The sequence below is a fragment of the Pungitius pungitius genome, chromosome 9 (assembly GCF_949316345.1).
Source record: "Pungitius pungitius chromosome 9, fPunPun2.1, whole genome shotgun sequence".
Taxonomy (NCBI): domain Eukaryota; kingdom Metazoa; phylum Chordata; class Actinopteri; order Perciformes; family Gasterosteidae; genus Pungitius; species Pungitius pungitius.
In genome coordinates, this window is record NC_084908.1 from 21,719,565 (window position 1) to 21,790,305 (window position 70,741).

At 42.1% G+C, this 70,741-nt stretch overlaps 4 protein-coding genes across 6 annotated transcripts; all 4 read left to right on the top strand.

The window, feature by feature from the left end:
- The first annotated feature begins 8,015 nt into the window (after positions 1-8,015).
- Positions 8,016-17,016, top strand: soul4 (heme-binding protein soul4). Of its 2 annotated transcripts, none has more exons than XM_037471245.2 (6): positions 8,016-8,102; positions 9,314-9,504; positions 10,555-10,640; positions 12,541-12,682; positions 15,565-15,748; positions 15,987-17,016. In XM_037471245.2, exons 2-6 carry the CDS (start codon positions 9,345-9,347, stop codon positions 16,159-16,161), a joined length of 747 nt encoding a protein of 248 aa, XP_037327142.2. In that variant the 5' UTR covers positions 8,016-8,102; positions 9,314-9,344; the 3' UTR covers positions 16,162-17,016. The 2 variants fall into 2 exon arrangements, with proteins under 2 accessions (XP_037327142.2, XP_037327143.2); XM_037471246.2 differs by having other exon boundaries at positions 8,026-8,102; positions 9,303-9,504.
- A 752-nt stretch (positions 17,017-17,768) lies between these two features.
- On the top strand, positions 17,769-39,951 carry LOC119217531 (son of sevenless homolog 1-like). The gene is made up of 22 exons (XM_037471244.2): positions 17,769-18,332; positions 18,913-19,038; positions 19,244-19,375; positions 22,078-22,242; positions 22,492-22,701; positions 22,775-22,918; positions 23,168-23,278; positions 23,373-23,471; positions 24,803-24,930; positions 27,845-28,506; positions 29,796-29,877; positions 32,548-32,664; positions 33,300-33,403; positions 33,477-33,699; positions 34,088-34,207; positions 34,302-34,464; positions 35,487-35,604; positions 36,222-36,394; positions 36,483-36,599; positions 36,843-37,116; positions 38,802-38,923; positions 39,023-39,951. The coding sequence occupies exons 1-22, from the start codon at positions 18,246-18,248 to the stop codon at positions 39,494-39,496; spliced, it is 3,951 nt and encodes a 1,316-aa protein (XP_037327141.2). The 5' UTR covers positions 17,769-18,245; the 3' UTR covers positions 39,497-39,951.
- Positions 39,952-40,996: 1,045 nt separating this feature from the next.
- On the top strand, positions 40,997-46,365 carry LOC119218273 (reticulon-3-B-like). Its single transcript, XM_037472566.1, has 8 exons — positions 40,997-41,479; positions 42,789-42,939; positions 43,859-43,915; positions 44,821-44,959; positions 45,083-45,152; positions 45,232-45,278; positions 45,813-45,871; positions 46,231-46,365. The coding sequence occupies exons 1-8, from the start codon at positions 41,389-41,391 to the stop codon at positions 46,277-46,279; spliced, it is 663 nt and encodes a 220-aa protein (XP_037328463.1). The 5' UTR covers positions 40,997-41,388; the 3' UTR covers positions 46,280-46,365.
- Positions 46,366-46,938: 573 nt separating this feature from the next.
- On the top strand, positions 46,939-58,537 carry LOC119218213 (equilibrative nucleoside transporter 1-like). 2 transcript variants are annotated; one of them, XM_037472457.2, is made up of 13 exons: positions 46,939-47,221; positions 48,646-48,706; positions 49,279-49,360; positions 49,874-50,046; positions 51,406-51,545; positions 51,997-52,131; positions 52,278-52,375; positions 56,655-56,730; positions 56,875-56,951; positions 57,183-57,291; positions 57,637-57,722; positions 57,886-58,085; positions 58,345-58,537. In XM_037472457.2, the coding sequence occupies exons 2-13, from the start codon at positions 48,681-48,683 to the stop codon at positions 58,454-58,456; spliced, it is 1,314 nt and encodes a 437-aa protein (XP_037328354.1). In that variant the 5' UTR covers positions 46,939-47,221; positions 48,646-48,680; the 3' UTR covers positions 58,457-58,537. The 2 variants fall into 2 exon arrangements, with proteins under 2 accessions (XP_037328354.1, XP_037328356.1); XM_037472459.2 differs by lacking the exon at positions 58,345-58,537 and having other exon boundaries at positions 57,637-57,718; positions 57,886-58,044.
- The last annotated feature ends 12,204 nt before the right edge of the window (positions 58,538-70,741 follow it).

Below are 70,741 nucleotides of genomic sequence, written 5' to 3' on the forward strand. Positions count from 1 at the left end.
TATAATGCAATGGAGAATGCTTTGGATAAAAGCAGCAGCTAAATGACATGTAATGTAAAATAACACTGAACATCTTTGCTGCATATTTGGACCAAACCGTTTTGAATAAAGTGAAAAGGAGAAGCTATAATCAGTAAAGAGAATATAGATCACTCTTCACAGCGATAGTTCTTTAGTCCCAACAAGGACTGCAGAATCCCCCGCCCCCCCATGCCAGGTGCGACGTCATGTGGCCGCGGAGGTGAAATTGGTGTGTACAGCGAACGCCACATGGCTGTCTAACATTTTGATACAGGGTTAGTGTTCCGGCAATCTTAATTCCGTCCTCGTGGATCGATATTACCACTACTGTAACAGTCTGTGTTTTGGGCCGTGAGCTTGACGCGTAATGAAAGTAGGCAGCAACTCCGTTTTATAAAGATTTACTTACCCAGTGAGCACAAGACGTTATTTCAACGTTGAAATATGGTTGAAATCGGGTTGAAATGAGGTCTGAACGTCTAAGACCTCATTTCAACGTCTTTTCAACCGGCGAAAAAGTGCGAGAAACTTCAAAGTGCTAGAAAAGGGTAAATTTCTCGAGTATGTGTCATGTGGTAACGTAAGGTTGAAAGAGAGACGATAATATCATTACGATTATCATAATAATGAATGAACTGGTCGGCCAAATTTGGTCTACGCAAAGACGTGATTTCAACGCATTTAAGATTTTTCTTAAAACGTCATGAATATGGAAATACAGAGTGTGTGTCTGTTACGCCGCCACCCCGGCTCGGGAGAGGAGGCGTAACAATATGCTTTAAGGACAAAATAATGCGGGCCGTTTCAAACATTAGTTGTAAACACGTAACTCTGATCACATCTGTAACGCGCATGCGCAGGTTCTTAGACGCTTGCAGAGCTTCCATCGGGTGCAGCGCGAGGGGAAGTGTGTCCGGGAGCAGAGCGACGTGAACGGGCTGATACAACCACGGCTACCGGCCCCAATACTCTGTAAGTACGTGAGTGTTTGAATGAAGCACACCTGGAACTATAACCAGTTATTTTACTGCTGCCCACTCGATACGGGAAAGACTGTTGTTTTGGTAAGCTAGTTAGCGTTAGCGCTATCGTTTGCTAGTTAGCATGCTAGCTCGGAGCTTGCTAGCGTTCAACATGAACTGGACCAAAAGTAAACCTCATAGAGTATTTTTCGTGTGTTTGGTGTTGCTTATGCGTTAGGTTGTTGCTGTACCCATATCATATTATTGCCGTTCCCATTTCATGTAGAAAATACACGTTTTTAAAGCAACGCGGCCTGAACACAGATTGCAGGTGAATTCAACAAGTTGTGGCCTGTAAACAAGCTAGCCAACACATCGTAAGTTACTGCATGCTTAAAGCAACATTGTAAAGTATGGTACTGTATAATATACCTGGAAATGTTACTCCAGAAATGCCATAAATTGTTTATAATGTCATAAGTAAACAATCTATAAATAAGGGTTCTCAAACACCTCTTGCTGTTATCATTATTAAACTTTTTTTATTAGTGTCATTATAAACCCAAATTACACACGTTTCCCTAAAGTCTTTGTTCATCCCTCCTCACAGGTTCCTGTGGATGGAGGTTACATCTGATGGAGTTTGTCCCTGCAGTTGTCCTGCCTTACACCTGGTGTACTACTCTGAATATTTGAATAATTTCTGTTGCAGGAATTGAACGTACTGTACATCTTTAAGTTGTTCTTTCTGTACATATTTACTCCTCCACTGTTCACCCTTAAGTGTTGTCCAGTTGAAGGGAGTTTTATCTGTGCCGATGTGATGGTTTTGGGACAGGATGCTGCATGTTTAGACTGTAAAGCTCCCTCAGGTTTATTTTTCATTTTGGGTTGAACAAAATAAAATGAATTGAATTAACTTGTTGACTAGAGGCATCTGCAACTGAGGGGTGTTCTGCGCATTCTGAATCATTGAAGTGACGATGAGGGAGACGGAGCTGATTTCAGGTATACGATCCGGATTCAAGTGACTCAGAGCCAGATCTTGTTACAGAATCTGAAAATGAAGTGCCAATGATTCAGAAAAATGGTTTACAAACACAAAATTCTAAACTAACTGGTTCATGTTGTTGCTCCACTTATAATTTCATAGTTTATTTTCACAAAATATAATTTATTTTTGTATTCTGTTTTGTATAGGAAAAGTGTTGTTATATTGATATGAATAAATACAAATTAATCAAATTGTGTTGTCCTTGTTAAGGGCTGTTGACATGATTGACAACTGTCAACAGTTGATTGTGTGTAACTTGTACTTTTTCAGCGAGCAATTTTGCCGTTGAAAAGACGTTTAAAAGACGTCTATGGCCCGACGTTGAAAAGACGTTGAATATTGGTTTAAAAGTGAAAGTTGTTTCAACGTCTATTCGTAGACGTTGAAAAGACGTCTATGTTTAGACCCGTTTTCAACGTGATTTTTAATATCGGTGGTAAACGTACAAATGTGGACGTAATTTCTTTTTAGAACCTATAAAATAATGCTATAGCACAAAGTAGAGGACGACATTTTACCGTATTAAAAATGACGTTGATATGTGGTCTAAATATAGACGTCTTTTCAACGTCTACGAATAGACGTTGAAACAACTTTCACTTTTAAACCATTTTGCAACGTCTTTTCAACGTCGGGCATAGACGTCTATTCAACGTCTTTTCAACCAAAAAATGTTCACTGGGTACATACAATAATCATTCAGTGCTCGACTTGGCACAACGGTCAAAAAACTGTATAGCTCCACAGAATGATAAACCTCGACTGACGCTATGACGTCATCAGCTACGTAACTTAAGGGAGCCTTGACACATTTTTATAGAAACAACAAACACATCTTATTAAGGCAAATGTGGCTCTTACAGTTAGTATGTTGGCACCTTGAACAACAGTAGGAAATGTTAAACGCTAAACAACTGCTGTTATGCTGCCTACACATTTAAACAGGAACTCAAAGTTCTCAAGCTGCTCAGCAACGTATCGCCCAATCGAAGCCATGAGTGCTTCCATCCAGCTTTCGATCCAGGGATTGATTGCTTCCATCTTGCCTCTCGTCTTGACCAATCCTGCTCAGGAACGAGGTTCGGTCCGCCCTAGTGCATTAACATACGGACACAGAAACACAGACATAAATAATTGAAGAAATACTGAAATGTAGAAATATTCTTAAATATTCTTATATTATTATTATACTTAAGTCATTTTTTTCCTCCATATCAATTGCTTTTTTGGCCCATTCTTTTTTCATCTGTTGTGTATATATTCTGTGCCTTTGTCCCAAATCGGTTATCGACCAGTTTTGCAGTTCTGTTTCAGAATTAAGAGTTGGAAATTAATGATTTTTTTAATGCTGTTTTTTTATCCAATTAATCGACAAATCAAAAAAATAATTGGCCAATTGTTCGATTATGAAATTAAAGTTAGTTGTAGCCCTAGTTGCACGTCCATGTTTCTATAGGAGCCCAGAAAGGACAAAAAAAACCTTACTCTCAGGAGACCCCTTAATGGAGTTATGTTCCCTGGAGCCCAGCGCAGCAGGCTGGGCGGGCTGTTCACCGCTCACCTTACTTTACTAAACAGTAAAGTACTTTACTAAACAGTAAAGTACTTTACTAAACAGTAAAGTAAGTAAAATTCCTTGTATGTCTGACATGGCAATAAATGTTTCCTGATTCCTGATTCCTATTGATAGAATTACAGAAAAGGTTTTTTGTCATGCTATCTGATTCTTTCGAATGTTCAATAATTTTTTGGGGCCAATCAAACTCGTCAGTAATTCTTCCATAACTATATTAGTCCAAGGTCTCCTTACAACAGAATACATCGATTACTATATGTGACGTAGATTTATTGAAAAATGTTGCTGTCATTCCGGAAGGAATCTGAAAAATGTACTAACAGAGAGACAATCACAGGATTTCTGGTCTTTTTCCACATCCGTAAGTTGAACTAGTTCAGACTAACACTTTGAAGATCATTTCATCTTTGAAGAAAACAGTTTGTTAAATTTGTTTCCTTCACAGTTGAACTTCCTGCAGCTTTGTAAGGCACGCATCTCTGAACTGTACTCCGTAATGAGAGCATTCGATGTGAGGGTCCATCTTTTAAATCTTTAACACATCTGTCTGTTGCCAGGACAACACCCCCTGCGACCTTCATCTCCCGGATCATTAGGGCTATGGTTGGAGTCGGAGGTGTTGTCAGGGACCATTAATGAGGCCATCAGTGAAACATCATTAAAACTCAACCACGGCAACTGAGGTGACCAGAGCCGCCACCTACCAACACACTGACCGCCCACCCCCCGCTGGTCCAATACAAAGCTGGGCCTCCGCAGAGAGAGAGGATGAGACCAGACTCCCTGCAGACAAAGAAGTATTGATACTGACTGTGAACATGTCACACTTCAGTCAAAAGGAAGCCTAACACACACACATCGAGACCTCTGATTTTATGCAGGGCAGTAATTGGGACCCCTCTGGAGGACAGAACCATAGGGCGGGCCCCACTGGAGGACCAGGGAAGCCATCCAGCAGCTGATGCATTGGCAGTAGTTTGGACCATTGAGTAAAACATTGGAAATGTGGGAACTTATCAACATAAAACAAGGATTTTGTATAACCAGACCACCAACCACCACCTGAAACCCTCACATCGGCACAGGAAAAACTCCCCAAAAAATGAAAAAACGCTTCAATGTGGAAAAAAGGGAAAAAACCTTAGGGAGAACGTCAGAGGAGGGATCCTGCAGTTACTACCGCCCTTGGACTAGATCTGCTCTTTATCGTAACCTCTCCCACCTGCTCCACACATGTCCAGTCATCCTGGTTGCAGAGGATGAATGACCGTCCAGGAGAGAGTTACAGTAGTCAAGGCAGGAGATGACAAGAGCCTGAATCAGAACCTGCACTGCCTTCAGAGTGAGAAGGGGCCGTGTTCTTCTGATATTGTAGAGCGTGTATCTACAGATCGTATTGGTGCTCTAATGTTGGGAGTCAGGGAGAGTTGTGTGTCCAGTGTCACACCGAGGTTCCAGGCAGTCAAAGTGGGCGTTAACACAGAGTTGCCGAAGTTAACTGTCAGGTCCTGGATCAGAGTCTTTTCCTGGAAAGGGAAGTAGTTCAGTCTTGTCAGGGTTGATTTTCAGATGATGACAGCGGACATCCACTGAGAGATGTCAGTCAGACAGGCAGAGGATCGGTGTCTAAACCTTGTCCTCTTACTACTGGAGTCCCCTCTTCTCTCTCTACACCAACTCCCTTGGCTCTGTCTCTGTCGATTGGCCAGCCTTGAAGCCTGACCGGTGGGGGTCAAGAAGTCCTTATTGCTTTTAAGAGACGGTTGTCTGTGACTTTCTAAGTAAACAGCTGCCTTTCAGCACAACACAAGTTGTAGACACTAAACTTTGTGTATCGCATTTCAGCAGCCTACAGAAAGTTTCTATTCAACAGACAAACAACTGTGGAAACTTCACATTTGTTAGCCTTGCACCAGAAATTGGTTGATGATTAGCAAGGAGATTGACATTCATTTGTACATTCCAGGTCGCCACTGAGCTAAAAACCGAAATGACAACCAACGGTCGCTCAAAACTGTTATTTTGATCTGCAACAGAAACAGGTACATTAAGGCTCAATTCAGTACACCCCGTGACTCATTCTCAACCAATCAGAACGCTTGATTTCATCTACTCGTATTACAAAAGAATACACAATACGGGATATGAAACATAACCAGTAGTCCATGTGCAAGCAGCCGGTTGAATGGTGAATTTAAGCTACTTTGTTGAATTTGTGAATCTGACTTTGAAAGAGTCAGTGCCCCCCAGCCAGCAACCTCACCGCACGTCACTGTTGGACAGGCAGAGGTTACTAAGGTAAGAACTTGGTTAGGTGACAGGGGGGTGATAGAGGGAAACGAGGGCGTTAGAGGTGAAGTCTGTGGGACAGAAGTAGTGGGAGATGGGTTTGAGAAAGAAAGTCAGCAATTCTTTAGTCTCTGGAAGAAGGGTGGAGGGAGATTGAGGGGGGGGGGGGCAGGAAAAATGAACGACAAAACGTTCTAGCCAAAAGGAACTTACTTTCCACACGCCTACATTGTGGTCAATAATCGTTAGATTAGTCGACTAATCGAAGAAAAAAATTGTCAATAGATACGAAAATAAGCGTTAATAGCAGCCCTAATTGAAACGCAAGCAGGTCATTAAGTTGTTTCCGATGCTCACATAGTCGGCCCTCACAACACGCACCGATTCCGACAGACACGGAGCCTGAGGAGATTTGCCGGCCTGTTGTGTCGTAAGAGGACAGAGAGGAGGACAGTTGAGAGGAGAGTCTCTGCAGCAGCGTTCGGATGTAAGAGTGAGAAAGACTCTGTTGAGGGGAATTTGATAGAAGGTCCAGTTCTTCTAAGAAATGACCCAAAGAGCCTGGCGGATGGTAAAAACAATATTTGCCATGTACCATGTGAGTAAATGTCACAGCGTGGAATTGGAAAGACAGTGGGGTGGGAGATGAAAGAGGGTAAAGATCCATTTGGGTGAAATGAGTAAACTGTACCACCACCCCTGCCAGTGGGTCTGGCTGTGTGGCTGATCACACCTGTCCGGTGTGATCCAGGTCTCAGTGAGAGTGAGGAAGTGCCCAAATGCCTTCACACCTTGTGCTCGATGACGTCGAACCTTCATCTGTTCACTAACCAGTACTTTGGTTTGAGAGCTGCTGTGTTTCTCTCTTCCCCCTCTGTGTGTTTGAGTGTCAACCTCAGCTCCGTCTGAATAATTTATCACACCTCTCGGGGGGCGCTGATGAAAAATTAAAGACCCTGCATTCGAGCACTTTAGAATATTTGCTAACGGTGAAGAAAATACAACCCGGGATGTTTTTAAATGGACAACTGACATTTCAGCTGAAGGTCCTGAGCTCAGGTTACCGCCGTGTTTTCTTCTTCTGTAGAGTGAATGTGCTCCCCTTTGACCTCCAGCCTCCTCACTGAGGCTCCCACCATGGTTAACTCTCTGCCTTTCTTTCACCCACCAAATAAACTAAAGCTTTTTGATAACTTAACCTTTTGTTAGTTAAACTAGAGTAAAGAGTGAGGTCTGGTTAGACCACAGTAGTATGCTGGTAAACCTCAACATGTATAGGGGCTAATGTTGCACGGTGTACCGTGTACTTCCACCTAGCTTAGAAGATGAGTCAGACGCGAAGATGATTGACAGCCGGAATCAGAGTTAAAGAAGGAGGCTGTAGTAAAGCACTTCAAACCTTCAGACACCTTTTAGCTGCAGAGGATGGACTGACAGGCGGACCGCCGCCTATTCAATGTTAGAGGAAACAGCCTCCACTACCAACACAATATGTGTATCTGAAGCTCTGCAGCAGGAGGCTGGGATTTAAGTATAATTGAAACAAACTAAAGGCTTCTAATAAAACAAAAACCTTCATGTCACGTTTCTGGTTTTTCTCTTTTTCATTGTGTGTGAGTAAAATAAATATTTTTTTACTTTGATAATGGAATAAGTTTTATTTATATGGTCTGAAATTTTTTCAACCTATTAATCAAACAACATTAACAATAAACTAATGACTTTAATAAGGTTTGAGAAGGTTCATCCATATATCTATACAAATACTTTATTTATTTTACTCACAGACAGTTGTTTTTAATGTAATGTTAAAATAGTACTTCATGACAAGTGTTTTAATACAATAAATGTATCTTTTTCATCTTTACTCAATGTATTATGAGACACTTTTTTCCCTGACTTCTTTAATAAGAATTCTTTTTTAACAAAGACAAAGATCTAGCTTCACTTTGAAGTTCTTTAAGATGACAATCATAAAACGATGAGAATATGTAATTTTAACATTGATATTTGCTATCTGGCCCTAACAAGAAAAACTAAAATATTCCTAAATCTGAAATGTAAAAATCCAACAGGCTTTTCAGACCTTTATTTTGAAATGTTAGGAACGTCGATTATACCGGAAGTGGTAGAAGAAGAAGGACCGTGGTTTTGTTGTGATTGAGGAAGTAATAAAGCGCAGACGGCTGAGCAGAACCAGGTGAGAACATGTTCTGGTCCAGTTTGTAACATGGGCTAACGATGCTAACGATAGTGAACAGGCTAATTGCAGCAGATTGCTCCAAAGCTAACCATGCTAACCTCACCGTGCTAACTGAAGCCTGTCTATTCCCTTGTGGGTCAGAACCGGTGTTTTTGAACCTACTCCGCGTGCAGGTGTTGTCTGTCACTGATCCGTCAGACATTACAAACATGTTGCTGAAAAGGTTCAAAATGCATCACATGTCCAATGCAGCGATGACTATTGTATAAGTGAGCACTACATCACCGCCACGTATGAAGAAATACATAAAAGAACATTTATTTATTAAAAGATCGCCACAACCTGGATTCGAACCCAGTCGAGCAAAACAACATTACGTTGTAAAGCGACCTTGTTGATTTGTTTACTTGTCATAAAAGTAAACATCCTCAGTGGTTTCTGGTGGCGTGGAACCAACACGATGCATTTCAAAAAGAAGCGAAGAAACAAGCCACACAAGGAATATCAGTAATGTTCTATCCACAAAATGAAGGAATGGAGGCAATGATTCACATTGTAATCACTGCTTGATTCTACCTGTTGGCACCATCGACCTCTGCGGCTCACCCAGAATGCATCAGCTCAACTGGTCTTCAACCCAAACCAACCTGCACCACTCTGCTCCTCCTTCCCTTCACTGGCTACCAGTTTCAAAACATTGGTATTTGGTACCGTGCGGCCAAAAGATCCGGTCCAAAACCAGTACCTGTTGTAACCTTACCTGGACTGATCAGGTCCAGTCTACATCCAGGACTTGGTCTAACCTTACGTCCTTGCTCTACATCAGTCTGCTTGTTCCTCCCTCACTGAGAGCTAAATACTCTACAACATGCCGACTGTTCGCTGATCTGGCTTCTAAATGGTGGAATGAGTTCCCCGATCACATCAGAACATCAGAACGCAGACTTAAAACCCACCTCTACCGACTACCTAACCCTGGACTGGTTAGAGTAGAATGTGTACTTTCTTGATTCTTGTCTAACTGGTTCTGTTTCCCCTTTTTTGAATGCACTGTTAATTGAAAGTTGCCTTGGATAAAAATGTAAACGTATGAACTTTATATACCATCACACTAGACCAGAAGACTTTTACTATTAGCAATGTGTACACAAGCACACAAATGCTACTTACTTGTGTACAGAACAATAAATAATGCAGTCTTCTCTCAGCGTCCATCAGGTCAAAGGTCCTCAACCAGCGATGGCTCTGATCTCTCTGGAAGACCTCGAGGGATTGGACGACGATCAGCTGGACGATGACATCACTGACCACCGAGAACCAATGGATGAAGACGAGAGAGACCGCCTGCTGACACACTGGCAGGCGGTGGCCAGTACCCACCATGTGTCTGTGCCTCCAGGTGAGGGGGTGGAGCCTGTTCCAAAGTAGTGTACGTGGCCACCGTGATTAGAGCTAAGGAAAGGAGCTTCAATGATTCCTCACTTAGCTCCTGTAACATAGGAACCACTGGACGTTCCCTTACGACAGGAAAGGAGATCATTCGGTCCCACAATTCCTTGTGGAGGCAATATTAACGGATTCTCTAAACACTGCGGTTGTAACTCCTCATGAATTTTCCTAAACATTTTTCCTTGAACCTGTTTTCCAGAGAGGTCAAGGGAAAGTTCCAGGAATACGTTAGGAGTTCATTTTTTTGACAATTTGAATCCAGCTGTGTCTCATTTGGTGGGCTCCACCTCATGAGGACCCGGCCTTCTGTAGTATGTGGGCCAGGTCCTTCAAGGACCGCTTCGGCTGAACCAAGCGGCCTCTGAAATGGGACGGTCTGGCCTACGGGGGCGGGACTTCCTGCTTGCGTCTTCAGCATTTTCTCCGCCGCTCCCGTTGCCTAGCAACCTGCTGCGCTTGATAAAAAAATCCGTAAACAAATAAATACAGATAGAGAAGGTCATCTTATTTTATTTAATTCGAGAAGATATGCTTCACCTTTGGAGCATGATATATTTCAGGCTGAGAGAAGAACAAAAATTAAATTCAAATCGGTTAAACCCTGAACTTTTATCTGAAAGTAATATTTTAACCCTAAAACAGAAGCAATCAATCAGTACAGTCAATAAAAACCACAACAGCAAACACATTTATGAACTTGTATGCACAGACTTTTATTCTTTTTCTTGCCTATATGAACTAGTTCAACTGTAACTTAAGATATTACAGAATTTGCACAAGCTACAGAAGCTGTCACCACACACATCGTTCTCTGCACTTTGTCACTTATCCTGGATTTCTTTATTCTGCTTTTGTGTAATACCTCGCTGTTCTCATGAGGATGCAGCGACGAAATGAGACACAGCTTGGACCTCCAGGTGAGGGGGTGGAGCCTGAATAGATCGTATAATATACTCACCTGTTTGTACTACCAAAAAACCCTTCCTGTGTTTTGTTACAGAGATGACTGGACCCATACAGGAAATGACCCATAACAACCAGCAGAGGGAGGCGTTGCCCTTTACACCAGTCTCCTGCCATGAGAAGGTAAACAACCTCTAACCAGCAGAGATCAGTCTGTTAGACCGGTGTGCAAGCAACACAATACATTGCTCACCGCTTAGCGCCCAAGGCGCAGCAGTAAGTATATTGAGTTTTGGTATTCGTTATAATAACAATTAATAACCCACAACAAACAGGGTGAGACCACAATACAATAGTTTGTCACACATTTCTAACACTACATTTTAACAAAATTATCGGATGACGTCATCATACAGGAAACATAATGTAAACACGATGTCATCATTCGGGGCCCCGTTCCTCATAGAGGATATTAGCCGGATCATTTTCAGGATAAGACTACATGATTACATTATAAGTCAGGCTTTTCGGTTACACAACCGAGTTTGGCAAAATTACCATAAAAACACATCCAAAAAAAGGGCAGCTCTCTTCCTCATTGATGAAGGAGTAATAATATTTAGATTAACGTTCTACAGGGAGAGTTCTTCCAGATCACATAGATCCGTTATGGCATCATGATGACTTCCCTGTATGAGCTTTATTGATGCTGTTGACAAGGAATCATTTATGTACAAGAAGATCTTCTCAAGCCGAACACCACGCCGTGCAGCCGAGCATCGACTGTCCCACACACTGTCTCTCATACTGTCCCACACACTGTCTCTCATACTGTCTCACACACTGTCTCTCATACTGTCTCACACACTGTCTCTCATACTGTCTCACACACTGTCTCTCATACTGTCTCACACACCGTCTCTCATACTGTCTCACACACTGTCTCTCATACTGTCTCACACACTGTCTCTCATACTGTCTCACACACTGTCTCTCATACTGTCTCACACACCGTCTCTCATACTGTCTCACACACTGTCTCTCATACTGTCTCACACACTGTCTCTCATACCGTCTCACACACTGTCTCTCATATTGTCTCACACACTGTCTCTCATACTGTCTCTCATACTGTCTCACACACTGTCTCTCATACCGTCTCACACACTGTCTCTCATACTGTCTCACACACTGTCTCTCATACCGTCTCACACACTGTCTCTCATACTGTCTCTCATACCGTCTCACACACTGTCTCTCATACTGTCTCACACACTGTCTCTCATACTGTCTCACACACTGTACATGTTTGAACAGTCTTGAAAGCCGTTGCATGTCATGCTTTTCGTTAAGTTCTGTTGGTTTATTTGGCGCTTAATAAACTTCTGGATGTTCCACGTTTCACTGCTTCAATTAATCAAATGTCTGATTATGAACCATAGATATATAATGATCCGCACAGACACAGATTCTCACACACACATAATGAAACTCCTACTTCTATATGGTCATCTACACATACATGTGTATGATAGATATTTGCATGCCGTACATATATCCTCATAACTATCTCATACATATCAATTAGACTCTCGGGCCTGTTTTTATCTACTTATTCTGAAATAGGTGAGATCAATAGTTTTTTTGATGCATCCATTAAGCTTCCTGCCAATATACTCTGATTAAGTGATGAGGCACTTAAAATGAGCCTATACATTTTCCCAACACTTACGCATTAAACTTGCCTGTGATACTTTGCCGGGCTAGTAGCCTGTAAGGGGGCAGTGTCAGTTTTTGCCATGATTATTTGAAACACTTATTTTCTATTGCACAAAATTGCAAATTTGCCTCAGAGGGCTTTACAGTCTGTACACATGCAACATCGCCTGTCCCGAAACCCTCACGTCAGCACAATTCGATGGGGAGAATAAAGGGAAGAAACCCTTGAGAGACCGAGGATGATCCTCCTCCGGGATGGACAGACTGTGATGGACGTACAGAATGAACAACGTAAATTATTGGTTTACGTGGTGTATTATCCATCAAACCTGTCATCTCTGATTCCCCTCTCTCTCGTCCACAGATGGGGGAGGTTTTGTATGAAGAACGTCTGTATCCAGCTGGTAACTGGGCCTGTGTGACGAAAGGAGAAGATCTGTATGAACAGAGCATCTCTGTGAGCTTCATGAAACTGATGCGCTTCATCTGTAAAGAAAACTCTGCAGGTCAGACTCAGCCCACTCCCTGTTAAAGATTATGTGTATCTATTCATATATACATATGCGTGTATGTATGCATGTATGTATGTATGAATGTGTGTGTATATATATATATATATATGTTGGGAATGGCCTTAGGCAGGGCATAATTTTGTAGGGCATGGTGGAGATGTGAACACGTTTACTTTGGGTCCCCTTGAACTGTCTCTCTGCGTTCACTGAAGCAACAACACAATAAATATCAGAACCAAGAGCAAAGAGTGTGCGACCACAAACCACTTTGTTTAAACTATATTTATGTTATTACCTACATTATATTGCATTAAACAGTGAACCGATTTTAATGAGTATCGCTGTGTACATGGATAAATGAAAATGCATCTCTCCGTAGCAAGGGCGTAACCATGGTTTAGACATTGGGGGGGTCCACATGAATACCCTTACCTTACCGCTTACCTTTTTTTATTGGGCTGGTGTGGGCAGGTGTGGTGAAACAGCGATCCAGCGTGTTCTCCTCTCAGGTTGGGCATTTCATAAAATGTTTGTACATTTCCTTTGTTAAAGTCCCCATAGACATAACCTGGTCGGCGAGTGTCTGCTGTGCCTCCTGCGCGTTGCCCGGCGGCGGCATGTAAACACCGAGCAGGATGAATGAAGCGAACTCACAGGGGAGTAAAAGGGTATCGGTGTATCATTCGTTCTTTCGTTTTTCAATTCAGAAACCGAAATCCAAAAACCAAAAACAATTTGTTTTTCCATTCTTTAATTGAGAAACCAAGAATGAAAAACTGGCCACTGGCTGAAATTGATTTTGAAAGTTTGCGTGTAACCAGGAAGTTTTGTGAACCAAATTATTTACTGTATTCCACTAATGTCTCTTAATCTTATGGAAGCCCATTTCCGCCACAAAAAATCAGAACAAGTCAGAACAAAGAATGATACACGGATTAAAGGGTTTACAAGTAAAGGGTTGCAGATCAGGAGAACAGTGTTGCGTCATTGCACTAGCTGGTGTTGAAGTAGAAGCAGATTCCTCCACCCTTCGTCTTGCCGGAGAGCTCAGTGTCGCGGTCCGCTCTGAGCAGCTTGAAGGCCGCTGGCTCGAGCGTGGAGTCCGGTATCGATCCACAGCCGTCTCCGTGAAGCAGTGAGCGCACGTTAGAGAGAAAGATGCCCGGCAGTGGTGTGCGAGATCCACGCTGCGGAGTCGCACTAACGAGCCACGAGACCAATCCATTGACAGGGTTCATAAGAGAACATATATTTTACATATTTTCTTAATATTGGGGGGGCACGACCCCCCCCCAAAAATGCATGGTTACGCCCTTGCATGTATGACATTCTGAGAGGCTTTAACTTTTAAATGGTACATGAGAATGTCCTGGTTATCGCTGAGTGACACCTTGGGGATGTGTACTATCCGTCTGAAGTGAAATAATCATGTAACTATTGATAGTTTCCTTTTAAATCTAATCTGAAATTGACCAGAAGTAGTCTTGTGAAAGAAGTTGGCTCATGTATAGTATTTTGAGAGGCTTAAGGTTTTTTAAACTTTTCTTCTAATGTTACTGTGGGAACCGCGTGCATCAATGGATTTCTAGCATACAAACGTTCAATTGCGTTGACTCTTACTGTGAAAAGCTATGCTTCATATTATTGGCTTTGTTTGATTAAAAACGAAAAACTGGTATTTCCGTATTTTTGTTTTTTTTTACGGTAAAAGGCCTGTCTTCACATTCTGTAGTAGGTTTGAGAGAAATTCCAGAATCCACGGACAGAGTGATGTAGAAAGACTGAGGTGTTTGAGTTCATGCACTAGTTTATTGGGGATGACGGTATTGAAGGCCGAGCTGAAGTCAATGAAGAGTATCTTGACGTATGCTTTAGGGTGCACCAGGTGAGACGGGGCTGTGTGAAGTGTGATGGAGGCTGCGTCTTCCGTAGATCCATTTGAATGGATAACCGCTTAAGCTGGAGTGACCATGTCGATTATGTATGTTCCCGTTTACAGCAGAGACTGTATTTTTTACGCAGACTAAGGGTGTTTAGTGTCAGTCAGAACATTATGTTTTTATTTTATAAGGCAGTGATCGAAAGTGTCATCAGGCAGTGTTGTGCCTGAACGCGTTCATTGAACGATCATGACGTGCTAATTAAAGGAAAAACTTCCTTAACTAGCTTAGTCGGAATCAGATCCATGGGGCAGGTATTTTAACCCATGGTTTACATGTTTCCTGGGGAGCATTGAGGGGTTAAGTGTCTTGCTCAGGGACACTTCGACATGGCGCATGGAGCCGACGGGATGCGACCCGCCAACCTTGCGGTTCCCAGTGCACCACGCTACACCATGCAATGCCGACTTTGAATATTTTGCAATTGAAACTTTGTTTATTTTAGGAATCAGGAAAATGTATTGCCAAAATATGTTAGACATAAAAGTAATCTGACATGGCGGTTGGTGCTTAACATCGGACAGTAAGACACTGAGACAATGGACAACAAGACAAATATAATTGTGCAACAAAAATGGCATGTTCAATTTAAGGATAGGATAAGAAGAAAATCAACTGATGTACAAACTTCTCTGCCTCGCCATGCGATTCCCAACCACCGTCGCTGCTCTTTCCTTGGGTTAGGGTTAGGGTCGACTCGGCTCTTTTTTTTGTTGCGCTGTGCTCATCCCGCGACTCATTGAGGGGCCTAATAATTACGCGACAAATCCATAATGAAATTCTTTGCCAAAACTTTTAATAATGGATTTGTAATGATTTGATTGATTTGTTCTTGCCTCCCTGGTATACACACACAATAGTCCACCTGGCCAGTGTTTTAGTTCATGTGTCAGTATTGATCAGTAATGATAAACTGTCTGCATTGATCGCCTACAGGCAGATATCTAGGCATTACGGTGCCGGTAGTCACGAACGTTCTCATGATGGAGGATGGAAATGCGTTGAAGAAAGACGTACAGACGGCTTACTTCCTGCCTGCAGAGTTTCAGACCAATCCCCCCCAACCTTTGGACTCTGATATCACCATTGTGTACAGAGAGCCAATCGGAGTCATCGCCAGGTGAGGTCGTCATTATTATTATGGTACTTCATTAAAACGCTAGAAAAGAAGAAGAAATAAATCAAATAAATGATCACATTGATCGCCGTATTGATGTCTTTATTAATAGCTCAAAATGCAGCTTTAAATTCAAAGACTGGCCCTGAATAAAGGATTAAATTCATATCTTTGTTGTGGTGTGTTCAAACCGTTTCTGATTTAACTGTTGCTGATGTTCTGCTCTCTGATTGGTTGTCAGGACGTTCTTCGGGGTGACAACAGAGGAGACGGTGGCCCGTGAGATCCGCCTGCTGTGGGAGATACTGGGTGTCACCGACAACATCTGTAGAGACAGGTACATGGTCGCCTCGTACGAGAACCCTGGCGTTCCCAGACGCAGGAACGAGATCTGGTTCCTCAAACGGAACCTGTAGATATGTTCCCATCATCCGCTTCTTCTTTGTCACCCACCACACTCTGTTTCATTTTTTATGTCAGTGACCAATCAGAGCAATTTTATTTGTCAAAAAGTCCCACCTATCAAGTCCAATTACAAGGCCTCTCTGACTAACTGACACCCCATTGGCTCATACATTCATGTGATCTTATGTCATACCCATCCCTAATTTGCTCCGACTTGAACAGATAACCAATTTTGATCAGATTGATGTGACTGTAAACCAGTCGAAATGGAAGGAGCAGTTGAACACTTAAATAAACTCGCTGAGGTTGTGGTTCAAGTCTAGGTCTTCCTCCTTGTTTAAGTCCTGGTTCAGCTCCAAGTTGAGTTCCTGGTTTCCTGTTCAAGGTCCTGTTTCTGGTTACAGATCAGGTCCTTCTTCTGCTCCTGGTCCTATCCAGCTGCTGCAATGTCTATTGTTTGCAGCGTCAGTCTAAAGTGACGAAAGAAAGAAGGAAAGTTAAAATTTTTGCTCGTTTTTAAAGTTGTTGTTATTTGAGGATTCAATATTAAATATTGTGATTATATTCTTCATTGTGTCGAGCTGAGTGTAAATAACTTCTGTGATTTAATCTTTTCAGATTTAATTTTCTCAGTACTTAATGTGAAACTATTTTACCAAACAGCGTGCTGTTATTAGTTGTATTTACTTCCTGTTACCTGTCACAGTAAAACTATAATGTGTGTCTAAAAAAACCTGGATTGTTTGATTTGTGAACAATATACTGTATATATAGTTCTAAACCTGTAAATATGAAACGATATCCCAACCTATGAAGAGAAAAGCTGTAGCTTTAATTACAAAATAAACAATGATTATCGAAAAGTCTCATATATTACTGATTGTATGATTCTAAACTGAAAGGAAACAAGTTGACCTCAAACACATGAGAAGTGTTGATTCTCCAACCGTGAAAATGTATTTACTTTTTAGTACTGTGGTTTACAAAATCACACCCTCAGGAGTCCGAACAAGAAGGATTGCTTTCTAACAAAGTATGATTATTCTGTATCTGTGTATAGGCAGATCACTATCTATTAGCATAATCAGAAATTCTGGAACCTGGAGCAGGTTCAAGTTTTTGGATGTGTTGCTATGTTAATTTTGCCAAACTTGATTGTGTAACCAAAAAGCCTGACTTGTAATGTAATCATGTAGTCTTATCCCGAAAATGATCTCTTGATGACGTCATGTTGACAACATGTTTCGTACATGACGACGTCATGCTTTCCTGTATGATGGTGATCATGTCATGTTGTGTTAGTTGCCAGAATGAGAAATGATCATGGATCATGGGAATGTCTCTTCACTAGCTGTTATAAGTCATTATCGATGTGTATTTGTATACCTGTATGCGTTCGTGTCCGTGTCTGTAGACGTATGCGTGTACATGTTTTAGGATGTTGGTTTATCGCTGCCACGCGCCGACCTCCATGAAGCATAGGCGAAGTACGTCATAACATGCCCACTGCGCATGCGCTCAACAGTCTGCCACACAGTACACCGGTCACAACAACCAACAAGCATTCCCGGGACCGACCGTCAGCTCGGTGACGGTCCGCCTGTCACGCTCCAGTGTGAGTCCCGGTGAGAGAACTGAAGCAGCGGAGTATTCCCCGGGACGGGATAACATGTTAGCAAAGGACCGGAGAACGTTGAACAGCCATTTGACTCACACCAGTAACCCGAATAATCCACACCGTGTATCCGCAGTACCTGGACACTCACCTGGACCAGCAGCTGCTCACCTGTCGGCTCACTAACCTAGCTACACAGGCTACATGCTAACAGCAGCATAAGGTGCCCGTCTCAGTAAGCGTTCGAATGGAACGGTGACTGCTCACTATGCTAACAGCTAGCTGCTAGTCACGGAGCTAACCGTTAGCCGTAACATCTGGAGCGGCAGACGATGGTCTCAGAGCCAACAGCTGTTCTGGAGGAACGGCCTGTTCCCGCTGGATGTTCTCACGGCTTCACCCCCCTTTACGGCCGCCCCCCTCCCGGACTCCGGTTCATCCTGGTAACGTCCATGTAAACGGGTCCACTGAGCAGCAGAAATGCAGGCGGCACAGCTGCAGTACGACTTCTTCAACGAAGAGAACGGACCGAAGTGGAGAGGCCTGTTGGTGTCTTCTCTGGAGAAGGTACACACACACACACACACACACAGATGTGTGTATATATGCATACATACATACAGATGATTCATTTATTCATGATCACTAAGTACTGCTCAAGGTTCAATGACAAGTTTGTGACCTGACTCGCTGTGACTAGCTGGTTGTTGTTGGCCAAACACATTCAGCTCACTCAGTCACACGCACACAGGTAGGAGTGTGTGTTGTCCAGTAAACAGTGTAAACTGCGCTATGTGGCAGGTGATGATCTGTTTTACTGTCCCATACCGATAAATTGTTCAGGGAGACATAATGCCACATTAAAAGCTTTTCTCCAGCTGAGTGCAGAAAGGCTTTTATTGTGAAGCAGCAGCATGAAACCAAGAAACTGGATGATTGTGTTCATGTCAACTGATCAATGTGAGTCTAACATTCACTCTCTTCTGCATATAACCCTTCTTCAGGTGAGCCTGTAACACCTGCTTTGCTACACCTGGTGGCAGCCCCATACCTGCAGACTAAGAGAGAATTAGGTCCCTGATGTCCACCTGTCTCACCTGTAGGCCAAAACTCTTTGTGACTGTGTTTGTTTGTGTGTGTGTTGCAGGTTCTGAACCAGGTGCATCCTAACCTAGTCTCCCAGCAGGAGGCGCTGCAGTACATTGAGGAGCTGATCCTCCTGCTGCTCAGCATGCTGTGTCAGGCTCAACCCAGAACCGTGCAGGATGTGGAGGTAATAAACACATACACATATGTTTTCAAGTGTGATTATTTGCTAAAAGTAAAGATATGTTGAACTCAGACTGCAGACACAGTACTCCTCACACAGGGATGAGTTTAAGGTCCAAGTGATATCATCAGATGTTTGGACCACAGTCCATGTGTTATGATCAGAGTCTAGATGTATGATGCATGTCTCCCTGCCCCCTTCCCACCAGGAACGGGTTCAGAGAAGCTTCCCTCACCCCATAGATAAGTGGGCAATAGCTGATGCTCAGGCTGCCATTGAGAAGAGGAAGAGGAGGAATCCTCTGGCTCTGCCTGTAGATAAGATTCACCCACTGCTGAAGGTAAGACTGTCTCCACCTATCCTGGTCGGTGTTAACGTTCCTCTGCATGCCAACGTGCTCACCGACCAGATACTGTGTGAGGAGCGGAACAACGCAGACTCGTTATTTATTGTCCTTGGGGACTTTAACAAAGTTAAACCTCAGCCATCAACTTCCCAAATACAAACAATTAGTTAAATGCTCCAGCAGAGAGGAGAAGACTCTGGACCACTGCTACACTACTATAAGCTGGACCTGTCATGGAGCACTGGGACACTGACCACTCTTTAATCCATCTGATTCCTGCACACAGGCTTAGATCAGCTTCTGTGAAGACAGCTGTGTCCCATCACGCACCAGGCTGAGTTACAACAATGACAAACCCTGGTTCACATCGGGCGTTTAGAAGTGGGGACAGGGACTTGAAGAGTCAAAATACAGGTTTGACAAGGAGACGCCAAACAACTGTACTCAAAGAGGCTCCAACAGGACGGACAGGAGTGTAACCGGCGCCTTGGGGTGTCTGGACTGGTAACACGTGATGCACAGGAGTGTGGATCATTGAAAAGAAATACAAGGAGGTTATGTCTTCATCAAGTCACCGTCATTTTTTGTTGTGGTGGACACTTTTTGTTTGTTTTTTAAAGTTGGTTATATAAGAACAGCTGACTGGGGCATGTCGTTCCTATGTTGTCTCGGTCACTGGCCGCCCCCCTCTTATTCCTTTGCAGACAGCCGATGGCGCGATGTCCTGCTTGGCCACAAACAAAACAGTGAGGGTAGCAGACTTTGCTCTGCTGTCCACAGTTACTGCATCGACCTTTGGTGTCGGATGTTGTTGCTGCTGAAAAAGGGTCAGGGTCACAAGGTGTCACACTGTAGTTTTTCCCTTCTGGGCCATGTGTTTGGTCAGTGAAGAAACCTGTGCAGTCAGTTCCCTAATAGCAGCACGATTAGCCTGCAACTCAGTGTCAACTTGAGCTGTCAAGCTGAACTGTGTTAATCGTCACTGTGGAAGAAGGTACCTTGAGCAAGCTTTTTAACTCAGTACCGGGCTTTTGTGACTCAAACACAAAATGACACTTACAACAACGCCTGGTTTACATCTAAATTAACGGCCTTGAAACCACAGCAGTTACTTACAGCAAATTCGTTACCACTAAGATAACTAACATATACATTCCAACATAGTAATGTTGTTTCTGAAATATTAACATTAGTGGGACAGTAACTAAACACATTTTACGTTACCTGTGGATCAATGAAGAGAAATACAACACTGTTATGTCTTCATCAAGCCAGCGTCATTTTAATCTGAATCGCTTTACTAACGTGTCTCTGTTTGATCCACGGTGGTGCGAATGCGCCATCTACTGGCGTGGTCAAGTAAATCCACGATGCATTCAAGTACACTACAGGGGCAGTCCTAAACTCATCCACAGCCTTGTCCTGTCCCACCTCAAAACTTTACCGACCCCAGACTGCACAGGAACCTACGGCAGCATCCTGTTTGTGGACTTCAGCTTTGCATTTAACACCATCATCCTCTCTGCGGCAGGACAATCTCAGCCAGCTGCACGTGACTACTCCACCTGCAAGTGGATCACTGACTTTCTGTTTGACAGGAAGCAGCACGTGAGGCTGGGAAAACAGCCTCTCTAAGTCTCTCGTCTCAACTTCTCGAAACATCAGCAACAGATGTGTTCTTTCCCCTCCAGCTGCACCTTCAGTCACCAGTTCGTCAAACTCCTTAAGTTTGTGGATGACATCACCCTCATTGAACTCATCTCTGTTGGGGAGGAGTCCGCCTACAGGTGGGAATCTTGCCATCTGGTGCAGCCAAAACAACCTGGATTTCAATGCTCTAAAGTCAGAGGAGATGGTTGTGGATTTTAGGAGGAACGCAGCACCACCAGCCCCCATCACTCCGTGTGACTCCCCCGTCACCATTGTGGATTCCTTCCGTTTCCGGGGCTCCATCATCACCAGGAACCTCAAGTGGGACCTGAACATCAGCTCCATCACCAAGGAGGCTCAGCAGAGGCTGTTCTTCATTGAGGCAGCTGAAGAAATTCAACCTTCCAAAGACAAAGATGGTGCACTTCTACACGGCCATCAGCGAGTCCATCCTCTGCTCCTCCATCATCGTCTGCTACGCTGCAGCCACAACCGAGGACACTGGCTACCAGTGGCTGCCTGCATCCAGTTCAAAGCACGAAGCAAAGAACGAGCTGTCTGATGACATCAGGACCACAGAGAGCCGTAACATCTTCAAACTAATGACATCTTCAGACTAAACCTCCACTAAATCACTAACACACTGTAGAACTTAAATTGGACTTATAATGGATCTTATCTAAAGCAAGTTGAAAATCGGCTTATCGGATGAAATTGCACTTTGTAGTTTCTTGTTTTTCTGAGTTTGTTTCCTTATGGTTGAAATGCTCTTATTGTCACTTTGGATAAAAGCATCAGATAGATGACATGTGATGTAATGCAGGGTGCAGGGTGTCATCCGCTCTGCAGAGAGGGTGATCGACTGCAAACTACTGTCCCTCAAGGACTTGTTTGCCTACCTTTTGTTCTTATATTGCACTAATTCACATTGGTGCAATATAATTTATCTTTGTGTAACATATGTGGCAATAAATGGCTTCTGATTCTACATCAAAAGCCATCCTCCACACATATCTGGGGTTTCCCATGATGCCTTATATCTTCAGGAGGTGTTGGGGTACAAGATAGACCACCAGGTGTCGGTCTACATGGTGGCGGTGTTGGAGTACATCTCTGCTGACATCCTGAAACTGGCCGGGAACTACGTCAGGAACATCCGACACTATGAGATCTCCCAGCAGGACATCACTGTGGCCATGTGTGCTGACAAGGTACGGACAGATGGACAGATGGTCAGACAGACAGAACAAGAGTGAGGGACAGACAGATGGACAGACAGAGAAAGAGGGATGGATGGACAGGCAGACTGTCAATGGTGCTCACTAGAGACAGTATTTGGTAGCTTCTTTACAAATGTCCTTTCATTTTCTGTCTACCTGTCTCCCTCCCTCACCTCTATACCTGTCTGTCTCTTACCTGCCTTTCTCCCTTACTCACCTGTCTACCGGTCTTTCTCTCAGGTGCTCATGGACATGTTCCACCAGGACGAGGATGACATCAGCGGCTTCCCTCTGATGGACGAGGAGCCGTCAGCCAATGAGGAGCAGAGCTACTACGAGCTGGTGAGAAGCTTCATGTCTGATGGTCGTCAGTTCCTGAGGACCCTCAACCTGCTGATCAAGGTGTTCAGGGAGCCCTTCACCTCCAGTCCCATGCTCTTCTCCCAGCACGTAGGTACTCACCTGGACATCACCTGTGTGTTCGTCCGTTTGCTGTGATTGATCCGGTGTGTGTGTGTCCCAGGACGTGGACAGCATCTTTAGTCGGATCCTTGATGTCCATGAGGTCACGGTGAAGCTGCTGGGTCTCATTGAGGATACGGTGGAGATGACCGATGAAGGAAGTCCTCATCCTCTGGTGGGGAGCTGCTTCGAGGACCTGGCTGAGGTCTGATGCTGTGATTGGATATTGCATATACATATAGACACACACACACACACACAAAAGTTAAAGGAACACTTTTAAAACACATCAGATGTCAATGTGATATTGGCCCTGTCCAGCTCTTGTAGTGTGTGTGTGTGTGTGTGTGTGTGTGTGTGTGTGTGCGCGTGTGCGTGTGTGTGGTGTATAGTGTAAACATAGATCAATATGATAGTTTGAGTGAAGAGTGCTCTGTTTATGGTTGATTGATAGGAGCTGGCCTTTGACCCCTATGAGACGTACGCCCAGGACACGCTGCACTCTGGTTTCCATGAACACTTCCTGAGTCAAGTGTCCAAACCAGGAGCAGCCTTCCACCTCCAGGTAAACCCTGTTCCTTGTCTTGGACATAAGACACCTGTAGGCTCCAGCTCAACTCCGATGATAATGATGCAATAACAGTCCTCTCTGTCTCCAGTCCATTTGTGAAGGTTTTAAAGAAGCTGTTCAGTATGTTCTGCCCAGACTGCTGCTCACTCCTGTTTACCACTGTCTACACCTGTTTGAGATCCTGAAGGTAGGGTGACTTTCCTGTGCAATACCTGTACTATACCTTTAGCACACATTTCCCTCCTGAACCACACCTGTACAACAGCAGTGCCACAGCTGTACCACAACGATGTAGGGTTTTAAATGCCAAAACTGAACCTATTTAACTTTATATAAATACTTGAATAAATTATATATTAATGTAATTAAATACTTTACTGTAATAATACATCAATAATAACGTATCTATTGATATTTGTGATGTCACAATATTTAAAGTTAATATTTATATTGTAGCAAATTAACATATATATTTAATAACCTCATTAAATTCTTCCTTTTACATTTATGTAATTTATTGAGGTTATTTGCACAAAACGGATAATTGAAATGAATAGAAACTAAACATAATTCATACAGACATGGTCCTTTCACCATTTTCGCTGATTGTTGCTGACTTTGCACCTTAACACTAGCATAATGTTGGTTTTATGCTAGCATAATGTTGGTTTTATGCTAGCATAATGTAACCTCATTTTGACCGGTCACGGGTACAAGAGGCCGAAATGGTTTTCCCATTAGAGGCTCCCTTAGAGATCGGGTGAGAAGCTCAGCCATCCGTGAGAGGAGGAGCCTGTTGAGGTGGTTTGGGCATCTGGGAAGGATGCCCCATGGCACCTCCCGAAGCGTTATGCTAGTATAACGTTCATTTTTAGCATACCATTAGCTTCATGGCCAATAGAGGGGCAGAGATTCCATCCTTTAATCTTCCACACACCTCGAAAAGAATAAGAATATCCGTAATAACACCTTTAACAAATAGCAGACTTAAAGACTTTAGGTATACGATGATGTCAGTTGCAGGCTCCCAGTCACAACAGTACCCTGTGAATCCAGTCCTGGTCTGGGACTTTCAACTGTGCAACTGTAAGCTCCTTTGGCCCAATTGAGGTTAAATCTCTGAAATACCTCTAGTCATGTTCTGCAGATTATTTCATGGCTGAAGCTTTATCCTTTATCCTGGTTCTGACCCGGGACCCTGAAGAAACAACAGATGAGCTCACTGTTGCTGCTGCCGGACCTGCACGGAGGACTGTGTCGGACCTGGTGCTGGTCTTTTCGCTTGACCATTGTGCTTCCGGTTCAGTCTGTTTCCGACATGGTTGCTTTAGACAAACGCTGTGGTCAAGAGTCTTCTTATTCTTTTTACTCCAGCAGGTGAATGAATCAGATGTGTTTTGTATTGGCTGATTTTATATTCAGTTTGGATCAATATCCTTAACATCAAGTTCAGGTCTGAAGTCACCTCTCTGGTGTGACTGACTGTTTTGTCCACATGCGTTTGTTTTGTTTCTTTAGCAACTGGAGGAGAAGAGTGAAGAAGAGGAGGATAAAGAGTGTCTGAAACAGGCCATCACCGCTCTGCTCAACCTGCAGAGCAGCATGGAGAGGATTTGCTCCAGGAGCCTAGCCAAGAGGAGGCTCAGGTACCTGGACATACCTGTACACACCTTCACACACTAGACTACATTACATGTCATTTAGCTGACGCTGTTATCCAAAGCGACTTACATTACATACGTTACATTTTGCCTGGGGAGCAATCGGGGGTCAGGGGTCTTGCTCAGGGACACTGGGACATGGCACTCGGCGTGGCCGGGTTTTGAACCGCCAACCTTGCAGCTCCCAGCGCACCACACTACTCCATGCGCCACCCTCGCACACACCTCTACGTCACCTGCACACCCCTCATCTGAACACACGTGTATACACCTGAACACATCTTAATGCACCTGAACACATCTTAATGCACCTGTACACACCAGCACACAGCTATATACATCACATAGGTTGGCCAATGGAGGTATAAAGGTCCTTTACGAGGTCCTAGTTATTCTTAATTCATTTTTTGGTCCTTTTAGGAGGTTGTAGTGGTCTATCGATGGGTTGCCTTGGTCGCTTTCGGTGTTCTTGATGTTTTTTTGTTGCGTTCTGGCGGTCTGTCATATCTTCTGTTCGAAGTATTCCGAACTTGAAGGGGTTCTAATCGTCCATTATGATGTATTGGTGTTTTTTTGTCTGGGGGTAGTCCCTATCATCAGTTCCTCTGGATGTTGATTGCATTATGAGGTTCTGGTGCAAGGTTCTTATGTTCTTCTCCGAGGTTCGGAGCGTCCTTTATCAGGTTATTATTCCCTTTTCAGGGTAGAGGTCTTTGCTTGAGTTATACTTGTCCATTATGAGGTTATTGTGGTCCTTTGTGGAGTTTTGTGAGTCTTGAATTGGTTCTAGTGGTTTTTTGGGGGGTTCTAGTGGTCCTTTATGAGTTGCAGTAGTTATACTCGTTATTCGTGGGGTTCTAGTAATTATTTGTGGGGTTCTAGTTATCTTTTATGAGTTGTAGCCGTTCTTTGTAATGTCCTGTGGTTGATGATGTATGTTCTCTCATCTTACTGGATTTACTGACATTTTTGAACTAATGTTCAGCGACATGAAACTGAGTGTGTCCAGCAATAAGAGCTAAACACACATGGACTCCTTCTGGTGGACTCCTCCCATCCTCCCTGTTTCCCCCTGACATAAATAGACTGTGTGTGTGTGTGTGTGTGTGTGTGTGTGTGTGTGTGTGTGTGTGTGTCGTCAGGATCTGGGCGGCGCTGGTCTGCTGCTTGTTGTTCACTATGTGTTAGAAAGAAAAGAACACAGAGTGGGGAACTTCTACTGCTGTTTTGTTTGAGTTACTTTATTACTCCTACATAAGAACAAGAGGAGAAGAAGAAACAGTGGGGATGATTGGCCAGTGGATATGAGGACGTAGGTGACTTCCATTTCTTCTCATATTTGTATATATGGAGGCTATTGGTGTGGATCCCAGCTGACAATTGAAATGTTGGCTTATGAGTATAGATGAGGGCTTACACTGTAGATGTAGGCTGACAGATGGTTTAAATGGAGGGTGACGTTGGGGATGGATGCTGATGGTTTAGCTGTATGCAGACAGTGGAGCTGTTGCCCGACGGTGTAAGTGGAGGCTGACGGAATAGGTGAAGGCCAACGGTGCAGCTTGTTGGCTTGGGGTGCATATTGAGGCTGACGGTGTAGGCTGGGTGCATAGATGTTATAGGTGTAAGTTGGCGGTTTAGATAGGGGCTGACGTTGTGGGTGTAGGCTTACTGTTCAGGTGGGGACTGATGGTGCATAGGGACTTGAGGCACACATTGCGGTTTTTGCCCGACGGTGTCAATCGCGGTTGCCCAATAGGTCGATTGATACTGCTAATTAGAGAATCTTGCTTACTAATGGACATTATTCATTCAAAAGCAAACCCAGCTGACTCCAATCAGTGCAAGTCACGATTGTCCAAATGTTGGCTGATGGTGCGAGTGGAGGCTGACGGTTGAGATAGTGGCTGACACATTGGGTGGAGGCTGACGATGTTGGTGGAGCAGTGTGTTGTGAAACCCCGCTCACATACTTCAGGGGTTTAAGCTTAAACTGATTATCGAGTTTCTGAACCTTGCGTTTAACAGACTGCACTTTTTCTTTTTTTGTCTTGTTTTTCTTTAGTCGAGCTTGTTTTATACAAATAAACATCCTGGTTGTTCCTTAATGGCTCGGCCTGTGTGACTAAATAATGTAATAATCAGGTAGGTATCTACGGTATTGATTGTGTACCTGGATTTTCTGTGTATTGTACACTGACACTTATACTACTGCGTGTGTCTACTGTGTGTATGTATGTATGTGTATATATATATATATATATATAACTTTTAATACATAAAAAGAGTGCAATAATAGATGCACTCTTTTATTTTAAAGTAATGTTACACTATATAAAGACGTATTCTTGGAGAAACAGCAGAAAAGTTAACATACAGTATCTGAATCTGTTTTCTTTTTTTTTTTTTTTGAACTGATACCAGAAGAAACATTTGTGTTTCAGGGAACAGCATGAAGCATAATGCAGCATATCTTGAGGATCGTGGGTCTCTGTTAGAGAGCTAAAGTTGTCAAGCAAAAAGAAAAGACTGTGAATTTCCTTTGAATCTCAATCAAAGAAAAATGGTTGCCTAGCATCTATATATATATATATATATATATATATATATATATATATATATGCAGTTTTGTGTGTGTGTGTATGTGTATTACTGTGAGGTACATTTAGACTTCTACTTTGTGTTGTGTGAATTTAAATATATATATACACATATTCTTACTTTATCACTTATCACGGGTGAAGAACATCTGGACTCAGCAGAGGAGTCTTTTAAACCTCCTGATGAACTGTTTCTTAAAGTTAAGTTCCTGGTGAGACCATCTCTCTCTTCATGGAGATCTGACCTGAAGTCACATCCTCTCTGACTTCTTCTTTTTCTTCTTTTTCTGTGGTCGCAGCGAGTCAGCGTGTCGTTTCTACAGCCATCAGATGAAGGGAAAGCACCTTGCCATCAAAAAGATGAATGAAATCCAGAAGAACATCGACGGCTGGGAGGGGAAAGACATCGGCCAATGCTGCAACGAGTTCATCATGGAGGGCACGCTGACCCGCGTGGGCGCCAAACACGAGCGCCACATCTTCCTCTTTGACGGCTTGATGATCTGCTGCAAGTCCAACCACGGGCCGCCTCGGCTGCCAGGCGCTGGCTCCGCTGCAGAGTACCGGCTGAAAGAAAAGTTCTTCATGCGTAAAGTCCAGATCAATGACAAGGACGACAAGGAGGGCGAGTACCGGCACGCCTTTGAAATCATCCTGAAGGACGGGAACAGCGTGGTGTTTGCAGCCAAGTCCGCAGAGGAAAAGAACGGCTGGATGGCGGCGCTGATCTCGCTGCAGTACCGCAGCACGCTAGAGCGCATGCTGGACTCCGCCATGATGCAGGAGGAGAAGGAGGAGCAGATGAGGTTACCGGCAGCCGAGGTGTACCGCTTCGCTAAGCCGGACTCAGAGGAGAATGTGGTGTTTGAGGAAAATGTCCAGTCCAAGTCCGGGATTCCCATCGTCAAAGCAGGGACGGTCCTGAAACTGATTGAGAGGCTAACCTTTCACATGTACGCAGGTGAGAATATGTCCTACAGGTGTTTAAAGACCGGATCAGATGAGATGTGATGTCACCCATTGATTGACAACAGAAAACATTCAAAAAAAAATCTGTTCTTTAACGGTGCTTTAAGCATAAGAGCTCATTAATAAATCATAATGTGCCTTTTAACCATAAGGATATAAACTCAGAAAAACAAGAAAGTGCAATTTCATCAAATAAGCCAATTTACAACTTGCTATATTATATATATTATATTATTTTGGGGAGTTTTTCCTGTGCCGATGTGAGGGTTTCGGGACAGAGGATGTTGCATGTGTACAGACTGTAAAGCCCTCTGAGGCAAATTTGTAATTTGCGATTTTGGTCTATACAAAATAAAATGAATTGAATTGAATTATATGAGCCATTATAAGTCAAATTTAAGTGCTACAGTTTTCTTTTGTGTTTTTTAATTTTTAGTCCAGGTACAGTATGAAGAGGTGTGTCTTTAATTTGAGGAGTCAGGGAGAGTCGGCTGTCCAGTGTCACACCGAGGTTCCTAGCAGTCCGAGTGGGCGTTAACACAGAGTTGCCAAAGTTAACAGTCAGGTCCTGGGTGGGAGAGTCTTTTCCTGGAAAGAGAAGGAGTTCAGTCTTGTTGGGGTTGATTTTCAGGTGGTGAGCGGACATCCACTGAGAGATGTCAGTCAGATAGGCAGAGATCCGTGTGAGGGAAGGAGGAAATTAGTTGAGTGTCATCACGTTGCTGTGGTAGGAGAAACCATGAGAGAGTTGGTGTAGATAGAGAAGAGGAGAGGACCCAGGATGGAACCCTGAGGAACTCCAGTAGTAAAAGGACAAGGTTCCGACACCGATCCTCTCCAAGTTACCCGGTAGGTGCGTCCATCAAGGTAAGATGGGAGAAGAGAGAGCGCGGATCCTGTGACACCAAGTTCCTGAAGGGAGGAGATAAGGATCTGGTGGTTTACTGTGCCGAATGCTGCAGAAAGGTCCAGAAGGACGAGGACAGAGGAGAGAGAGGCGGCTCTAGCAGCGTGGAGATGCTCTGAGACAGCAAGGAGAGCAGTTTCTGTGGAATGGCCCTGAAGCCTGACTGGTGGGGGTCAAGGGGGGAATGGGGTCAAGAGGGCAGGTGGTGGGACGGGCAAATTAAATTCATCTCATTCATTCATTTTATTAGATTGTTGTATTATTTCAGATGTAAATTAAATAGATCCCCGAAGGTGTAAGCCCTGACGAACCATTTGTATGAACCAGGTGCACTCAACTGATTATTCTATTGTTTTGTTTTTTGTCTCTTTCAGATCCAAACTTTGTCCGGACATTTCTGACCACCTACAGGTCTTTCTGTAAACCTCAGGACCTGCTCGACCTACTCATGGAGAGGTGAGCCTCTGCCAACTCTACAGGGACCAATCCCAACACTTTCTCCGCTTCACAGACCAACACCTTCTACAATTCACGCACCAATCAAAACACTTTCTACACACCACGGGCAAACACTTCACCACCTTGAGTATGGGGTCAGATCAGTCTCAATAATTGCAAATGTGCACAGAACGACTGACAAATGCAAACCGGAAGATTCACCAATACGCACTGAACAATTCACAAATGTATTAGATTTTTTTGATTTACAAATGCACACAAAAGGATTTACAAATACATTTAAATGCACAAATGAAATAAATTACAATTTATATTTGCGCATCGTCTTACGTCGCAGATCCACAAATGTGTTTTTTCATCATGGACCTATCAGATGTCGCCCTCATTTTTAACCAATCATGAGCGCAGCTCCTTCTCCCTCCACACGAGCCTTCCAGCAACTCAACTTGCGAACGACGAGTCAGCAAACAATGGCGTCTGGTGGTGACGATGTTCCCCTTCAAGTGTAAGTGAAAGTTTCATAGCGTCCATAATTAACATTAATTATGTTTTAGTTGTAATTTATTGGTAGTTAAATATGTTGCATCATGGATGCATTTTGCGGCATTTTAATACAAAGGTTAGCTAACTACTTACTGTAAGGTAACGTTAATGCATACAGACAACCTTCGATCATAAGCCAACTTTAACTTAGGCACTAAACAATCATTTTTACTAACTTTACTAACACAGCATAGCCTCGCCGGTAACTTGCTTGGAAAGAGTTTTCTTGTTAAAAAATAATCAAAACATAATTTTATTATAAAATCGTAATAATTAAAAAAGATTAAAAAACTAGATTTTGTTACTGAGTTCAAAGATTGATTGTGAAGTAAACCTTTGATTTGACGTTAGCTGATTTTAGCCAGTAGAGATGAGTAATGATTCATTTTGGCTTGAATAAATTAGCTTTTTAAAAGATTTTGAAGTTGTCGTTTGGGAGCACATGTTTGTCATGTTTATATATTTATGCATCTATCCTCTAGGAATCACTGAGGCTGAGATCCTTCACAGATTGCACGATCGACTGGAACGCATCTTGAAGAGGCAACTTCTTGACATCGAAGGGCTACATGTTGAATACTGTCAGGATTCAGTTTTATTAAGTGCTCATGACATGACGAGAACATCTATTGTCAGTATTTGTTTACTTAACGCTTACGCACATTTCAGGAGTACAGTAACGTGTGAAGTAATGACCAAGAGCATTTCATTAGAAGTTTGCCTTGTTTTTACTCATGTCTTTCTTGCATTGAATTTGTACATAAAAACAATAAAAAAACAATGTACTGCTTTACTGTGGTTCAAGGAAGTGGTCATTTGTATGGGATAACTGTACCAGTATTGAACACTTGAATTAATCATCAAAGAACTTCAGAAACTATACTAGGGCAGCGTATGTCAAGAACTGATGGAACTGGTGGCCATCATCATGTTCTTGTTGAACATCTTCTGGTCTGGAAGTGGCTGGGGAGCTTCAATTGGAAGAAGCAGGTGATTCGAGTAATTTGAGGTTACGACCTCCACCATGAGGTTTCTCTCCAGCAGCTGCCACCAAACCCAGAACGTCATGAGGTCACAGAGCACATCCACTGATGGAAGAGAAAATGTTATGCATGCAACACCTCAAATGCATTTAATTTAAATGTGAGCCACTAATACTTGCTAGTATATCATACACACCGTGCATAGAATTATATTTGTACCCTATTTCATATGCAGATTTTGCATCACAACTGCCATCTTTCTTTTTTTGTTCATTCTTGGCAATTGCTTCAAGATTAAACTGAATGACAAGTAAGAAGAAATAATTGGTCGCCATGTGCAGACATTCTCTACTCCGTAAGACATCTAGCCTTTTATATCTATGGTCGTCACTACCAGACGCCCGTGTTTGCTGACTCGTCGATTCACAAGTTGTGTTGCTGTATGGCTGGAAGGCTCGAGGGGAGGGGAGGATGGAGCTGCGCTTATGTGATTGGTTAAAATTGAAAGTGACATCTGTTTTGCTAAAGATCATTTTTGTGGATTTGCAACAGACAAGTCAAAAAAATAAATGCAGTGTAATTTGCAAATATAAATTTTAGTTTGTTCATTTGTGCATTGAAATGTATTTGTAAATCCTTTTGTGTGCATTTGTAAATCAAATACATTTGTTTATAGTTGAGTGTTTATGCTAGTAGATCTCTCATAATTGTGTTGATGTGCCCCCAGCACTTCCTGTAGTGCAGGGGTGTCAAACTTATTTCAGGTTAGGGCCGGTTACCGCCCACAATAGTGGACCAGACCATTGAAATGATGGGGAGGGACGGCGCGGACGATACAGCCGACGGGGGGGGAGGAGGGAGAGCGCAAAAGGCAATAACAAAACAAGCCTCTCGCGCATGCGTTGGGACCTTTCTGTAATTGTCCCAATAGTAACGTCATGCGGCGGGCCGCACTGTGCGGTAGTGTATTGCAATGCCGAACGTAAAATATAATATTTTTATAATATAGGACGTGTCGACCATCTTTCATAATCAACATTGTCAATCAAGTCGACTAATCGTTGCAGCTCAGTGAGGAACCTTCCTAAGAAGATTTGACAATTCAAATCCAGCCCTGATCTCAGGTGTGTGGTGGTTTCAGGTTTGAGATCCCAGAGCCGAGGCTCAGCGATCTGGATCCTATGGACGGAGGAGAACAGCCGCTGAGCGCCGAACTCAAACGGTTCCGTAAAGAGTTTGTCCAGCCGGTCCAACTCAGGTAAACTTTGATACCTCCTGGAGGCTTACAGGCATTGCAGAGGAGGTGGAGTCCAGAGCAGAAATCCGAGGCTGGGGCCGCACAGCTTCCTCATCATTTTCCCTGCACCTCTATACAACTAGTCATGAGTTCAAGGGCATATTTGGAGGAGAAGTCAGAAGGACTTAAACAGATAAAGATAGATTTTTTTAAACTACTTTAGTAAACATTATTTATACAAATGAGCCTCAGATGATTTTAACATTCAAAGAACCCTGTATTCTTACTTAGTGTCACTTTTTAAAGGTACTTTTATTTAACACAATCCCCATGTGATCTGTAGCCAAATGTTCAGGTCTTTAAAGGTTAGCCTTAAAGGTGAATAGGGTTTTCTATGGTGAATAACACAAGAAAGGAAACACTGTCTCCTTCATAGCTCATTTCACATTTGGGATGCTTTGTTTAAGAAAAGGTCTGAACTTATCATTGTGGCATTTTTCATTATTTAATTAGTCCTTCAACATTACGTTATGACTCCAATATTATTGACTAAAAATTGCTCAGGTAGAAGAGGAGCAGAGGTGCATGGAAGTGATGAGTTAATGAGTGTGATATCACGTTCTGTTGTTCCTCACGCTTCCTCCACTCTCCTGCAGAGTGTTAAATGTGTGTCGTCACTGGGTGGAGCATCACTTTTACGACTTCGAGAGAGACGCTTACCTGCTGAGACGACTGGAGGAGTTCATCGCCTCAGTCAGAGGTACGCACCTGTCAGCACCGCACCTGTGTTGAGCTTACTGATAGAAAGAAATCATGCAAATAATGTGTTGCAGGTAAGGCAATGAAGAAATGGGTGGAGTCAATAACTAAGATCATCCAGAGGAAGAAGCAGGTTCAGGTGAGCATGCACAGTCACAGCATTACCTTCCAGAGCTCTCCTCCTCCCATCGAGTGGCACACCTGCAAACCAGGGAACAGCGAGCAGTTCGACCTCATGACGCTTCATCCCATCGAGATTGGCCGGCAGCTCACCTTGCTGGAGTCAGACTTCTACAGGTAAGGGAGCCTGCACTCGTTGTCCTGTTGCTGATCATCCTCTAATCAACACTATTTCTTCTGGTTTCCAGCATTACAGCTGGATTTGAATTGTGAAATCGGCTTAGGAAGTTCCTCACTGAGTGAAATGAAGCTGCAACTGTGTGCACGTATATGTGTGCCCATCGGCAAGAGGGAGTGGGAGAGTATTATAAAAATACACTTTGAGGCTTTCTTGGGGGGTGCTCTGCCCTCCAATTTAATTACATTACATTACATTACATGTCATTTAGCTGATGCTTTTATCCAAAGCCAAATTTAATGGCTGGGGAATATTTTTTTACAATGCAGGTTTACATAGAAATCCTTTAAAGCACGTCTCACCTGTGATACCTTTGATTTTGTGCAGGGCGGTGCAGCCGTCTGAGTTAGTTGGCAGCGTGTGGACCAAAGAAGACAAAGAGATTCACTCCCCCAACCTGCTGAGGATGATACGACACACCACCAACCTCACGCTCTGGTTTGAAAAGTACGAATAGCCCAACACCATAATCAGTGGACCTCCTCCGATACGGAGGGAGCACCAACAATTCTCACCTGTAAACACCCAATCTCACATGCAGGTGTATAGTAGAAACCGAGAACCTGGAGGAACGAGTCGCCGTCGTTTCTCGGATCATCGAGATCTTACAAGTCTTTCAGGAACTCAACAATTTTAATGGGGTTCTCGAGGTGGTCAGTGCGATGAACTCGTCTCCGGTCTACAGGCTGGATCACACTTTTGAGGTAAGGACACAACCTAATGGTACGTTCACACCGAATGCGTTGCGAATGTCACCTCAAACGGGTGCATCATTTGTGGTCAATTTGCGTGTATAGCGGAGAGGGGTGTGGTTTATCACCCTGAAACAACTTTCCGCCATCAACTATGACTCTGTCATTGTTGTGGAAGTCCTCCTCCTGTCGGACCACCAAACAGTTTTTGTATACATATATGGCTCAGTGAATTTTACTGACTTCTCCAGGAACTGCGTCTGGATAACTGCCGCTTCTAGCGCTACATGGTGCTAGCCGTTAGCCCGTTTGATAGGTTGTTGATGACATCGTATGCTCAAGCACAACCAAACGGATTTTCTAAGAGCCACACACACACGTTATCATTGAGCAAACGTCCTTTATTTTACTTAATATTTAGTATCATTGTGTCGTTATAAAATACAATTACCCTACACTATATTGTACTATATCAGTGCAGTGAAGGTTTTTTGTAAAAGACACAAATGTTTGTATGCTGTTTTTAAAAGTGTGAGGTCTTTCTCGGATGTATCGTACAGCTCGTGGAACGGCTGCACGCAGGACGATGGGGAGTGTCACGGCATTTTGTTGCCCAAGATGGAATATTTCAACTTTCCCGTTTTCTGCTTTGAGCGTTTGCTGCATTTGGGCGTTTCGCTGCAAACTCGATGCGATAAACGCGCCGCTCAATCGCAGATTCGCGTCCCTGCAGCGGCATGGCGTCAGTGCATAGACTTTGTATGTAATACTGTGGCGCAAAACACTGGCGATGCGTTCGGTGCAAACGTACCATAACCCTTTTGGTAGTAAGAAAAGACCCTAACTAATGGTGGATGCTCAGATTCAGAATAAATGTTCTATTCAATTCAATTCATTTTATTTTGTATAGCCCAAAATCGCAAATTACAAATGTGCCTTCGAGGGCTTTACAGTCTGTACACATGCAAGTTCTGAAAGGTTTACAAATGTGATGACCCATATGAAATACATAAACCATTGTTTTTGATTTACAGCAAATTCCCAGTCGACAGAGAAAAATCCTGGAGGAAGCTCATGAGCTGAGTGAAGATCATTACAAGAAGTATCTCGCCAAACTGCGCTCCATCAACCCCCCTTGTGTCCCTTTCTTTGGTATGCTCCGACACACTTGCATCTGTCTTTTTATAAAGCCTTTAAACTAGGGCGTCAACATAAACCTGTTAATCTATGCCATTAATGTGGCCCATTAATGCGACAAAATATTTTAACGTAGTTAACGTAACTTTGTATACTTTTGTACCCAGTCTAGACTTAGGTAAAGTTGACTGATGAGTTGACCGTGGAAACAAAACGGTCGCTAGTTGCAGTAAGTTAGACGCAAGACAGCAAGACAGTAGCTGTAGATGGAGAGAGCTTTTAGGAGCGGTCAGTAAAGGCCGTGTTTTCTGGTTCTGGGTAAACGATGGAGAGTTGAGAGCAAAGTGCACGAGGACAGCAGGATGAGTTGTTAGTTCAACATGTTCCGCCCAGTGAGATTCTGCCTCCAAGATAATCAAATGTGTTTACAATAACATTCAAAAGTAAACAACAGGGTCTAAAATACACAATTTGAAGTGATTACTTATTACTAACCCCTAAGAAAAACAAATATTCATTAACAACAATCATTTATCACCATTAATCATGATTAATTAATGTAAGTGTAAAAAAAATGTAAAATATGAATTACTTGACAAGTTAAATGATGCATCATTCTCTCGGTTTGTCAGGAATCTACCTGACCAACATCCTGAAGACTGAGGAGGGTAACCCCGACTTTCTGCGCAGACATGGCAAAGATCTGATCAACTTCAGCAAGAGGAGAAAGGTGGCTGAAATCACAGGAGAAATCCAACAGTACCAGAACCAACCGTACTGTTTAAGAGTGGAGACCGACATCAGGGTCAGTGTGACAAAGATTTCACTCCCTGTTCACAATGATAGAGCTTTTATGTGGTGTCTGAGGTGTGACTGTTCTCTGTGTGGAGCAGAGGTTTTTTGAGAACCTAAACCCAATGGAGGACCTGTCCGAAAAAGACTTCGCTGATCATCTATTCAACAAATCCCTGGAGATAGAACCCCGAAATGCCCGATCATTGCCTCGATTTGTAAGTATTGCCATTGCAACACAGGTTACACTTTCCCAGGAGAAGAAAATTGGTTATTGGGTTATAGATATGTGTACATCTATAACCCAATGGCATGAAATATATAGAATACGTTCACTGCATATGACATAAAGGATTTGAAGATTGAGATGAGTTAGCAGATTAATGATGGATAAATGACTAATAATAACAGCATTGAGTCTTAAGATGAATATGTCTAAATATTCCCTCCCCGCGCTGCAGATGAAGAAGTACACATGTCCTCTGAAGTCTCCTGGAATCCGTCCAACCTCAGCAAGGCCTGGTACCATGCGGCACCCAACACCGCTGCAAAACGAGCCTAGGAAGATCAGCTACAGCCGCATCCCTGACAGCGAGGCGGAGGGGGGGGCTGTCTCAGCCCCCAATTCCCCCCGCACACCTCTGACTCCGCCCGCTGCATCTGCAACCTCCAGCTCCATAGACGTTGGGAGTGTGTTTGACTCGCCACAAGGTCCCAGGAGCCCTGTTCACTCCAGTAAGGCCACCACACGTTCATAACAATGCCATAGTAACAGAGTGTGCGTGCTGTGTAACGGTGTGTGTATGTGTGCGATGTGTGTGATAGTAATGAAGCTAATGCATTGCATATAAATGTATATATACATAAATATAAGTGATGTATTAGTGCAGAGAAGCTAATACAGATGTAATATGATCCCTTTTCTTAGGTCTTGTTAATACGTGCTGCAGCATTCTGAATCAAGAGATTTTCAAGAGCAGCCTGAAAATGAACAATTGCAGTAATCCAGTCTAGAAGAAACAAACTAATTTTTCTGCAACACTTTGAGACAGGGAATTCCTGATTTTCGATTTATTACGTAGATGAAAAAAGGGAATCTTTGAATTCTGCTTTGTCTGAGAGTTAAAGGACACATCCTGGACGAAGAGAACTCCCAAGATTGTTTATAGTCCTACTGGATACAAGAACGATTCCATCCAGAGAAACTATATCACGAGACAGCTGACTTCGAAGGCGCTCTGGTCCTATCAAGATAACTTCTGTCTTGAATGAGTTAAGCGTTGCATTGAAGCATTGAAGGGTTTAGATGTCTCCAAGACAATCCTGAAGTCTAACAAGCTGGTCAGTGTCTTCTGGCTTGATCGACAGATACAGTTGAATATCGTCTGCATAACAATGGAAGTTCAGGCGTTTTTTTCTGACAGTGGAAGCATACACAGGCTAAATAAAATCGCTCCAAGCAACAGGATACAATAATCAATCATGTCAAACACATCACTGAGGTCCGACAAGAACAGACAAGTCCTTTGTCCGATGCAAGTTGAAAATTATTCGTAACTCACCAGTGCTGTTTCTGTGCTTTGATTGGAAATGGACTGGAAATCCTCAAACAAAGCATTGTTTTGTAGAAAGTCACATAATTTGATTTCTCAAGGATCTTAGCGAGGAAGGGAAGATTAGAGATAGGTCTGTAGTTAGCCAACACCTATGGAGCTAGGGTAGGTTTCTTGAGGTTACTACTGAGGTTTAACCCTATGGTGGCGATGGTGGGGCATGGAGTAGTGTGATGCGCTGGGAGCCGCAAGGTTGGCGGCTCCATGTGCCATGTCGAAGTGTCCCCCGAGAAAGACACCTAAACCCTAATTGCTCCCCAGGCAAAATGTAAGCCATGGGTTAAAATGTAATGTAAGTCGCTTTGGATAAAAGCGCCAGCTAAATGACGTGTAATGTAATTAGAAGAGGTTTATTTACAGCTACCTTGACGGACTGTCGTACAGGTCCTACAGGTGGTACAAGACAGATTTATAATATCTAGTAAAGACGTGCTAATTAAAGGAAAAACTTCCTTAAGCAGCTTAGTCGAAATCGTATCCAAGAGACAAGTAGAAGCTCGGGACTTCAAAATTGTAGAAGTCAGTTGATCAAGGTTGACGGCCACTCAAGCAGCCATCAGGGCCCACTGCTGCATCCAAGGTTCCTACACCCGAGGGGGTCGGCACTGGTTAAAGGCAGGAGACCATCAATTTTCTCTTTGATTGTCAGAATCTTATCATTGAAGAAAGCGACATGTGTAACAATGTCTATGTAGCGGTGTGTATGACATGTGTGTAACAGACTGTGTGACATGTGTAACAGAGTGTTTGTGACGTGTGTAATACATGAACGGGTCTGATTACACCACGTGGTTTCTCTCCTCTAAGGGTCTTCCTCTGTCTCTTCCATCGTGAGTTTCAGTCGTGGTTCTGAGGAGGTCCCGGTTCCGCCTCCCGTTCCTCCTCGCAGACGTCCCGACTCGGCCCCAACTGACTCGTCCCCCTTAAAGGTACCTGATATGAACAAGTAGGAGTCAGATCTCCGACTGGATCTCAAAGTGGAAGTTAGTTACACAGTCTCTCTTTCTTTACCCCCCTCCTCTGTTCAGATGACGTTGACATTGGACAGTCCCCCTGCTGTCCCCCCTCGTCAGCCCACCTGTAAGCTGCTCCCACCTCGTTACTCATCGTCTCTGTCCTCATCGTCTCCCCCTGACAGCCCCCCCTCCTTGCCCCCTCGGGAGCCTCTTAGCTCTCCTTTACACCTTCTCCCCCCTCCTCAAGGCCGCCCTCGATGTGACCTGCAGGCCTTCTTCCCTTCCACCGCTTCCTCCTCACCCTCCATCAGCTCCGTCCCCATTGCCTCCTCCTCCCCACCCCCCCTCCCTTCTCTCACCCCTGCCACCCCAGTTCCCACCCCTGGCTCCAGGAAGATGCCCCCTGCCTCCCCAACCCTCCTACACCTCGCCCTTGACGGGCCCCCCGTCCCTCCCCGGCACACTGTCCCCAAACTTCCTCCCAAAACCTACAAGAGGGAACCTCAGACCCCTGCCCCCCTGTTTGACACCCCCCCAGAACTGTGATTGGACATTGGGCTTGGACCTCCTGAGGGAGCAGAACTGCTGTTTTAACAGCTTGCTGAGGAGGTGGGGCTTGCTGAGCTCACTCTGCAGCTGATTTGATGAGAACAAACAAAACAATGGATTTAAAGACAAAAAAAAATTAAGATCCTGCGCCCTTATTCTGAAAAACAAACTAATCGTGTGCCCTTATTCTGAAAACGAACTGATTGTATCCTCCAGCTGTAGAACTTTTGTCTGTTTATCAGACCTGATGAAGAAAGAGAATTGTGTGTAACATAGTTCTCCACGAACTGAGGTGGACGCTGGGTCTGAGGTGTTGGTGCATCAGCAGCCTTCAGGTACTGGACCAGAACCAAAAAGGAACTGTGTTGGTTCTGGTGGATTTGATGTTGTTTATATCTGATTTCTGATGTCTATTCTTTAAAACAAGGGAATAAAAGTGTTTGTGAACTAAGTTGGAAGGACTACACAAAGCGCTTTGCTGTCTTTATTGTTTACCTCAAAGTACAGAACAAATATGTGAGCCATCTTTAACTTCAGATAATTAACTCAATTAACATATAATACATTTATGGTGCGTCTTCTCATGGTGCCTTGACTTCCTCACTCCCTATAGGCAGTATGTATTTATGTTAGATTTATATTAATACTGACTACTGAGCATTAGTGGACAGGGAAAAAATTGACACGCCATAATATCGCAATATTTTGCTTGGCGGTATTGGGTTGATACATGGAAGGACAATATCAATCTTTTATACAAAATTATAAACTTCTTTGTCTTAAAATATTCAAATCAGTCCAGATGCTGCTTTGTTTTCCGGTAAGGTCAGCAGAGGTCCCGGGTCAGCGTGATTTGGTAGGAGGTTGGTCAAAAAAAAAATTGAGGTATCGGAGAAAGAAATCATAAATATGTCGTCTGTGTTTAAATAAAACATCTGGACTTATTTGGGGAGGCGGCACGGGGTTTAACAAGGAAGGGAAGAGAGAAGAGAGATGGAGATGATGCAATTTGGATAGTGCACGCACTTAGTGTGTCAAAGTTAACTTCCAATTCTGAGCGAGATAAGAAAAAACATCTATCTACCAGTGTTAATTTCGTCAATGAAAACTATGACAAAAATATATTTTTTAATATATTCAAATTTGAAATATTTGAAATAAAATGACTAAATTAAATTACATTACATGTCATTTAGCTGACGCAGCCAGTGGATCGATCAGATATCCTGAGATGAACAGCAGGTCACATGATCTGTCACCACATTTCTATGATATTAACGGCAGGTCGCTAAATCTGAAGGCACCTTGCTATCATAATATAGGAACATGGCGATATTCAGAGGCATGGCAACACTAAAACGCTAAAGCCCTGGGCCTGAGAAGGGAAGAAAAGGAGATTAATATTGCTATTAAATGTGGCTAAAACTAAGAAGGATTAAAATGAATAAATATGGCTGAAACTAAAATGCATTTTTGTCTAAAGACTAAATAAAAAATAGCTGCCAAAATGAACATTGTCGCCTACTTGATGTACAAAGACCGTCAATACAAAGTACCTGTAATGTTTGCCGCAATCAAAATGACACAAGCATACTAAAAATCTTATCGGATAGAATGTGTTTTCCTTTTGGAAACATTTTATGAATAGTTTGACATTTCTTTTCACACTAATTCAATATTCAATACTAATTGTATTTCGATGGATGTGAAGTTTTAATTCCTGACATTTTTGAAGTTTGAACATCTGACCTGTGGAGACTCCCCTAGCTATAAGCCCTGCCCCTGGTGATGACATCATCAATCTTTCTTTCAGCCGCTGGTCAGCGTGAGATTAGGGATTTAAACCTGCAGAGAACCTTCACCTCTCCACACACAAGGAGAAGAAGAAAATGGCTGACTCCACCAGCAGCAGTCACTCTGACTCTTCATCTTCATCCAACAACTCCTCTTCTTCCTCCTTCAAAGACTCCACACATTCAGGTAAGACTCACTAATTCAACATCATCAAAGTGATGACCTCTCACTGATATGATTGATCACTATGGCAGTTTGAACATCAGCTGATTGGCTGTTAGCTCTTTATTTTTAGAGGTGTTAGTTATGAAGTAGCTCATATGTGTAATTATAATAACTAATAATCCATAAAGACAAACGTGTATGTAGTTGATTCAAATGTAATATATATTATAAGAATATATAGGGGTGGGTGGGGACATGAATATGTGATTATGTATGTATATGCGTTTATCCGAGCATATATGTCTGTATATGTATATAGACAAATCTGGTGTCTGTGTAAATTCAATATATGCATATGTATGCTTCAATGGTTTTGTATATCAATTTACTTACGGTTTTCTATCTTTTAAACCAATAAATACAAAATAAAATGATTGATTACAAAAGTAAAAATAATAATTGACCCAAACTGACTTTGAGAACTGACATAATTGTTAAAGCTGGTGACTGGTTTTCGGTTGTTAACAGATCATATGATCATGGTAAGTTGTTAAGTCGCTGTTACAAAGTTCTATTGTTTTGTTGTTCAGTCAGCTGATCTGCTCAGCTGACCAATATTATTTAGACAAGCTGCTTACTTACTGGACTGGAATACACATTATATGGAGGTACTGGTTTGGAAAAATAAAACACTAACATCTTCTCGGATTGATATTGTGTGTCACTTCCTCAAAGTCCAGTGAGATTAGATATTATTAACTATAATTATATTAACTACATCAGCTGGTTTGGGCAGTGACACTGAACCAGCTGAATGGAGAAACATTATCCCAAAACAAGGTTCTTGAGAACTAACATCAACGTTTGAGGCTGCACCGAGAAGTTCCCCCTAAAGTTCAATCAGTGAACACCTTTTCTTCTAAGAGCTGTTCGCTGCTTTCTGTCTGTCACTCTGTCACCCTGATTATTAAGTCATTGGCTTTCTATAAATTGATTATCAAACTACATAGAAGAGGTTATGGGGGGTTAGGGTGTCTGGTAGACTACTGTCTAGTAGAAACAGAATACCAGCTCTAATTCCACTTTGATGTACGGAACATGTTTACCGTTTCCTTCTGTCGTCTTCAGCCATTTGTGACTTTAAGCTCTTATTAGAAACGTTTCTTTATCTGAAGGGTTCTTTTATTGTGACATGACATGTGACAAGCAAACTTTGGTTATTTTAGTTGTGTCTGACTCGCTCTCTGAGAGTCTCCCTCTCATTATCACTGACTAACTCTCTCTGTCACTTTCTTGGACTCACGCTGACTCTCCCTCCTTTGCTCTGCAGCCTTGCAGCTTTTCCGCTGGAAGGAACCAAAGAAGTCGTTGGTGGCGTTCGGCTTGTCGCTGCTGGTTCTCGTCTCTGTGGCAACGCTTTCTGTCATCAGTGTGGTGTCATACCTGCTGCTGACCTGTCTCTGTGTCACCATCACCTTCAGGTGAAGGCTTCCCCTGCTCCGAACTACCTTACTAAGAAATTACTCAAATTTATTACACCTAATTTATTTTGTTTTTCTCAAATAATATTTATTTTTTGGTTTTTCTCTTTGGAAGAACTATTTTTTTTTACAACTAATTTAATCACAGGAATTTATTATAGGTAATTTAAATAATTCTAAGGAAAATTTCAGCTGAGAAGTGTGCAGAGGAATTCCTTAATGTGTCAAACAGAAGGGGGGGAGGGGAGGTTGTATACAAACACCAACTGGGAACCCTCTGTCCAGAAAATGTACTGTTCAGTGGGTCAGTCAGTGAGTGTAGAATGTATCTTTTTGTTTAGTCAGCTATTTTAAGCTGTTCGGTGATGATTCACGCTCCTTAGTTAAAAAACTCATCTGACAAAGACGCTTTGGGTCTCCTTAGCAGCTGTCTCTCCTGGATCAAAAACCCCCAAAATAAAAGCAACAAAAAAAAGAAACAAAATGAATCAAGATTCTGTGTTTGTCCCGCAAAGTTAAGATTACAAATAAGTTTGTGATAGAATACCGCAACATTGTGGTGTCTCAAGCTGTTGCTGGCTGCAGCCTGCAGGAAAGAGAATGATTTCTGTGACTACGGCCTCCCTTGGTCAAACATGCATTTGTTACTGTCCATTCCTTTGTCTCCTGCAATGCATGTTTAAGGGCCTGACCAACTCATGGATGAGGGCCCAACAAAGGTCAATAAGAATGCTCCAAACCTTCAGCCTTGCCCTTTTTAATAGTTATTGTTACATGCATTTGTACTTTCTAACTATACAGTTGCTCATTTCTACTGTACTCATTTTTATGTCTGGATTAATTAAGGCTGGAATGAACCATGTTGTATTTGTCTGAATGAAGGTATCGTTTGTAAAGTGCATCTACTTCCTGTTTGTAGGGTTTACAAATCTGTTATCCAGGCCGTCAAGAAATCAGACGAAGGTCACCCGTTTAGGTAAGGTCATTGCTGTATTCAGGTGTCAGAGTTCCTTACGGTGTAATTTTTCTTATGTACGCTCATACCTGCGTATACATTCCATTACACCTAATTTAGCTGACCCTTTCATCCAAAGCGACTAACAATAAGTGCATTTCAACCATAACGATACTGTCAGGTTTTCGGGCTGGCGCAGGTTGCAGGGAGGACTCAAACGCAGAGTTTTCTAGACCAAGTGCTCTTTATTCCAAAATGAGACCAAAACGTGCTCCAACAACGAGTGACAGTAGACAATGACGCGACAAAGGACAACTGGCACACAGGGCTTAATACACAAGGGAGGTGCAAGTGATTGGACACAGGTGGAGACAATCACTCAATCACAAGACAAGGCAGGAAGTGAAGTTAACCCAGGACCACAAGGAACATGAAACTTCAAACTAAAACAGGAAGAGGGACCAAACCGTGACAGATACAAACAAGAACAAGAAAACAAGAAAAGTTACAGATAATTTACAACTTGCTGTACATAGGAGCCACTATTAGTACTATTTAAGTATAGCCGTAACAGCTGATGGTGCTCATACTCAGTCAGCAGAATTTAATTTTACACCCCCCAGCTGAGCATGTAGCAGCACAACACAACAGTTTGTGACACATAAACTATTTGTGACACTAATAATTGGACATTCATAATATTAACCTGCCACACTGCATGCAGGGTACAGCTTGCCTGCTATCACAACAAATAGAAACTCTGTTACTACATGATAACACGGAAAAGAGCGACACAGGAGGAACAACGAGAGACCAGAGATGCACCAACACAACTTTTGCCCAAGAGAGGAGCCGAGTCTGTTTGGAGGGTTTAGGATTTTGGGTAAGTCGCCAGTCTTTGCATTTTGTCTCCTTCATGCAAACAGGTCTCTGTTGGAGATGGACATGTCTGTATCCTTGGAGTCCGCCCAGCTGCTAACCGAACGGTCTTTGATTCATCTGAACTGGTTAAGCAGTCAAACCAGGAGGCTCCTACTGGTTGAAGACTTGGTTGACTCATTGAAGGTCAGATTCACACGAACATGTTGGGATGGTTTTAAATGCTAACTTGTGTTCACATTTTTATTTATTTTTTATTTTTGTTTGTACATTATGGGTTTGGGCTTTGTTTTGATTTGCCTTGTTAAGCTGGCTGCTGTCATGTGGATCATGACGTATGTTGGAGCCATTTTTAATGTAGTCACCATCCTCATCCTCGGTGAGTACTTATCCTACTGACTTGTTGATTTAGATCAGTTGAAACAACCGTAACAAACTGAATCTTCTTCCTTTTCCAGCTGACATCATGTTCTTCAGCACTCCTCTCATCTACCAGACGAAAAAGGTACTAAAGAATGTGGTGGTTTCTGATCATCTGATCATAACAGAAGCTGCATAAACATAAGACGAACGTTAGATAACTGTCTCAGATCAATCATTAATTTCTACTTCCACCTTCTGTGCTCTTACACTATGAACACACATAGTTAAGGCAGGGCATTGATAGCACATTTCAACATCAAGGCAATTCAAAGTGCTTACCATTATAAACAGGAGGCAAAAGAAGAGGACGTTTAAAATTAATTTAAGAACAGACCTAAAAAAAAAAACAGTACAGTACATTTAATGAAATAAACAGATAAAGCATCCTGTCTTTCCTCCTGTCCTTAAGTGTGTCTGGGAGTCTCACGCCACCTGCAGCGTTCTGGTAGTTTGTTACAGATATGTCGAGCAGAGAAAATCAACACTGCTTCTCTGTTTGGTAAACTAAAACATCAGTCTAAAACCAACAAGTTGGTCTTGGTGTAAATGTTTGACTGAAAACGCTGTTTTATCATCAGATTATTCATGTTGATCAATAAACCGTGTGTGTGTTTAGGAACAGATTGATCGGTACATTGAGTTGATAAAGTCCAGAATGGAGGAGATGCGGCAGAAGTGAGTTCACATCTCATAAATATATATCCAATATCCATCTGTGGGTATTTTTACTGTATTTTAGTGTCTGTGTATTGATACTCTTTATTAGTACATACTTAGTGTCACTACATTATGTGTGTATTGATGCTTAGTATCAGTTCACTATCTGTGTATTAATACTCAAACGATAAAGTGATTAACAGTGTGTGTATAAGTACTTACTCTAAGTAAATTATGTGAATTAATACTGCAGTATCAGTACTTTCTGCATGTATTAGTAGTTAAAGGGACAAACAGATTGTTTGGGTGTGTATTTATACTCGCTATCAGTACTTTCTGTGTGTATTAGTACTGTAATATTGCTTGTGTGTCCCCAGGATGAAAGATAGGTTACCTGGAGCTGTGGGAAGAACCAAAGCTGAATGACCAATCACACTAATACGCTGATGTCTTCTCTAATTTGTCGGTTTATCATTGATTCTCCTGCTGTAATAAAATCCTGACTCACAGCCTCATTGTTTCTTTTATTATGTTTTCTTGTACTTCAGGAAGATCCTCAGATAAAAACATTGTTCATCCACTTTTCTTGAGTTATTAGTTGGAATGCTTCAAGCATTCCAAGTATTGTTCTTTGAATCTTTATTCAACTTATTATTATTATTATTATATTTCTTCCGCGCCCCCTTTCAACTCCTTCACACTTTCAGCTATTTAAACCGTTCAAATATTAAAATGTTCAGCTCCTTCAGCTTTTGAGCTCTTATAATTGAATTCATATAAATTAAAATCATCAACCTTTTTAACATGGTTTCCAATGGATTACATTTTCAAATCCTCTCAAAACTTCTTCAACTTTTCCAATCTTTCAGCTAGAGACACCATTTAAACTTTAAAATGTTGACACAAGTCTTAACAATTTCAAAAAAAGCAGCTTGTTGATATCTATTATAGTTTTTTCATAATCACTAATTATACTTTCCCAGTTGTCATCCAGTTTTACTGTTATGACACAATCAGTATTTATACAGAAACAAAGTCCACTGAACTGTTATCAGGGGTTAAAGGTCACTGCAGACAGAAGAACTGAATCTGCTGAAACTGCGGAAAGACGAGAGACCAATGAGAGGAGGAAGATCTCTGTGAGAGGAACAGAAGAAAACGTGACAGATACAGAAAGAAAGTTTCTCAACTGGACTAAAAGTGACTGAACCGAAGCTTCACCAGAGTAACCGAGGATCAAATAAAGTGAGACACGGGTTGCTTGTTGTTGAGGTTCAACTAGCAGAAAAATATTCTGTGAAATTAAGACCTGGAACATTGAGAATATTTGGACGCGGAGCCAGCTGCCACTGTGAGGAAACACTGAAGGTAAAGCCTGCAGGAAGTTTGTTTACTGAGACTCAAAGTTGAAGTTAATTCTGGTAATATATTGTTCAGTATATGCCAGTTTAATTTGTACATGTTCTGGAGATTATTTTCTAGAGAAAGACAATTTAAAAAACGGTATGTATGTATATGCATTCATATGAAATGCTATATATATTCATATTTTCAGAAGAATCACATTCTCACAGAGCTACAGTCAATAAATACAATCTAATGGGTTTGTGTCAATGAACATAAAATACATTAATTCATTATGGTTGGTGTAGATTAAGTACATGAATGAATTACGTACAGTTAGGGTACCAACACAAAACTAGTTAAAATAAGAAGGCTGTCACAATGGTTAGGTTAAGAAAATAGAGGTAAAACATGTTGGAATATATTGGTCCTGTGTTTTATGACCTGAGTGTTTAAAAGTCATGTGTGTATGTACACAAGAGGTGTCAAATTTATTTTCTTCCTACACAATCCAAAAAACATCATTTATGGCCATGTACAAACAGTAGATCTTCAGTGACTCTTTCCCATGAAACTGGGGGTAAAAGGTTGGTGTGGAGCTGTTTGAAGTGTGAAGGTAAGGTTTGGGGTGTGGCGGTGTTTGGGGGGGGGCAAGGCAGAAGCCAGAGGCCAGCCAATCAGTTTCAGTAAACATCCATGTATGATTCAATGCTAAACAGGGTATCAAACATGCATTAGAACGTTGTTAATAAGTTAAATATTTAATATCTATTCCAGTTTAACATAATAAAGACATCTTTTTCAAACAATTCAGTATATTAATGAATAACTATATATACATGCATATTTATATATAAAAAACAATATTCAAAAAATATGATATAACTACCATATTGTAACTATTAAGTATCCAAAATAAATATCATATAATAAATATATTACAATATAAATATATGTATATAAAATCTATTAGAACATTCAAATGTGTATATATATATATATATATATATATATATATATATATATATATATGAGAATGAGCTTATCATCGCGTCAACCCCTCCTTGAAACCTCTTAAGGCTCAGTTGCTCTCTCTCCTGCCAGACTGATGCTCTTTGGTTTAAGATAAAGCTCAATGGAACAAAAACGAGATGCTGAGCGAAAGTCACCTCAAAGAGAACATCACTGATCCACCCATACGTTACGCTCAAGTTCAGTCGGGATTAACTTGTAGTTAACATTACTGCAATCAGCAGATGGCGGACATCAAGACTCATGACTGTGTTTCGGGGAGTTTTTAAAAATTGCAGCCATCACGCTGTGCTTTGTTAAACAACCTGGGAATTGATGGGATGGAATAGGAAATGTTTGTCTGTAACTACTGCATTACAGAGATTGTTTCCATGTACCTATTTTTGTTTTTCTGAGAATTCCCTTTTTGGTTTCAGTTCATCAGCTTTTCAGTTGATCAGATCCTCACAAAATGGCGAGCAGCTTACCGAGAGACAAGTGAGTCAAAAATAATTTCTCCTTTCAGGATCATTGAGAAATAAGACAAATTACAGGATTGTATGTTCATTCATTCTGATTTTTTTTGTTTTAATTGTGATTAATTGACAAGTAACACAGAAGCTCAAATCTGAACCAGAGTCATTGAGGTTCTGTCGGGAGGTGACTCAGTACTTAAGAATTTGGTTTGGAAACTGGAGGGTACCTACTGGGTTCTATGTGAGATCCAGGGGGTCCACCTCTACCAACCATCACCTTCAGTGGAGTCTTATCCAGGTACCGTCACCTTTAGTGGACTGTGATTCAGGTGGTCCACCTCCGCCAGCCATCACCTTAAAAAGATTGTGATCCAGCTGGTCCCCCACTACCACTGCCAACCACCACCCTCAGTGTAGTTGGATTCAGGAGGTCCACCTCTACCAAAAGATCACCTTCAACAGAGTAATGGCTGATGGCTTGCAGCTACAAATAATGATTTTTAAAGTTTTTATACCTTTTAGGGTTGCCAAAGAACAATACTTTTTGTGTAAGTTTCATGACAAGTTTTTTTATTTTGGAAACACCATGTTTAGGTATTTTGGCGTCTGGCTTATCTTCTTCATGCTCGGCTTGGGGACGCTGCTGCCTTGGAACTTCTTCATGACTGCTACCATGGTATAACCTCTCCATCTTCAGCTCTGAAACACATTTTGAAGGAAAGAGAATTTAAACACTGTCACATATTGAGTGAAACCCTACATGGTTATGTGAAAGTTTGGATAACAAGAACCTGTTATACAAGTTTTCTCTGCGTGTATGTAATTTATTAAGATAATATCTTTATATTAGGTATGTATCAAGGCTAAGTATAACTTGTTTTACTTTGTTTTTAATGAAGTACTTCATCAACTGTTTAACTGTAAAAACATTACACAATTATATTATTTTTATACAGCACTTTTCAAAATACTCAAAGATGCTTTACATGGTTAAAATAAACATAAACCTTCACAGCAGCTGTTGAAGATATCAAGTTTAAAATAAATCTTTAAATTTATGTTCATACATTCAATGTCTAAGGTAGGCACGAATGGGAGTACAGCTGAGAGCCACAGTATTGAGATTGATCTGTTTTTGGAGTATTATGTTTCATTAAATGCAGACTCAAAACAGTTCTGTCTTTTTCAGTACTTTACCAGTCGTCTAAAAGACTCCTCATTGGTTGATTCTTCAACCAATCTGACACAAGCATCAAGTGAACATGAAAGTCTCCTAGCGGCTAAATTTAACAACGTGATGACGCTGTGCGCCATGCTGCCACTGCTTCTCTGCACCTGCCTCAACTCCTTCCTGCACTCACTGTGAGTATTAACAATAGCAATGAAGAAGATACAAGATACTGAAAGTGACTAAGCCCTGTGCCATCATCTTTGATCTTTGATGTTATGACTGCCACTGCTGTTACTTAAATAGTATCACTTCGGTCACCATCACTATTCTCTTATACTGTTTATTCTGTTCATGTGATTATTCTTATTAGTTATACTTCTTCTATTCATCCTGACTAAGGGGGCTATTCGTCTGTTGCGTTCCATGAGGATTCTTCCTTTTTCCTTTGAATGTTTTTTTGGGGTTTGGAGTTTGAAACATGATTTTAAACTTTTTTCCACACCAAACATCTTTCTTTGCACATATCTAGATCAATTCCATTCATTCTGTATAGCCCAAAATTGCAAATAACAAATGTTCCTCAAAGGGCTTTCCAGTCTGTACACATGCGACATACTGTACTCTGTCCCAAAACCCTCACATTTGCACAAGAAAAACTGAAAAACGCTTCCAAGAAGAAACATCACAGATGTCTGTCTTTTTTGTGGAACCTTATTCATAAGTTCAGTTTTTGGATTGCAGTATTGCTGGAACGCCGCTTATGGTCACAGTTATCAGTAGGTGTCACTATGACCATCAGTTGATATAAACAATTTGAAGTCATCAAACCACAGCTGGATTCTAATTGTCAAATTTGCTTAGGAAGGTTCCTCACTGAATGTAATGAAGTGAAGTACTTTAAGTGGCCGCCATGATAAGAGCTGTTCTCGAATGCTAAGGAGCTTCAATGCTTCCTTTCTTAGCTCATTTAGCGTGTAGGGACCATGCATTACGAAAGGAAAGGAGATAATTCCGTCACACAACTCCTTGCGGTGGCAATATTTAAATAGTGACGTATTATTTGTCCGTTCACAAAGAAATATCGTCATGACGTAGAAACGCAGATCATGTAAGTAACCGTTACTTACTTACTTACTTATAACATCTATTTTACAACCTTGTTAATAAAGTAATTTTGAACCTGGTTGTTTTATGTCGTCTGCATCACTCAGCATTGTAACAACACATAGACGAAGGTATCCAAGATGCACTCCTATGTAGTTCATCTTTAGAAATAGTAGTTAAAGATAAGCAGGGACAAAAAATGACATTTATCTGACATTTATTAGAAGTCCCCAACTGATGTATTTGGATGTATTTAACACCACTAGTGGAGTAAAAGTAAAATGAAGAGTTTGGTGCATGAGAAAAATCTAAATGGCACAAAATGATCGCAAAGCAAAATTCTGGAATTCCGACTAAATTCCTCAGCTCTCATTCAGTTTCCCAGACTATTTGATATAACTCTCTGAGCTCTCAGATTACCCTCAAGCTACTCCTCTCTGTGTCAGTATCCCTCAGCGACTGCGTGTGATGGGGTCCCTGCTCATCATCATGTTTGTCTTCATCGCCACCGCTGTCCTTGTTAAACTTCCTCTGGAGCCACTGCCCTTTTTCTCCATTACCATGGTGAAGATCATTGTTATCAACTGTGAGTCAGTTTGCTTGTTAATAGCATTTCTTTTTTGGTGGGGGGATCTTCCTTACAGCTTGTTACCAAATTTTGTATCAAAAATAAAAATAGAGTTTTAACGCCAAACTTGTAACAATAGCAAAACAATAAATTATTACCCCAATTGAAGCCACGTTATTTATGTTAAATGTGATTTTTGGAAGTTCACGCCCTTCACACTAACTGAAATATATTTTAACTTTGAATCACTTGTCCAGCTCAATCTGAATCTACAGAAAAGCTTCTTGGTCTGTTTCCCTTAGCCTCCTTCAGATTTCCAGTATTTTCAAATAAAATCTCTTCTATTACAAAACTTTCTTTTATTGTAGGACTGATCTTACAAAATCTTTTTAAAAGGAAGGTTCTTTGTACGATGCTTTGTTTTGAGTGATTTACCTTTGAACCAGAGGATGATCCGTGTTTCTTTCAGCGTTCGGAGCGGTGCTTCAGGGGAGTCTGTTCGGGATGGCCGCTCTGCTGCCGGCTTCCTACACGACTCCCATCATGAGCGGCCAAGGACTTGCTGGAACCTTTGCAGCCTTTGCAATGATTTGTGCCATCGCAAGTATGATCAATAATTTAGTGACAAATTATGAATACATATTTCAACCATAAAAACAATCTTTAACATTTATTTTTATTTCAAAATATCTCTTTCTCCCCATCACTACTTCTCCTCTACCTTCTTTTGATCCTCTTCTCTCTCTGTAGGTGGCGCAGAGCTGGAAGATGCAGCATTTGGTTATTTCATCACAGCCTGTTTTGTTGTTTTTCTATCTGTCCTTTCTTACATTCTCCTTCCTAAACTGGTAGGTGACACGAACATAGACACACACACAACTCTACTGTAATAAATGATTCATACAGATCAGGTCTGTAAATCAACAGACGTAAAGAGTCATCCCTCTGCAGCTTTGGAGTCTGCAGAGAAAAAAATTGAATGACCGTTAACTTCAAAGACAATCAAAATACACACACATTCACCCATGCAAACAAACACAACCTCAATGTAATACACAGAATTTCCTAGTGTATTGCACTTTTTTACTCCTGCAAATACTTCAAACAAACAATGTGCTTTTAAACAGCCGTCTTTCCTTTTGTTGCAGTTAAATTATTTGTAAATGTCAACTTAAACCGCACTCTAAACCCAGATTTATTTAAAATTCAACTTGAGTGACCATTATACTTTCATGCTTTGCAAAAAAAAGTGTCATTACTAAATCTATTTAGTTGTTTGCAGTAATCTAGCTGAAATGTTAAATGCAATGTGATGTTTAGCAGAGATAACTCACGCGGTTACATTTCTGTAAGAGGGGAGGGGTCTGTTTCAATTTCACTCGATTAAGCCATAGTGCCAGCGTGCAGCGCAGCGGCGAGTACAACGGATCCGCTCGTCCACCGTCCGACCGCGTAAACTGACTTTGACCGACTTGTGAGATTTTGGAAACAACTTTACATCAAGTGGAATGGTGAGTGTGTAACTTTTATTTTTAAAGCATTTATTTGAACAAGTAAGCAAAATGCTAAATTTAGTTGTATGGAAGCCCATTTCTATCACAAAAAAGGGTTAGAATAGTTCGAAATTATGACTGAAAAAGTCAAAAATATGGGACAAAATGTTTTTTGTAAAAGAAATGGGCTTCCATATAACTGAGTGTTAACACGCTGACGATTTTCTGTGGCGTCCAGTTTATAACGTTAAGGCGTGTTTGCTAAGTTTTGTGGGCAACTGTTGGTGAGTAGGAAGCATGGTCGTCCTCCAATCAGAGGGTTGGTGGTTCGATTCCTAGGACCAGCTAACCTGCATGACGATGTGTCCATGGGCAAGACACATAACCCCAACATTGCTCCTGTAGCTGCAACTACAGTGTGTGATTGTTAGTTACTGATGGGCAGGTGCCACTGATAGGTCCTGCCATATGGGTGAATGAAGTTATGTAGTGTTAGAGTGGTCAGAAGACTAGAAAAGCGCTGTACAAGTATAGTGTAAGCGAACACTACATTAGCTTTTCAAAACGGTGTTTGGTTAGGTTGCACAGGAGTTTTATTGCATTTATAGCAGTAACTTTCTCTAGGCACAAGGTAAATAGTTGGTCAGCTAGTAATAGAGGCTAGTTAAGGTTTTGCAGTGGAGCTAATGTTACTGTAACTGGGTTGTTGGACTGAAAGTTGAACTAATAGTTTTCTTGTTTTTACAGGTTTGTGAGTTCATTACTGGGAAAAGGTGGTTAGCTGTTAAAGCCCTACAGGTTAAACCACAGGAGCTACAGCAGAACTGTACTTTTTTCTTGTTTACACCAAGAATGTTTGTGTGCATTCATGCCCTTATAGCTTCACAATTGACCAGAAAACTACATTTAATGCACATATAAATAGGCTGCACAGAACAGACAATTGGAGGATTTCATATAGTCTGGTAGTCAAACTTGAGGAAGAACATCCAAGGTATTATTTAGTCTTGAAATGTGATACTAAAGCATTCTCTGTATTTTCCAGGTGTGCAGTTCAACCGGATAGTGGAAAAGAACATCAAGCAGGAATTTTACAAAAAAATTGATTGACAGTCTTCAGCTAATTAACATATTCCGATCAAAAATAAGGAACGTTGGACAGAAGGTGTTGCTCTAGTAGTTACAATCAAAACTGTTATTAGTTGGTTCAGCTTTCTTATACACCAGTCATTCCCACCTTGGGTTAACCCTGTTCCCCAAAAGACTACAGTGCCATTGCAAGTAACTCTTACTTTCTGAGAGTATCTAGAAGGACCATCACAGCATAATTTACAACTGGTGAGCATAGTTTTATATGGCAGCATAGACGTTCTCACCTTCCCTCATGTGTCTGATTCTCTTGTAATTATTCTCCATTGCTGAACATTATCGACAGTTATTTCCTAAGAAATATAATTGTCTTTATGCATTGTTATTATTTGTGATGGACTTTAATGATGATGACTCATTTCGTAATATTGAGTTTGGCATCCTCCTTGTCGAGTAAAAAAGGTGTTGTGTGCTCAGCTTCCCTACATCTCAGTCCAGTCTCATTGAAGCTCGGAGTTCTGATGGACAACATACAAGACTTGCCAAAAGCTATATGTCTTATGTTTGGACTTGCATAAGCACTGCATCAGAACTACCACAAGTCTATGATGCTCACATTCCAGTTAATCCAGCAGATACTTCTCACGTTGGGCCCCAGTGAACTAAAATCAAGGTAAAAAACATTCCAGGTACATGAAACTTACAACATTAACTCACATTCATGAAGACTACAATGACACCACCAGGGACAAGAGACACACATGGCTTAAATACAGGTGCAGGTGATTGGACACAGGTGGAAACAATCATGGACATGGCAGACAATCACGGGATGACAGGACAAGGCAGGAAGAGAATCCAGGGACACAAGACGCGTAAAACTACAAAATATGACTAGACATGAACCCAAATCGTGACAGAACCCCCCTCCTCTCGAATTCCAGACAGACCTAAAAAACCCTAAAGGGTGGGAGGAACCAGCAGTGGGCAGAGAAGGGTGGGGGGAGAGGACCAGGAGACGAGGGTCAGCCCGGGGAACTCATGGAGGGAGCCATGAATATTTTCCCTTAATGCAAGAGTGCCAAAATAGGCAAGTAAAAAGCAAAACATTCAAAAAGTTGATGCTGTCATGATTGTTGACTCAACAGCTCTCAGAGGGTCATGGATGCGTAAGAGTAATAACGATCCCAGAAGCTAAAAACCCAGTTTGGTCGGTGAAGATCAAAACCAAGAACAGTGTTCTCGAATGACCCATCACAAAGGTCTGTCTTCTGCTCGAAGACTATTGTCCCCAATAGTATATTTCCAGTTAAATGTATTTTACGGTCTTATGTTGATACACAAATAAATAATATGATTGAAAATAAGAATTTTAGATGTAACTTAAACAAGTAAAACGAGATCCCATTTCCCAGTGATGGCTAAATGACATGAGTCGGAGGACGTACACACACACATGTTGCCATTGATTAGGTAGACTGCATTGTCTCTAGGTTTACAACTGCATTGGGGGAGGGAGGGGGCACACACCCGCTATAATGATGGGGGAACACTGAACTGGCACCTGTCGGGTTATCAAAACATTGGCTAATTAACTCGTTTTTCAGGCTTTATGAGCAAGTACAGAATCCCTTTGCATTAATTTCTAAATCCTCGCATTAAGACATAATGTCACTTCATTTAAGACACTGCGCTACTTGCAAATCGCTGTGTTGTGCAAGAGTCTCAATGAAGTTGGCAAACACATGGTCATGAAGATTCTCTTTTAAGTATCTACTAAATACTAAATACCCAAGTGAGATCGGCTTGTGCCGTTCTGAAAAAAGATCCGACCACCGCGACCTGCCGTTCTGACAACGGCAACCACCCGGCGTCACTCTGATTTGTGTCATCTGCAGGTGCATCGCGGAGAATACCAATAGGGTGTCGGAATGGTAAATGTTTATACTTCTAGTAGGTTACACAGCGAGTTCCTAATAGACGCTCAACAGTTCTCCCCCAACATCCACAACATAATAACGGTTGACATTTATAAATATGAGCAAATACCAGCATAAACATATTTTGTTTCATAAAGCAGCATTACCAGCCAATGTATATATCAATCATCTATCAATAATCTATATATGGATAAATTAAATAACTATGGTTCAATAATAATGTTCAGTCGCAGTGTCCTTCTGAGCCTTTTTAGTCCATGTCCGTTCTGGATTTCTTTTGAGAATCTCAGTCAAGATAAAAATGAAAAGACAGGTTATCAACAACTGGAGTTATTAATAACTTTGGTTTCATCAACTCAGTCTGTCAAACATTTTAAAGGAAAATGTCCACGTAAGAATTGGCTACCTTTCTCTGTGATTCTGTCCCTGTTGCTGCAGTCTTACCTGCCCCCAAATGCTGTCATTGATTGAGAAGCATGACGACCCCCATTTCACGGGTTAACCCTTTCAAAAATAATATTATACAAAAGTTTAATGTGCAATGGAATTGCTTGCGTTAATAAATGTTTTAATGTTAGAATATAAGGATGTTTTGGTATTTTCAGAGTTTTTTTCAGTTTTATCAGGAGAGAAACAGGACCCAGGAACAAGAGGAGAACTCAGTAAATCTAATGAACAGAGGTAACAAATAAATACATTAACACAGATTTCATATACTAGTACTATGAGCTGAGTTATGTTTGGCAAGCTCATCTTGTTTTGTCAAAACTTTTTGTTCTTCTTATCCCTGTTTTGTTTTTTATTTTTCTCCCTCCCTCGGGTTAGGCTCTTTTCTGAGTAAAGGTAAAGCTGCTGACCAGGACATGAAACAGAACATCTCCATGATAAACATCTTTAAAAAGGTTAGAGAAACAAGCAGCTCAAAATGTTTCATGAAATTCGAGTAAATTGCCTTACTCTAGTTCGCAATTGATTGTCAGTGTTGGGTGTTTTTGGTGAGTGCAGTTCATTAAAAGTCAACAAGTATTAATTTGAAGAAGCAGATGGGTTAAATAGGAGATTTTTTTCTTAGTGTAATACAATATCGTCTTCACATTCAAATGTATTTTATATGTTTGACTATCACCATTCAGATATGGCAGCTTGCTCTTTTGGTGTGTTTCACCTTCACCGTCACCATCGGAACTTTTCCCGCCATCACTGCTGACACCAAATCCACTATTGCCGACGGAAGCTCCTGGGGTAAAGTCTCTTCTTCTGTGGCGATAACTATATAAAAAGCTCATATAAAGGAGTTCCTTGCTGGACGGGTTGTTGGCGTGTGTTTCCCATGTTGGTGTGTTCCATGCTAATTGTTGTTTTATCCATATTCATTAGCACTTTGACCATTAGGTGGATCAGTAGTTACATAGGTTACAATGGATCAAAACATGAAGGGGATTAGAGTGACAAAGAAAGAGGTTTTCTTACATGTATTCAACTTCTATGTATGTTTGTGACAGTTATATATAGTTATATTTATTACTGATGTTTCACTTTACAGATTCACGTTTAACTGTTTGAGTCTCTGTTTTTTTGTTTTCACAGGACAGTTTTTTATCCCAGTCAGCTGTTTCCTGCTCTTTAACATGTGTGACTGGGCTGGGCGGAGCTTTACCGCAGCCTGCATGTGGGTGAGCTTTATTATCAAGCATAAAATCCAAAAGAAAATGCCCCAACATGTCTTTGGTCTCCACCCTCATACAGCCCGTTCATACAGGGAGGACCCTGTTTGTGTATTGTTTAATGTTGTCTATTAATGTTAACAAATGTTATTAATATTATCTCTGTTTCCAGCCAAGGAAGGACAGCGTAATTTTTCCAGTTTCCGTTGTTGGTCGTCTCATCTTCATCCCTCTTTTCATGCTGTGCAACGTTCAGCCTCGTATATACCTGCCCATCTTCTTCCATCACGATGGCTGGTTCATATTCTTCATGATCTTCTTTGCGTTCAGTAATGGATACCTGGCCAGCCTCTGCATGTGTTATGGTCCAAAGTATGTAAGAATGAATGGTTTCAGTAATATAACCTTGGTTCCATGAGCACACGTTTAGTGCTTTTAAAAAAAAACATTAACCAGCAATGATGCCATGCCGTTTTACCTAAGTTCAGAAAATTATGTATTCTTATACATGTCAAATAACGTGATCATTCTTTTCATACACAGAATCAAGTAAGAAATAGTGTTGTTGTAAAGAGAAAATGTATGTTTTGCACAAGCATGACCAACTAATACATATTGCTTGTTGTTTCAGAAATGTTCTACCTCATGAAGCAGAAACAGCTGGGTCCATCATGGCTTTCTTTCTCTCGCTGGGTTTGGCCTTAGGTGCTGCGCTCTCCTTTCTCCTAAGAGCACTGGTTTAACTGGAACAAAGAGCATGAAGGTGGAGCTACATGAATTCTTTGGGAAACTGATCTTTCACATTAAAGTTCATTTGTCCCCGGTGTGAGAATGTATATCTCTATTTTTTGTCTCTTTCTCTCAATCTCTCCTTCTTTCTCCTTATATATACACACACTATAATACAGTTTTTCTCGATTGTTTACACACATTTTCCTAAAGCATGCCTCATACTGTCAGGATATCCGGCTGGAGCAGGTTGCAGGGAGGACTCAAACGCAGAGTTTTTCCAAACAAAGTGCTCTTTATTCCAACATAAACGGGACGTGCTCCAACAACGGGTGACATTAGACAATGACGCGACAAAGGACAACTGGCACACAGGGCTTAAATACACAAGGGAGGTGCAGGTGATTGGACACAGGTGGAATCAATCAGGCAATCACAGGACAAGGCAGGAAGTGAAGTTAACCCAGGACCACAAGGAACATGAAACTTCAAACTAAAACAGGAAGAGAGACCAAACCGTGACACATACTCTCAGAACTCTACACACAAATCAAAAAACACACACACAATGGGCAAAACCCCTCAATACTCCTGCAAAATTAAACTTTACATTCAAAACAATGTCATTTCTTCTCAAAATGGTATTTTGTTTTCAAATGACACACACAAACCATCATATGAACAGACTTTTATAAGAACCAGTTGAACACTGATGTGCTCAATGTAAAACACTGAGGAATGGAAAAAAACTCCATTCATCATAATGACTTTGACCTTTTTTTTTCTTCAGTGTTACACTTACTACAGACAGTACATACATATGTGTTGTAAAATATTTTAGAATATTGTTTTTGTACTGAACACACAAATACACGGTAACAAATATATTTTATTTTCCCCACAAAAACAATCCACACAGTGTACATCCCAACCAACACAAAGTTGCACATACAGTGGTCTACATACAAAACAACACAAGAATTTACTGTATACAGTTACAGTAAAAAAAAATCTATGCTGCATCCTGTCTTCTGTTCCGGTCTGTTCCACAGAAACTCATCCACATCACAAGCAATGTTTTCCCATTTTGAATTTTGAATGACAGTGTTTTTCTTCTGAAAACAACATTTTCTTCATGAAAATTGTGCAGAGAATGCAGAGAATTGTGTGTAGTGGTTAGTGTGTTTTAGAACTGCAATTTGAGTGTAAAGCAAGAATTGTGCTTGTAGTTTAGCAGAATTGTTTCAGGGGGTTGGTGCATGAGTTAGGGTTAGGGTTAGGGTTAGGGTTAGGGTGGGTTAGGGTTTTGGGGCAGCCGTGTTGCCAGGGCAACACCGCTCCCAGTGTACTGTCCATCACCAGGTCCAGCCCTAGGACCCCTAATGTTCATTCAGGCCATGCGGCTGCTTTGTGTCCAGTCTCAGGATCCACGTTCTCTCAGCCGCTCGTCTCTGGGCCGTGGTCCACCTTTCCTGAGACTCAAGCACAGTGACAGAGAGTGATCTCCATTTATGTTCAATAAAGTGTTTAACCAATGGTGTGTACGTTTTTTTATGCTGTAGGATGTTGTGTTTATGTTGCGCGAATCGGACGGAGAGTGCATTCCCCCGTCTCTCCAACATACTGCATTTCACACCACTCACAAGAAATTAAATAAATGCAATTCTTTGTATTAACATCCCCCTGGGTACGGGATCTAAAAACCTCTCTGGTGTTCTGGTTATACACCCACCTTTTATGTTTGAAATAATCATTTCTTTTCTTGGATTTTAATTTTGTTGTCGGTTGAATTTTGGCTTTAACTAATAGATCTTTAATGTTTTTATTTCTTCTAAATGCCGGAATAATTCTAAAATTTTGGAGGATGGGAGTTCCCTCTATGAGTCGATTAAAATTGGCCCTAATATGGTTTGCCAGGATTCTGGTGGATGGTGAGTAAGTAGTGATGAGAGGCACATCACTGGACACCATGATGGGTTTCTCCTCCAGAAAGGTTTTCAGGACCTTCCTGCAGAAGGTCCTGGAGTACCATCTTGTGGCCAACGCGTGGAACAGCGTCTTGACCGCCTCATCGAAATCTACTTTATGTGTGCATATTCTGTGAAACCGGAGTAGTTGGGATTTAAGGAGACCCGCATATGTATGTTTGGGATGAAAACTCGACTTGTGAAGGAGAGCATGGGTGTCCGTTTCCTTAAAGAATACTTTAATGCTGAGATTATTGGTGATATTGAAGTCGTTCCCCTTAAACGTGGTGGTGTCTAAGAAGTCTACAGACTTTGTGCTGCTGGTGCTTTTAATTTTTATCGAATCCCTGTGGGTGTTAAGGGTGTTTAGGAATATCTTAAAATCGTCTTTACTGTGGGTCCACACTCCCCAGATGTCATCCAGAAATCTATAATAGTGCATCGGTTTTTTGTTGCAGGCTTGCAAGGCAGAGGCCTCCCACTCCGCCATAAAAATATTTGCATAGGCTGGAGCAAATTTTTTGCCCATTGCTGTCCCTTTGATCTGCAGAAACCATTCTTCGTTAAATTCAAAATCGTTCTTGGTTAAATTAATTTCCAGTAATTGTAATAGTTCTTTGTCCGGTCTTTTTTTATCCCTATTATTTTGAAAAACATTTTTTACCGCCCGTAGTCCTTCTTGGGTATCTATGTTGGTATATAAGCTGTCTATGTCTATAGTAAATAGGATGGCTGTGTCTGGTATTTTGAGGTTCTTGATTAATTTTATAAAATGATAAGTGTCTTTAATGTAACTCGGATGGGTGGTGGACAGTGGATTGAGGAAAAAGTCGATGTATTCAGCTGTGTAATAGGTTTCGCTGCTACAATCTGACACAATGGGTCGCCCAGGGGGAATCTTGTATGGTACACTCCATTTGTCTGGGTCCTTATGGATTTTGGGGAGCATGTAAAAGAGTCTCCCCCTCGGTGTGCAGTCCCCCATAAGGTAGTGTTTTTGTTTTGTGTTGATAAATTTCTTATCATGCAAGGATTGAATTATTTTGGTTACTGTGGGGATAGTTTCTAGGTAAATTGGTTTCTTTAGTTTTACGTAGTAATTCGGGTCATTAAGCTGTCTATATCCCTCCCATAGATATTGCTCTTTATCCATAATGACTACCGCACTGCCCTTATCTGCTGGCTTGATAATAATTAGTTTATTGTGTTGGAGTTCTAAGAGGGCTTTGGTTTCTGTTGGGCTGAGGTTAGGCACAACCCGGTGTATTTTAAAGTGTTTATCAAAGTGTAATTGATCGGTTTTAATTAAGTTCGCCACTTCTTCTGGTATTGAGGCTTGTGGCGGAGTCCATCCTGATTTGTGAATAAACGGGAGCCTTTCAGTAGGGGGGGCATGTTCATAATATGCGGCTAATTTGAGCTTTCTGTGGTATTGCTGGAGGTCAAATTTTGTCCTAGGGATTATATCCTTATTTGTGCCCTGGGTGGGAATAAAATTTAGCCCCCTAGATAGCAGCGAGAATTGTCCTGTAGTAAGTTGAAAATGTTTTGTTAGGTTGATAACAGACTTATTCCCCTCCTGTACAGGCAGGCTTATGGGGATTCTTAATTTAAATGCACACACCAGTGTTCAAAGATGGCCTTAGCCGTCTCCGGTGTCCAGTGAACATTATCCCCCTCTGTGTGAAATGCAGCATCAGGTAAACAGGGGATGCACTCACCAACCGACGCGATGTACTCGTTGAGTTGTGTCAGGCTGAGCTTCTCCCTCATGGGCAGACCGCTGGAGAAGTTGATCTGTGGGACAAAGATTTCTGCCCGAGGAAAATGGAATTTAGCCGTTCTCAAGAGACTCTGTAGTTGTTTAATAGATGTCTCTTTGACCTTTTGATCTTTATTGCAGATCCCAAATGAGAGAATGATTTTCTCCACTGCACAGGATGCCGTGGTGTTTTCCAGGATACCTTCTGCGTGCCTGAAAGTGGCACCTGGAAAAGAGTCAATTTGCAGGTTATTTATGTCATGTTGTGGTATTTTATGCACATTTGAGTCCCCAATGATCACCCATTTTCTGTTAATGTTCAGGTGCCAGTCTTTGGTTTTCCTCGAAGTGTTCGCATGCCTCGTGGGACGGCAGAGACCTGCTGCTGAGCCCGAAAATAATGGGGCTACCCTGGTGGTGGTCCTGGGCGTTAGGATGACGGGGCCCCTAACCAGCGGCCGATTGCCGCACACTCTGAGTTCCTCCTCCAGGAGGGTCGTGCGGTCGGTCGGGGACAACACCTGTATGGAGGTGGAATCCTGGGCCACACAGTTATTCCCGCCGGCAGGACCTGGAAGACGAGACGATGAAGCTGGAGTCTGCGGAGCCGTGCTCCTGTGGTTCACGGTGAGTCTCCTCTGTTGTAGTCTCTGGTGTAGCGGCTGCTCTCGGTGAGGTGTGGTGGTCGTTAGGTCCACCTCGGCCGTGTCCCCCACCACACTGGGGGACACCTCCCAGTTGAATGCGACGTCCGGTGACCAATTAGCTCTTCTCTCTGGTGAGGTGTCAGAACACAACTGCTGCTCCTCCAGCTCTTCTTCCTCCTCCTCCTCCTCCTCGTCAGCATCCTCTCTAACATCCTCATACTCCTCCTCCTCAGGGTTAGGGTTAGGGGTTAGGGTTAGGTGGTAGGAATGTCACATGAATCTCCCTGCGTCGCCCAACGGCTTCGCAGTTTATATAGAGACCCACGGCAAGGCACGGGCCACACGCATATCATTCCAGAGAATCCCTGGACCCGCTGACCAATGACCCGGTAGTAAGAATGAGTGAGCAAGCAAATCCTGGAGCTGAGGGACTGATACCTTGTAGGCAGGTCGTGTACAGGAAAGCTTGCGGCGGACAGGGCCGATTCATTGCCCGTGTATTCCGAGGTGAAGAGAGTGACATTTTTGTGGGGGAAAGGGGACAGAGTTAGAGGTGAGGAGGGGACCCAACGTGGGGTAGCCCCCCAATGAAAGTCTTAAGAGAACAAGAGCTAGAAGGCGGGATGGGGGCGCACAAACTACAACGGATCATGTCTCACAGCCCATCCCCAGTTAAAAACAGGACCAAGAGTAGGTGTAAAAGGAGGGGGGGTGGGGGGTAAGAGGGTAGGGGGAGCAGTCGAGGGCGGGACAAAGTCCACTTATAGACCGGAGTCTGCCAGTCGGTTAACAAGAGGCCTAAAAATTTAGGGTTAAATAAGGAGGGAGAGTTAACAGGGAGGATGGGGGCGCACAAACTACAACGGATTATGTCTCACAGCCCATCCCCATTAAAAGTAGACCCAGAGACAGGATTACATAAAGCTGGTGGACAAAACCCCAGGGTGAAGAAGAGCGTTAAGTAGCGAGGGCGGGAAATTAGGTTGGTGTAGGGGAGAGCGAGGTACATCCCTCCCCCACCCGGAAGGAAGGGGGGAAGGTTTGGAGCGGGATGTATGGCAAGCGAGCCAGTTGACGGGGAAGGGGAGGAGGGGGACGCCAAGAGTGCTAACTCCCCAGAGGTTTGGCAACTGCCGTTCAGAACTCAAGCCAAGAATGTCCATTGAGTAAAGCTGGACCCCCACAAGGGTTGAGATTGGACTGCGGCTGAGTGGGAGCGCTACGTTGGGGTGAGGATAGAATGCATTTGCCCTATCGCCAGGTGTGCAGTCCCAATGTCCATTAGAGTTGGCGAGTGCCCTTGAATGAAGCTGGAGATCCGGTGAGGTCCGGGTGGGGGCATAGGCCCAGGGAGGGTTAAGTTTAAGCCCAGGGAGGGTTAAGTTTAGGCGTAGGGCCCCAAATGGTTAAGTTTAGGTTAAGGGTTAGGGTTAGGGGTTAGGGGTAGGGGGTTAGGTGAGGGGGAAATGGAATGCCTAGGCCTAGGCATTCCGGCATGGGTCCCGAGGGAATCCCGGAGGCACGGGCACATCCAAAAGCTTACGGTCTCCTTTGTCGTCCATGAGCTTGGATATCATTCATAAAATCGGAATAAAACGATGGGAGGTCTCTTCTGCAGATAAAAAGAGTGGTTTTAAAAGTTTTACATTAAAAAAGGTTCTCGATCGAGTCTCACCTTAATTAAAAACTTTACTAAAAAACCATAAAAACACCCATTTGTAGGCCCCATCTTCCCGTCTCATCGTGAGTTGCCCATACCCTGGACCCTTTTCTTTCTTTTGCAGGTAAGTCTCTTTTTTTCCTTCCTTTTGCAGGGTTTTTTTCTCAGGTAAGTGTGGGATTTTTTATAGGACAACTCGTATCAGGTAAGTGGGGGTATGTGGGAGCTCATCCTGACCTGTTCACGGTGGAACCCTTTCCTCTTTTCTACCGTTAAAAGGCCTAGAGGTTGTGTTTAGGGTTCCACCTAGGTCAGGTGAGTATGGTTTTTATTGTGGGGGGTGTTTTCAGGGATAAGAAAAGTTATTTAAAAAAGGTCCTGCTGCGAGGTTTGCCTTAATTAAAAACTTTACTAAAATCCCATAAAAACCCATGATAAAAATGGTTTTCTTCCAGTTTTTCTTCCCTCCGGTGGTGAACCTCTCCCAGCCCCTCTTCTACCTTTTATAGGTTGGGGGTTAAGTTTAGGGTTAACACCACCGGAGAGGTAAGTATATTTTTGAGGGTATTTTATGGTTAAAAATAGTTCCGCTCTTCATTTAGGCAGGTAAGTATCTCCGCCCTGTTCTTCCATTCCTCTTGATATAGGGTCTCCGCCGAGAACACCTTTGACCCCTGGCTCCCCCCCAGCCGGGGTGGAGCATGGAGAAGGGGTCACTGAGGATGATGGCAAGTAAAAATGGAAGATTTAAAAGCTGGAGATAAAATACCCGTAGGCCAAGACAAACAAGGGGAAGGGGGGATAAATTGTTTTCTAAAAACCGACAGCCTCGCTGTAATTTCTGATCGGCTGACTCTAGCCGGCAAGGTGGTTTAAAAAGAGTCAGCCGAATAAATTAAAAAGATATGGGCTTCAAGCCACAAATCTAAATGGGAGTGATTAAAATCAACTTCTCTTAAAAACCAAAGGGATTCGGATGTATAAAATCCCTTTGTCTATGCGGAGGGCCCTAGATACTATAGTGTATAAAAGTACACTGATAAAAACACCATATATTAGGACGAGGTGTAGATAAAAGCACTGGCCAGTTTCAATGTTTTTTGTATTTTTCTTGTGTTTTTCTATAAATTTTTGTATTTTTTGTTTTTTATTAAAACCACACAAAAACATGCACACTCGTAAAATTCATAAAAAACACGCTGGATAAAAGAGCCACCCCACACTCCCAAGGTGGCTCAGTGCTTAAAACCCCAGTTTCCTATTAAAAATATGATGTAAAATCTGTACTAAAACACAGATGTTTAGAATAGTAATAAAATCGGGCTCTCAGAGAAATTGATTAAAATAAAAAGACCATAAGTTAAAAACCATATGTTAAAAGCAGCGAGGCTGTAGGTTCTTTAAAACAAAATAAAAACTCCTAACGTTTCGGCCAACTCGACCTTCTTCAGAGGAGACATGGAGTGGAAGTGACAGACAGACAGGTAAGTAGAGGAAGTGCTCAGGGGGAGGGGCTTAAAAGCAGCGTCCTGATTGGGTAATCTTTAATGGTCCCACCTGAGCAGGTACACACATGTGTCTTCAATTATCTCCTAACGACCGTAACAAGTCTCGGAGTTCGTTCCCTACAAAAATCTTACAAAAGAGACCTCTCCAGTAAAACCAATAAAATGAATAAATATCTTTAAAATCACATAAAAAGGCCCTTTGAGAAGGGTATTCCTAAAAAATGTGATAAGCTCATGGAACAGGAGACCTGGCTTTGATGGCGCTGGCAGGTTAGGTGAGGGGGAAATGGAATGCCTAGGCCTAGGCATTCCGGCATGGGTCCCGAGGGAATCCCGGAGGCACGGGCACATCCAAAAGCTTACGGTCTCCTTTGTCGTCCATGAGCTTGGATATCATTCATAAAATCGGAATAAAACGATGGGAGGTCTCTTCTGCAGATAAAAAGAGTGGTTTTAAAAGTTTTACATTAAAAAAGGTTCTCGATCGAGTCTCACCTTAATTAAAAACTTTACTAAAAAACCATAAAAACACCCATTTGTAGGCCCCATCTTCCCGTCTCATCGTGAGTTGCCCATACCCTGGACCCTTTTCTTTCTTTTGCAGGTAAGTCTCTTTTTTTCCTTCCTTTTGCAGGGTTTTTTTCTCAGGTAAGTGTGGGATTTTTTATAGGACAACTCGTATCAGGTAAGTGGGGGTATGTGGGAGCTCATCCTGACCTGTTCACGGTGGAACCCTTTCCTCTTTTCTACCGTTAAAAGGCCTAGAGGTTGTGTTTAGGGTTCCACCTAGGTCAGGTGAGTATGGTTTTTATTGTGGGGGGTGTTTTCAGGGATAAGAAAAGTTATTTAAAAAAGGTCCTGCTGCGAGGTTTGCCTTAATTAAAAACTTTACTAAAATCCCATAAAAACCCATGATAAAAATGGTTTTCTTCCAGTTTTTCTTCCCTCCGGTGGTGAACCTCTCCCAGCCCCTCTTCTACCTTTTATAGGTTGGGGGTTAAGTTTAGGGTTAACACCACCGGAGAGGTAAGTATATTTTTGAGGGTATTTTATGGTTAAAAATAGTTCCGCTCTTCATTTAGGCAGGTAAGTATCTCCGCCCTGTTCTTCCATTCCTCTTGATATAGGGTCTCCGCCGAGAACACCTTTGACCCCTGGCTCCCCCCCAGCCGGGGTGGAGCATGGAGAAGGGGTCACTGAGGATGATGGCAAGTAAAAATGGAAGATTTAAAAGCTGGAGATAAAATACCCGTAGGCCAAGACAAACAAGGGGAAGGGGGGATAAATTGTTTTCTAAAAACCGACAGCCTCGCTGTAATTTCTGATCGGCTGACTCTAGCCGGCAAGGTGGTTTAAAAAGAGTCAGCCGAATAAATTAAAAAGATATGGGCTTCAAGCCACAAATCTAAATGGGAGTGATTAAAATCAACTTCTCTTAAAAACCAAAGGGATTCGGATGTATAAAATCCCTTTGTCTATGCGGAGGGCCCTAGATACTATAGTGTATAAAAGTACACTGATAAAAACACCATATATTAGGACGAGGTGTAGATAAAAGCACTGGCCAGTTTCAATGTTTTTTGTATTTTTCTTGTGTTTTTCTATAAATTTTTGTATTTTTTGTTTTTTATTAAAACCACACAAAAACATGCACACTCGTAAAATTCATAAAAAACACGCTGGATAAAAGAGCCACCCCACACTCCCAAGGTGGCTCAGTGCTTAAAACCCCAGTTTCCTATTAAAAATATGATGTAAAATCTGTACTAAAACACAGATGTTTAGAATAGTAATAAAATCGGGCTCTCAGAGAAATTGATTAAAATAAAAAGACCATAAGTTAAAAACCATATGTTAAAAGCAGCGAGGCTGTAGGTTCTTTAAAACAAAATAAAAACTCCTAACGTTTCGGCCAACTCGACCTTCTTCAGAGGAGACATGGAGTGGAAGTGACAGACAGACAGGTAAGTAGAGGAAGTGCTCAGGGGGAGGGGCTTAAAAGCAGCGTCCTGATTGGGTAATCTTTAATGGTCCCACCTGAGCAGGTACACACATGTGTCTTCAATTATCTCCTAACGACCGTAACAAGTCTCGGAGTTCGTTCCCTACAAAAATCTTACAAAAGAGACCTCTCCAGTAAAACCAATAAAATGAATAAATATCTTTAAAATCACATAAAAAGGCCCTTTGAGAAGGGTATTCCTAAAAAATGTGATAAGCTCATGGAACAGGAGACCTGGCTTTGATGGCGCTGGCAGGTTAGGTGAGGGGGAAATGGAATGCCTAGGCCTAGGCATTCCGGCATGGGTCCCGAGGGAATCCCGGAGGCACGGGCACATCCAAAAGCTTACGGTCTCCTTTGTCGTCCATGAGCTTGGATATCATTCATAAAATCGGAATAAAACGATGGGAGGTCTCTTCTGCAGATAAAAAGAGTGGTTTTAAAAGTTTTACATTAAAAAAGGTTCTCGATCGAGTCTCACCTTAATTAAAAACTTTACTAAAAAACCATAAAAACACCCATTTGTAGGCCCCATCTTCCCGTCTCATCGTGAGTTGCCCATACCCTGGACCCTTTTCTTTCTTTTGCAGGTAAGTCTCTTTTTTTCCTTCCTTTTGCAGGGTTTTTTTCTCAGGTAAGTGTGGGATTTTTTATAGGACAACTCGTATCAGGTAAGTGGGGGTATGTGGGAGCTCATCCTGACCTGTTCACGGTGGAACCCTTTCCTCTTTTCTACCGTTAAAAGGCCTAGAGGTTGTGTTTAGGGTTCCACCTAGGTCAGGTGAGTATGGTTTTTATTGTGGGGGGTGTTTTCAGGGATAAGAAAAGTTATTTAAAAAAGGTCCTGCTGCGAGGTTTGCCTTAATTAAAAACTTTACTAAAATCCCATAAAAACCCATGATAAAAATGGTTTTCTTCCAGTTTTTCTTCCCTCCGGTGGTGAACCTCTCCCAGCCCCTCTTCTACCTTTTATAGGTTGGGGGTTAAGTTTAGGGTTAACACCACCGGAGAGGTAAGTATATTTTTGAGGGTATTTTATGGTTAAAAATAGTTCCGCTCTTCATTTAGGCAGGTAAGTATCTCCGCCCTGTTCTTCCATTCCTCTTGATATAGGGTCTCCGCCGAGAACACCTTTGACCCCTGGCTCCCCCCCAGCCGGGGTGGAGCATGGAGAAGGGGTCACTGAGGATGATGGCAAGTAAAAATGGAAGATTTAAAAGCTGGAGATAAAATACCCGTAGGCCAAGACAAACAAGGGGAAGGGGGGATAAATTGTTTTCTAAAAACCGACAGCCTCGCTGTAATTTCTGATCGGCTGACTCTAGCCGGCAAGGTGGTTTAAAAAGAGTCAGCCGAATAAATTAAAAAGATATGGGCTTCAAGCCACAAATCTAAATGGGAGTGATTAAAATCAACTTCTCTTAAAAACCAAAGGGATTCGGATGTATAAAATCCCTTTGTCTATGCGGAGGGCCCTAGATACTATAGTGTATAAAAGTACACTGATAAAAACACCATATATTAGGACGAGGTGTAGATAAAAGCACTGGCCAGTTTCAATGTTTTTTGTATTTTTCTTGTGTTTTTCTATAAATTTTTGTATTTTTTGTTTTTTATTAAAACCACACAAAAACATGCACACTCGTAAAATTCATAAAAAACACGCTGGATAAAAGAGCCACCCCACACTCCCAAGGTGGCTCAGTGCTTAAAACCCCAGTTTCCTATTAAAAATATGATGTAAAATCTGTACTAAAACACAGATGTTTAGAATAGTAATAAAATCGGGCTCTCAGAGAAATTGATTAAAATAAAAAGACCATAAGTTAAAAACCATATGTTAAAAGCAGCGAGGCTGTAGGTTCTTTAAAACAAAATAAAAACTCCTAACGTTTCGGCCAACTCGACCTTCTTCAGAGGAGACATGGAGTGGAAGTGACAGACAGACAGGTAAGTAGAGGAAGTGCTCAGGGGGAGGGGTTAGGGTTAGGGTTAGGGTTAGGGTTAGGGTTAGGGTTAGGGTTAGGGTTAGGTTAGGGTGGGGTTTTGGTAGTGGTGCTGTGAGTCTCAGCACCCATACCGATGTACTGTCCATCGCCGGACCCTGCTCCAAGCCCCTCAATTCTCGTTGAGTCCTCGTGGGTCCTTGGTGTCCAGTTTGTTGATCCACGACCTCTCAGCTGTTCTCCTCTGCGTCGTGGTCCACCTGTCGTTACTTTGGACAATTGTGGCAGAGAGAGATGACCATCCATGCAATAAAAAGTGTCTAACCACCGGTGTGTTTGTCTTTTTCTTTCTCATTATGTTGTACTTATGTTGGGCCATGCGTGTGGCGAGTGCATTCCCAGTTTCTCCCACATAAAGTAGAGGACATTTTTTGCAGGATATGATGTATATACAATTTTTGATGGTAGGGTCCCCACGTGTTATTGTTTGAAATATTTCACCTGTTTGGTTGTTGGTAAACCACCTTCTATGTTTAAAGAATTCCCCTTTACACCTGTGTTTGGTTTTTGTGAGTGGTGGTAATTTTGCTTTGACTAGTAAATCCTGAAGATTTTTATTTCTCCTGTAGGCTGGGATGATGTTATGGTTTTGTAGTATGGGAGACCCTTTGATGCCCTTGTTGAAGTTTGTTCTGAATTTGTTTGAGAGGTTGGCTGTAGCTGGTGAGTAGGTAGTTATAAGTGGGATGTTTGAAGTGAGTCCAATTGGCTTTTTTTCTAAGAAGGTTTTGAGGCCCCTCCTGCAGA

What these genes read in the sequence shown, in the direction of transcription:
- soul4 (XM_037471245.2), top strand. Translation starts at nt 9,345, where the DNA reads ATGGCTCTGATCTCTCTGGAAGACCTCGAGGGATTGGACGACGATCAG. An exon ending in CCATGTGTCTGTGCCTCCAG is followed by an intron (nt 9,505 to 10,554) that starts GTGAGGGGGTGG and finishes GTTTTGTTACAG; the next exon opens with AGATGACTGGACCCATACAG. An exon ending in CAGTCTCCTGCCATGAGAAG is followed by an intron (nt 10,641 to 12,540) that starts GTAAACAACCTC and finishes TCTCGTCCACAG; the next exon opens with ATGGGGGAGGTTTTGTATGA.
- LOC119217531 (XM_037471244.2), top strand. Translation starts at nt 18,246, where the DNA reads ATGCAGGCGGCACAGCTGCAGTACGACTTCTTCAACGAAGAGAACGGA. An exon ending in ACCTGTTTGAGATCCTGAAG is followed by an intron (nt 23,472 to 24,802) that starts GTAGGGTGACTT and finishes TTGTTTCTTTAG; the next exon opens with CAACTGGAGGAGAAGAGTGA. An exon ending in CTGGAGTCAGACTTCTACAG is followed by an intron (nt 33,700 to 34,087) that starts GTAAGGGAGCCT and finishes GATTTTGTGCAG; the next exon opens with GGCGGTGCAGCCGTCTGAGT.
- LOC119218273 (XM_037472566.1), top strand. Translation starts at nt 41,389, where the DNA reads ATGGCTGACTCCACCAGCAGCAGTCACTCTGACTCTTCATCTTCATCC. An exon ending in TCATCTACCAGACGAAAAAG is followed by an intron (nt 45,279 to 45,812) that starts GTACTAAAGAAT and finishes GTGTGTGTTTAG; the next exon opens with GAACAGATTGATCGGTACAT. An exon ending in ATGGAGGAGATGCGGCAGAA is followed by an intron (nt 45,872 to 46,230) that starts GTGAGTTCACAT and finishes GTGTGTCCCCAG; the next exon opens with GATGAAAGATAGGTTACCTG.
- LOC119218213 (XM_037472457.2), top strand. Translation starts at nt 48,681, where the DNA reads ATGGCGAGCAGCTTACCGAGAGACAA. An exon ending in AATGATTTGTGCCATCGCAA is followed by an intron (nt 52,132 to 52,277) that starts GTATGATCAATA and finishes CTCTCTCTGTAG; the next exon opens with GTGGCGCAGAGCTGGAAGAT. An exon ending in AGTAAATCTAATGAACAGAG is followed by an intron (nt 56,731 to 56,874) that starts GTAACAAATAAA and finishes CCCTCGGGTTAG; the next exon opens with GCTCTTTTCTGAGTAAAGGT.